The sequence below is a fragment of the Oncorhynchus kisutch genome, linkage group LG9 (assembly GCF_002021735.2).
Source record: "Oncorhynchus kisutch isolate 150728-3 linkage group LG9, Okis_V2, whole genome shotgun sequence".
Classification (NCBI taxonomy): Eukaryota; Metazoa; Chordata; class Actinopteri; order Salmoniformes; family Salmonidae; genus Oncorhynchus; species Oncorhynchus kisutch.
The window spans coordinates 18,395,011-18,446,986 of NC_034182.2; the positions used below are offsets into that span (position 1 = coordinate 18,395,011).

The 51,976-nt window shown below is 41.6% G+C and overlaps 1 protein-coding gene across 1 annotated transcript; it reads left to right on the forward strand.

Annotated features, from left to right (window-relative positions):
* Positions 1-9,347: 9,347 nt before the first annotated feature.
* lgi2a (leucine-rich repeat LGI family, member 2a) lies at positions 9,348-39,021 on the forward strand. Its single transcript, XM_020491226.2, has 8 exons — positions 9,348-9,668; positions 15,245-15,316; positions 24,934-25,005; positions 25,201-25,272; positions 27,572-27,643; positions 33,849-34,018; positions 35,135-35,299; positions 36,727-39,021. Exons 1-8 carry the CDS (start codon positions 9,469-9,471, stop codon positions 37,542-37,544), a joined length of 1,641 nt encoding a protein of 546 aa, XP_020346815.1. The 5' UTR covers positions 9,348-9,468; the 3' UTR covers positions 37,545-39,021.
* Positions 39,022-51,976: the final 12,955 nt, after the last annotated feature.

The following is a 51,976-nucleotide window of genomic DNA, read 5'->3' on the forward strand; positions in this document are numbered from 1 at the left end:
TGGGGTATGTCTCTATCAGTTTTGCACATCGAGAGACTGAAATGTTTTCCCATTCCTCCTTGCAAAACAGCTCGAGCTCAGTGAGGTTGGATGGAGAGCATTTGTGAACAGCAGTTTTCAGTTCTTTCCACAGATTCTCGATTGGATTCAGGTCTGGACTTTGACTTGGCCATTCTAACACCTGGATATGTTTATTTTTTAACCATTCCATTGTAGATTTTGCTTTATGTTTTGGATCATTGTCTTGTTGGAAGACAAATCTCCGTCCCAGTCTCAGGTCTTTTGCAGACTCCATCAGGTTTTCTTCCAGAATGGTCCTGTATTTGGCTCCATCCATCTTCCCATCAATTTTAACCATCTTCCCTGTCCCTGCTGATGAAAAGCAGGCCCAAACCATGATGCTGCCACCACCATGTTTGACAGTGGGGTTGGTGTGTTCAGGGTGATGAGCTGTGTTGCTTTTACGCCAAACATAACGTTTTGCATTGTTGCCAAAAAGTTCAATTTTGGTTTCATCTGACCAGAGCACCTTCTTCCACATGTTTGGTGTGTCTCCCAGGTGGCTTGTGGCAAACTTTAAACGACACTTTTTATGGATATCTTTAAGAAATGGCTTTCTTCTTGCCACTCTTCCATAAAGGCCAGATTTGTGCAATATACGACTGATTGTTGTCCTATGGACAGAGTCTCCCACCTCAGCTGTAGATCTCTGCAGTTCATCCAGAGTGATCATGGGCCTCTTGGCTGCATCTCTGATCAGTCTTCTCCTTGTATGAGCTGAAAGTTTAGAGGGACGGCCAGGTCTTGGTAGATTTGCAGTGGTCTGATACTCCTTCCATTTCAATATTATCGCTTGCACAGTGCTCCTTGGGATGTTTAAAGCTTGAGAAATCTTTTTGTATCCAAATCCGGCTTTAAACTTCTTCACAACAGTATCTCGGACCTGCCTGGTGTGTTCCTTGTTCTTCATGATGCTCTCTGCGCTTTTAACGGACCTCTGAGACTATCACAGTGCAGGTGCATTTATATGGAGACTTGATTACACACAGGTGGATTGTATTTATCATCATTAGTCATTTAGGTCAACATTGGATCATTCAGAGATCCTCACTGAACTTCTGGAGAGAGTTTGCTGCACTGAAAGTAAAGGGGCTGAATAATTTTGCACGCCCAATTTTTCAGTTTTTGTATGTTAAAAAAGTTTGAAATATCCAATAAATGTCGTTCCACTTCATGATTGTGTCCCACTTGTTGTTGATTCTTCAGTTTTATATCTTTATGTTTGAAGCCTGAAATGTGGCAAAAGGTCGCAAAGTTCAAGGGGGCCGAATACTTTCGCAAGGCACTGTAGACTCCCTACACTGGCTTCCTGTCAAGGTAAGGGCTGATTTCAAGGTTTTACTGCTAACCTACAAAGCATTACATGGGCTTGCTCCTATCTCTCTGATTTGGTCCTGCCGTACATGCCTACACGTACGCTACGGTCACAAGACGCAGGCCTCCTAATTGTCCCTAGAATTTCTAAGCAAACAGCTGGAGGCAGGGCTTTCTCCTATAGTGCTCGGCAAACTCTGTCTCGACCTTTAAGTCTTTACTGAAGACTCATCTCTTCAGGGTCATATGAATGAGTGTAGTCTGGCCCAGGAGTGTGAAGGTGAACGGAAAGGCTCTGGAGCAACGAACCGTCCTTGCTGTCTCTGCCTGGCCGGTTACCCTCTTTCCACTGGGATTCTCTGCCTCTAGCCCTATTACAGGGGCTGAGTCACTGGCTTACTAGGGCTCTTTCATACCGTCCCTAGGAGGGGTGCGTCACTTGAGTGGGTTGAGTCACCCCCCCCCCCCCCCCTTGGGTTGTGCCGTGGCGGAGATCTTTGTGGGCTATACTCGGCCTTGTCTCAGGATGGTAAGTTGGTGGTTGAAGATATCCCTCTAGTCGTGTGGGGGCGGTGCTTTGGCAAAGTGGGTGGGGTTATATCCTTCCTGTTTGGCCCTGTTTCGGGGTGTCCTCTGATGGGGCCACAGTGTCTCCTGACCCCTCCTGTCTCAGCCTCCAGTATTTATGCTACAGTAGTTTATGTGTCGGGGGGCTAGGGTCAGTTTGTTATATCTAGAGTACTTCTCCTGTCCTATCCGGTGTCCTGTGTGAATTTAAGTATGCTCTCTCTAATACTCTCTTTCTTTCTCTCTCTCGGAGGACCTGAGCCCTAGGACCATGCCTCAGGACTACCTGACATGATGACTCCTTGCTGTCCCCGGTCCACCTGGCCGTGCTGCTGCTCCAGTTTCAACTGTTCTGCCTGTGATTATTATTATTTGAGCATGCTGTGTCACACCCTGACCATAGTTTGCTTTGTATGTTTCTATGTTTTGTTTGGTCAGGGTGTGATCTGAGTGGGCATTCTATGTTGTGTGTCTAGTTTGTCTGTTTCTGTGTTTGGCCTGATATGGTTCTCAATCAGAGGCAGGTGTTAGTCATTGTCTCTGATTGGGAACCATGTTTAGGTAGCCTGTTTGGTGTTGGGGTTTGTGGGTGATTGTTCCTGTCTTTGTGTTTGTTACACCAGATAGGGCTGTTTTCGTTTTTTTCACGGTTTCTTGTTTTTTTGTATATTATTCTATTTTCATCTTTATTAAAGATGTATCACAATAACCACGCTTCGTTTTGGTCCGCCTCTCCTCCAACAGAAGAATCCCGTTACATGCTGGTCATTTATGAACATTTGAATATCTTGGCCATGTTTTGTTATAATCTCCACCCGGCACAGCCAGAAGAGGACTGGCCACCCCTCATATTACGTTTTTGAATGTCCCGTTGATAATTTAATCCAGCAGCACACAGCAATGCTGACCATATTTAGCTTTTATGGGAGATTTGCATTCAGAAATGCAAGCTGCCTCACTTTCGAGGGTTGATGCGGTTTCTTCTCTCAGTAATTATTTGTCCCGTTTCTGAGAAGACCGTCTCAGAGGGAATGGATGTTGCCACTATGCAGTCTCCCTGTCATGACTTTATTAAGCCGTGTTCTTCCACCAGTTCAAAAGATCTGCAGATCTTTGGAGGGGCTCCTCCAAATAGGATCGGACCTCCATTATAGCATCTGTTGAGGGATTCCTTTGTGCTGCATCCCCAGTTGCTCTCTCGTCAAACAGCATCCAAACAGCAGACGTTTGTGGCACTACTGCTGCTGCTTCTGCTCCATCTGATCCCTATTCTTCCTGTTGCCCTGGTGCCTAAGCCAGCTGACTACTGGGGCTGTCCCTCCCTGCTGCTGAGGTTATTCTTAGAAGAGCCTCATCAATCGCTCTGACATCACTGAAGGCTAACTTCTTAAACATGGGGTCAAGTGCAACGGTTTCTGACAGCACGTGATTATATTCCATTCTGAGGAACTTTCTGTCCATTGATGCACATAGGGTGTCCATCAACACTGTCACATGTCCTGTGGTTACATTTGCTTCTCTCTGGCGGCTGGCTGTGATTTGCTGCAGACCCTTAAACAGGTGTATCATTTTTGAGGCTGTCACATAGCTGAAAAGAGAGAACAGTAACTTATTTGTTCAGGTTCATGTTTTATCTACTGATGCTACATTCTCATCTACTGCTCATATACATATATAATACTGGATTAAATAATTATGTAGTAATAACTGCTTACTGTACCTCTCTCCACTGATCTCCAAAGTGACCTGCTCAAAGGGTTCCAGGACTCTGCACACCTCCTCCACCACCTCCCATTCCTCTTGGGTCAGAGCATCAACAGGTGCATTGACAGTGGCCAGGGTAGAGATGATGGCATCCTTTGACTCAAGAAACCACTTCAAGATATAAAAGGTTGAATTCCACCTTGCAGTGCAGTCTTTTTTAGGCATCAGCTCAGGCATCCCCATCTGGCATTGTGTAGACTTTCGTTTTTCAGCACCTACTGTGCTCCTGTGGAAGTATTCCACAGCTGCTTTCACTTTGTCCACAGTGGGCTTCATCACCTTCAGAGCATCTCTTAAAATCAGGTTGATTGTGTGGGCAAGACATGGATGATGGGTCCATTTGAACATTTTCATGGCTTTGGTTATGTTAGCTGCATTGTCGCTAACACAACAGACCACTTTTCCATCTACTTGCCATTCTCTGGCCACTCTCAACAGTTCCTCTGCCAAGTTCTCTGAGCTGTGTCTGTCGCTGAACTCAAAGCAGTCCAGAGGACAGCTAGACATCGACAAATCTTCAATGAAGTGACATGTAACCGACATGTAAGAATTGGTTACCCTTGATGTCCAGCAGTCAGTGGTAAGGTAAACTGCTGCAGCTTTTTGGACTCTTTCTCAGACTGAAGTATGTGTGCTATTGTACAGTTGTGGAATATGTGATTTTGAAAGGGTTTTCCTGCTTGGAATTGTGTACATTGGATTTAGACTATTGCTATAATTTCTAAAACCTCTATCCTACACGATCGAAAAAGGCTGGAAATAGGTGGCAATCATTTTAGCCAATGCAATATCAATTTGGCCTTGTTTTTGGCCTTGTTTTGCATAGACTTTGGCATAAACTGGTCCATAAGAAGACAGCTTTGCTGTGAGTCGTGGAGTAGGCCTACTTGACTGAGTGGATACATCTCCACGTGTCTCCACGGGTACTGGCTCCACCACTAGCCACAGAAGGCCCGCTAGTTTCTCAATGCTCCGTTTACAGTAGGTTGTGCGTAGGACCGGTTTTGTTTTGGCAAATTCGATCGACACTGTGCTCCAACATTGTCTACATTGTTAAAATGCATCCAAATGCTACTGTGCTTCCGACTCATTTTCCAGCTGTTGATTTCACAGCTGTCCTTCCTCTCTCTCCTCGGCTGTTAAGTGTGTGACTGTGAGTGAGTTGGTTCGGCCCTCCCTCACGCATCTTTGGTTCATTGGTTGACACTGCGTGTCTGATTGACAGGAACAACAGGTGAGGCTGTTCATCTGAGCAAACAGTCAGAACGAGGCCTATATTTTATTAATTTTTTCGCTCTTAGAATTAGTAAATTCTATTAATTTCAATCTTTTGATTATTCATATCTTAATTTTTAAATATTTTTTAAAATAGATTCGGCTCTTCTGGTATGCGTGCCGGCTCCCAACGTTCACCTACGACTCGTTTGCGAACGACCCATCACTACTCATTTTACCCTAACACACTGGTCTGAAATTCCTGGTTTGCAGGCATCGTCAAGTCACATTATGCTGGCATACATAGTGTTATATAATTCCTATTGGAATCTAGCCAGAGTTAGGATATTGTCACGTTCTGACCATAGCTCTTTTGTGTTTTCCTTGTTTTAGTGTTGGTCAGGACGTGAGCTGGGTGGGCATTCTATGTTGGATGTCTAGTTTGTCTGTTTCTGTGTTTGGCCTGATATGGTTCTCAATCAGAGGCAGGTGTTAGTCATTGTCCCTGATTGGGAACCATATTTAGGTAGCGTGTTTTGTCATTGTGGGTTGTGGGTGATTGTCTATGTTAGTTGCTTGTGTCAGCACAGTTGTTATGATAGCTTCACGGTCGTTATTTGTTTATTGTTTTTGTACAGTTTATTTTGTGCTTTTCGTAATCTATTAAATGATGCATTCACACCACGCTGCGCTTTGGCCCACTTCTTACGACGATTGTGACAGAATCACCCACCGCAACAGGACCAAGCAGCGTGGTGACAGGCAGCGGCAGCAGGAGCAGTGCAAGGAGGAATGGACATGGGAGGACGAGTTGGACGGTAAAGGACCCTGGGCACAGCCAGGAGAATATCGCCGCCCCAAAGAAGAGCTGGAGGCAGCGAAGGCGGAGAGGCGATGGTATGAGGAGGCAGCACGGCGGTGCGGATGGAACCCCGAGAGTCAGCCCCAAAAAATTATTGGGGGTGGGCACACAGGACGTGTGGCGAAGCCGGGTAGGAGACCTGCGCCAACTTCCTGTGCTTACCGGAGGACGAGAGAGACCAGGCAGGCACCGTGTTATGCTGTGGAGCGCACGGTGTCCCCAGTGCGGGTGCATAGCCCGGTGCGGTACATACCAGCTCCTCGTATCGGCCGGGCTAGAGTGGGCATCGAGCCAGGTGCCATGAAGCCGGCTCAACGCATCTGGTCTCCAGTGCATCTCCTTGGGCAGGCGTACATGGCACCAGCCTTACGCATGGTGTCCCCGGTTCGCCTGCACAGCCCAGTGCGGGCTATTCCACCTCGCAGCACTGGCAGGGCGACCGGGAGCATTCAACCAGGTAAGGTTGGGAAGGCTCGGTGCTCAAGAGCTCCAGTGCGCCTGCACGGTCCGGTCTATCCAGTACCATCTCCACGCACCAGCCCTCCGGTGGCAGCCCCCCGCACCAGGCTGTCTCTCCGTCTCATCCCTACAGGTGCTCCCGCCTGTCCAACGCTGCCTGAGCCTTCCTCCTCTCCAGCGCTGCCGGAGTCTCCTGCCTGTCCGGCGCTGCCAGAGATTCCGCCCCTCAGTCCAGAGGCGCCAGAGCCCCTCAGTTCAGAGACGACAGAGCTCCTCCATCCAGCGCTGCCAGAGCCTTCCTCCTCTCCAGCTCCGTCTGAGCTGGCCATCTTCCCAGCACCGTCTGAACTGGCCGTCTGCCCAGCGCCGTCTGAGCTGGCCGTCTGTCCAGAGCTGCTAGAGTCTCCCGTCTGTCCAGAGCTGCTAGAGTCTCCCGTCTGTCCAGAGCTGCTAGAGTCTCCCGTCTGTCCAGAGCTGCTAGAGTCTCCCGTCTGTCCAGAGCCGCCAGTCTGTCCAGAGCCGCCAGAGCCGCAAGTCTTTCCAGAGCCGCCAGTCTGTCCAGAGCCGCCAGAGCCGCCAGTCAGCATGGAGCAGCCAGAGCCGCCAGTCAGCATGGAGCCGCCAAAGCCACCAGGAGCTGCCAGAGCCGTCCGTCAGCCAGAAGCTGCCAGAGCCGTCAACCAGCCTGAGCCACCCTTCAGTCCTGAGTTCTTATGATAGCTTCACGGTCGTTATTTGTTTATTGTTTTTGTACAGTTTATTTCGTGTTTTTTGTCATCTATTAAATTATGCATTCACACCACGCTGCGCTTTGGTCCGCTTCTTACGATGATCGTGACAGATATCCAACAACTGTAACTTTTAATCACCTGCAATCTGCAGTTAGAATGACTGTCAATTTATCTTTCTGTAGTAAAAGATACATTAATCAATCAATGTGCATGCAGAAACATAGATATTAAAACAAACTATTCTAAAAAAAACTTGCAACAAAGCCTGCTGGGAAATATGGTAATGAGGCCTCTCCCATGTCTTTTTCAATCAGAGTTAACAGAAATAAATTCAATGCAGTTGAGTAACAACAACACCATGTGGTGTTGATTCCACTGTGATTCAAATAACCCTTCATTTATTCACTGTAGGTGGCATCAATTTCAATCCCACTGGTGTTAACCCCTCTAGAATCAACATTCAGATATAAAACTTACAACACTTTTTACCTCAACACCGAGATTTTTAACACCTGCATATTTCCTGTCGATGGACAGAGCCATGCTCTGATTGTTTCTATTGCAGAGGCTGTGGTACAGCTACGCCTAATCAGACTTGCCTGTGCTAATGGGCCTCCAGGCAAAGTAAAATGATACAAATTACTTTTTTGATGCACGCCCCTCAAATGATACAAATGTAACAACAGCCTGAGCACACAGAACTTGAAACAACAATACAGATGAAACCATGTGTGCAGTATTATCTGAGTGGCACTGGTGCTCCCAAATCAAAATTCCATGTGCATTCCACAGGTCACTTTTATAAGTGTGTTCCAAAAAATTATCAAGATTAGGTAATATTTCGCGGCACACCTGAGAGTTCCAGTAGAGTGAAGCATAATGTACTGTACTCTGCTATCCTATACTGTACTTAACTGTAGTCTACTGTACTCCACTCTATTGAACTAAACACTGCTGTGCTGCACTGCACTCTAATCACTACTGTGCTGTACTGTCAAATCAAATCAAATGTATTCATATAGCCCTTCGTACATCAAATCAAATCAAATCAAATCAAATGTATTTATATAGCCCTTCGTACATCAGCTGATATCTCAAAGTGCTGTACAGAAACCCAGCCTAAAACCCCAAACAGCAAGCAATGCAGGTGTAGAAACACGGTGGCTAGGAAAAACTCCCTAGAAAGGCCAAAACCTAGGAAGAAACCTAGAGAGGAACCAGGCTATGTGGGGTGGCCAGTCCTCTTCTGGCTGTCCCGGGTGGAGATTATAACAGAACATGGCCAAGATGTTCAAATGTTCATAAATGACCAGCATGGTCGAGTAATAATAGGGCAGAACAGTTGAAACTGGAGCAGCAGCACGGTCAGGTGGACTGGGGACAGCAAGGAGTCATCATGTCAGGTAGTCCTGGGGCATGGCCCTAGGGCTCAGGTCAGTTGAAACTGGAGCAGCAGCACGGCCAGGTGGACTGGGGACAGCAAGGAGTCATCATGTCAGGTAGTCCTGGGGCATGGTCCTAGGGCTCAGGTCCTCCGAGAGAGAGAAAGAACGAGAGAACGAGAGAATTAGAGAACGCACACATATATTCACACAGGGCACCGAATAGGACAGGAGAAGTACTCCAGATAACAAACTGACCCCAGCCCCCCGATACATAAACTACTGCAGCATAAATACTGGAGGCTGAGACAGGAGGGGTCAGGAGACACTGTGGCCCCATCTGAGGACACCCCCAGACAGGGACAAACAGGAAGGATATAACCCCACCCATTTTGCCAAAGCACAGCCCCCACACCTAGAGGGATATCTTCAACCACCAATTTACCATCCTGAGACAACTTGTGAAATGTAGATGATCGGTTCAGATTTGGTCCGGTCCAGAACAACCAAACGTGGTCATGTTTGGAGCGGGGCTCATTAGAACCAGGCAATTTTTACATTTACATTTTGATCATTTAGAGATCTACAGTCAGTGCATTCAATTAAGGTATATAAACAAATACATATCACAGTCATAGCAAGACAAAAACGTTTCTGTAACCTTTACTGAGAATGTTGAAGTGTTCCATTGTTTTTTTTCTCTTGGTCAGCTTTTGAAAAAGCAAACATAAGTGCATGTGACAGATGGGAACAATAATACACATTCCACACAGCAATCTTCAGTTGGCTCCATTTTCTCTTTTAAATTGTAATTCAATGTCCAGAAAATAAGTATTTTCACATAATTGCAATTATCCTACAAAAATCATACCGGTATTCATTGAAGTTTATAAACAAGCGCACCCTAAACCTATGCGGCTACACTCGAAAGTCCGCTGTGGAGATAACCGCTCTTTAACCAAACTATCAACAGAGTACTGGGTATAATAAATAATTAAATTGCGCGAAGGGAGCTGCAGCTGAATTGCTGATGTAAGGGGTTCAGTGCAGCATTTCATGTCGCAGGGTGGAAGGAAGCTTTGCAATCTGCCCGGCGTTTATTGCTATCTCACACATGCAAGTCCGACAAAAAAACATGCTGTCAATAGTTAAAAACTGCGTATTATTTTCAGTTGTGTGCTTGTACATAGCTACGCCGATTTCTTTAAAAAGGGTTTCCAGATGTCCTTCAGCATGCAGCTGTTCCAAGGAGTCCATCATTTGTTTTGGATCTTCCTATGTCCCAAGGATCATCCCGAACGACATTAATTCACTGTAAGTAACTTCAGTCATACCTGATTTAGTCTAGGCTACTAATAATTGTCTTTATCGCTAATGCAAGTTATGACATATGAACGAACGAGTTATAGTAGGCCTACATATCTCATATTGTATAGGCTAAGAGATGTTTGTGGTGACACTCGCACAAGCTCGTTATAAAAAATATTTAAAAAATAATATATATATACATGCAATGACATAGGGGAGACCGGGGCTAACACTTTGGCTTATTTCTGAAAAAACTGAGTGAGATTAATAATATTTTTATACAAACATAGGCTACATGTCTCAGCTACCATTGCCCACTGTCACTACGTTTCTAGGACATACCAGTCATATACAATTTAAACCGAAGGTGGTGGAGGTGAAATATTACATTTAACCCCACAGACTGGGTTAAATGTAACACTGTCTTCAATTGTAGAAATTAGGGGTTATAGAAAAATGTTATTATTTGAAACTGATATTAAGATAAAAAATACACTTAAATGAACAAATGTTTTTTACAGTTTAAGAATGCCATATTGACCAGTAACGGTGTAGCCAGAATTTATTAGCATTCAAATGTATGAATTAGACTTAATATATATATTTTTATCCTATTTCTAGTTGATGTAAAGACGTGACATTTTATACAATTATGTAAATATGTCTAAATCCCATAATATATTATATAATTTTTGGTAACCTGCGTTTACAACTAACCCTGTTACAACTAGCCCCCATTTACTAATCTGAGTCTAATCTGAGGTTTGTTGGGAAATACAACAATAATGAATTAACTATACTAATCAAAATACCTCTTCATACGGATCAAAATTAGGCCATGGCTACGGATATGTGTTTTTGCGTCCGGAAAGCTATTTTTTAAATCTGAGGATCCGAATCACGTTCTGCGCATGTGTTATTTTACGTTTTTTTCTGATTTAGCTCCTGCTCATACTCCCCCTCCCTTCACGTTTCGCTCTTCTGAGCCATGATGTTGCCTTTGTTTTTGCCTCATATTTTTCTGAATATCTGAAATAAAAACCCTGCAGCGATTTGAACGAACATTCCAAAACATATATATTATCAACCTTCTGTGTCTGTTGTAACGGATATTGCAGATGCACAAGCAGGACGCAGTCCTTACACTTTGGACACATTTTGTATGATTATGTAGACTAATCTTTATAGTTGCTGCCATATCATGGTTCCTGAAAAAAGTGTATAAGGACCGGTAAAAAAATTATCGGACATTGGGCGAGTTCGTTTTGCATCGCCCGGTGCCATAGGTATGCCATATATACTGATATCGTGTCGATAATAAATAGCTGAATGCATGTCAGCAGCTAAGAAGACCATGGAACCGCTAGACGGCCTGTTTGTGTCGTATGTACAGTATCCTTGCAATACTAACAACACATTTTGGACCAACATGTCGATATTGTATTTTGTGGAACACATTTAAATAGCTGCATGTAGCCTAATCCCCTCCTGAAAAAAAACATGAAATCGCGTTTATGCCTACTGAGGAATGGAATACAATAGTTTGAACAGTGTTGTGTACAACATGAAATGTGTAAACTACCCCAGTGACCAGACAAAGACGATCAATGAGGGGTGAGTGGCGCCAGGACACTCAGCACAGCAGCTAAGTAATCACCGGAGTGAGCACAAAAAATATCCTGCACATGTACAGCAATATCCGTATTTTGCGGCAAAACTCTGTATCAGTAACCACTCCCGAGGGTTCCCGAGTGGCGCAGCGGTGCTAGAGGGGTCACTACAGACCCTGGTTCGATTCTAGGCTGTATCACAATCGGCTGTGATTGGAAATCACATAGGGAAGCGCACAATTGGGTCACTGTCGTCAGGAGTAGGCCTTCATTGTAAATAATAATTTGCTCTTAATTAACTGACTTGCCTATTTAAGTAATGGGGAATGTTCTACAGGTCAATAATCAAAAAAGAGAGGCAGGCAAGAATATAAATTTTAGGGCTCCATTTTTTTTTTGTCAATACAAAAAGGAAACGGATTTAAATGGATTTAAATAAACAGTGCCTTCAGAAAGTAGTAACACCCCTTGACTTGTTCCACATTTTGTGGACAACGTGAAAACATGTTTTTAGAAATGTTAGCACATTTATTGAAAGTGAAATATCGAAATATCTAAATTACATATGTATTCACACCCCAGACTCAATACATCTTAGAATTACCTTTGGCAATGATTACAGCTCAAATCAAATTTGATTTATTTGTCACATACACGTGTAGCAGATGTTATTGCAGGTGTAGCGAAATGCTTGTGTTTCTAGATACAACAGTGCAGTAATATCTTAAAATTCACAACAATACAGACAAGGCACACAACCTAATAGTAAAAAAATGGAATTAAGGAATATATAAATATTAGGATGAGCATTGTCAGAGTGGCATACACTAAAATACAGTAGAATAGAATACAGTATATAAGATGAGTAAAGCAAAAATATGTAACCATTATTAAAGTGACTAGTGTTCCATTATTAAAGTGGCCAGTGATTTCAAGTCTATGTATATGGGGCAGTGGCCTCTAAGGTTCAGGGTTACGAAACTGGGTGGAAGCCGCCTAGTGATGGCTATTTAAAAGTCTGATGTCCACCATTGTTCCTGTACCTGCCACCCTACACCCACTTCAATTTGCATACTGCCCCAATATGTCCACAGATGATGCGATCACCATCACACTGCACACTGCCCTATCCCATCTGGACCAGAGGAATACCTATGTAAGAATGCTGTTCATTGACTACAGTGCGGCATTCAAGATCATAGTACCCTCCAAGCTCATCATTAAGCTTGAGGCCCTGGGTCTCAACCCCACCCTGTGCAATTGGGTCCTGGACTTCCTGACGGGCTACCTCCAGGTGGTGAAGGTAGGATACATCTCCCCTTTGCGATCCTCAACACTGGGGCCCCACAAGGGTACATGCTCAGCCCCCTCCTGTACTCCCTGTTCACCCATGACTGCATAGCCAATTACACCTCCAACTCAATCATCAAGTTTGCAGACGATACAACAGTAGTAGGCCTGATTACCAACAATGACGAGACAGCCTACAGAGAGGAGGTGATTGCACTCAGAGTGTGGTGTCAGGAAAATAACCTCATACTCAACGTCAACAAAACAAAAGGAGATTATCATGGATTTCAGGAAACAGCAGAGGGAACACGCTCCTATCCACATCAACGGGATGGAGCAGGTGGAAAACTTCAAGTTCCTCGGCGTACACATCACTGACGATCTGAAATGATCCACCCACACAGACAGAGCGGTGAAGGCGCAACAGCGCCTCTTCAGCCTCAGGAGGCAGAAGAAATTTGGCACCTAAAACCCTCACAAACTTTTACAGATGCACAATTGAGAGCATTTTGTCGGGCTGTATCACCAGAGGGTGGTGTGGTCTTCCCAACACATCACCGGGGGCAAACTACCCACCCGCCAGGACACCTACAGCACCCGATGTCACAGGAAGGCAAAAAAGATAATCAAGGTCAACAACCACCCAAGCCACTGCCTGTTCACCCTGCTATCATCCAGAAGGTGAGGTCAGTACAGGTGCATAAAGCTGGGACAGAGAGACTGAAAAACAGCTTCTATCTCAAGGCCACTGTTAAATAGCCACCACCTAGGCGGCTTCCACCCAGTTACGTAACCCTGAACCTTAGAGGCTGCTGCCCTATATACATAGACTTGAAATCACTGGCCACTTTAATAATGGTTACATATTTCTGCTTTACTCATCTCATATGTACAGTGGGGCAAAAAAGTATTTAGTCAGCCACTAATTGTGCAAGTTCTCCCACTTAAAAAGATGAGAGAGGCCTGTAATTTTCATCATAGGTACACTTCAACTATGACAGACAAAATGAGGGAAAAAAATCCAGAAAATCACATTGTAGGATTTTTAATGAATTTATTTGCAAATTATGGTGGATAATAAGTATTTGGTCAATAACAAAAGTTTATCTCAATACTTTGTTATATACCCTTTGTTGGCAATGACAGACGTCAAACGTTTTCTGTAAGTCTTCACAAGGTTTTCACACACTGTTGCTGGTATTTTGGCCCATTCCTCCATGCAGATCTCCTCTAAAGCAGTGATGTTTTGGGGCTGTAGCTGGTCAAAACGGACTTTCAACTCCCTCCAAAAATAGGTACAAATAAAACGAGTCCTATATTGACATAACCTGAAAGACCGCTCAGCAAGGTAGAAGCCACTGCCCCAAAACCGCCATAAAAAAGCCAGACTACGGTTTGCAACTGCACATGGGGACAAAGATTGTACTTTTTGGAGAAATGTCCTCTGGTCTGATGAAACAAAAATAGAACTGTTTGGCCATAATGACCATCGTTATGTTTGGAGGAAAAAAGGGAGGCTTGCAAGCCGAAGAACACCATCCCAACCAACGGGGCTGGCAGCATCATGTTGTGGGGGTGCTTTGCTGCAGGAGGGACTGGTGCACTTCACAAAATAGATGGCATCATGAGGGAAAATTATGTGGATATATTTGAAGCAACATCTCAAGACATCAGTCAGGAAGTTAAAGATTGGTCGCAAATGGGTTTTCCAAATGGACAATGACCACCAAGCATACTTCCAAAGTTGTGAAAAAATGGCTTAAGGACAACAAAGTCAAGGTATTGGAGTGGCCATCACAAAGCATTGACCTCAATCCTATAGAAAATGTGTGGACAGAACATAAAATGCGTGTGTGAGCAAAGAGGCCTACAAAATTGACTCAGTTACACCAGCTCTGTCAGGAGGAATGGGATTCACCCAATTTATAGTGGGAAGCTTGTGGAAGTCTACCCAAAACGTTTGACCCAAGTTAAACAATTTAAGGGCAATGCTATCAAATACTAATTGAGTGTATGTAAACATCCGACCCACTGGGAATGTGGTGAAAGAAATAAAAGCTGAAATTAATCTCTCTCTACTATTGTTCTGACATTTCACATTCTTAAAATAAAGTGGTGATCCTAACTGACATAAAACAGGATATTTTTAGGATTAAATGTCAGGAATTGTGAAAAACTGAGTTTAAATGCATTTGGATAAGGTGTATGTAAACTTCCGACTTCAATTGCATGTACATAGTGTACAGTTTGCCACTACTTTCCTGCACTGTAAAAACAGAAAAACAAGACTGTCCACTGATCATTGGACTGCTACAACTGGTCTGCCTCCTCTGGCCTGCCTCCTCCTTTGAAACTGTACCTTTTTTCTATATATATATATATTTATATATATATATATTTTTTAAACTTTTATTTAAGTTAAGAAAAAATTCTTACTTTCAATGACGGCCTACCCCAGCCAAACCCTCCCTTAACCCGGACCACGCTGGGCCAATTGTGTGCCGCCCAATGGGACTCCTTGATTACGGCCGGTTGTGATACAGCCCGGGATCGAACCCGGTTTAGTAGTGATGCCTCTAGCACTGCAATGCCTTAGATCGCTGTGCCACTCGGTCCCCTAAATGTAATCTTTTCTACTTTTAATTTGCTCTGTGCTTACTCCATAATCTTACTATCTTTCAGGAGCATTGTCAACGGGTCCTTCTCCGAGATCAAGGAGACCATGTTTGCTCACATGCCATCTCTCCAACTTCTGTGAGTCAATGACACTTGTACTATACATGAATATGCAAACGAGACATGACTACCAGTATGTGTGTCCATGGGAATGGGTAGGGGTTTAACCAGTTGGGAAATTAAGTTGAACTCAACAACAGATGGTCATAAAAAGTGTCATTCTTTAAAAAAAATGATGTTTGAAAATTGATGACAGTAAGTCACTTTGGATAAAAGCATCTGCTAAATGGCATATATTATTATTATATTTAAGTTTGCGACTGTAGTTACGTGTATTCACATCATAGTTAAGCACCTGCTAGTGTTGCTGCAGGTATAAAATCCTAGGAAATGTTCTGAACCAGACACAAGCTTAATAAATGAATGTCTGGTTGTGTGTGTGTATGTGTTTTGCGGGAGCAGGAGAATCTTTGTTGCTTTGACATTTCTGAAGATAACTATTTATTTCATCCGATTTAGTGATTCATTTAAGTTTGTCCCTCATTTTAAGCTCAACCCTGTAACGTGAACTGAACTCTTTTTTTAATATGGTAAAACTATACCTTTTTTTAATCAAAATAAAACATGTAACATCTAGTCGTCAAATCATAGTGTAAAAGCAGGTGATACTCTTTTTAGCTATTTTATGGTGTTTTGTGGTAGAAAACATAATAGATGTTACTCAAAGATTGATGGGCTACACATGTTTTAACAAGTTCAAATGTTTTGTTAAGTTTGCATTTAATTGCACACAACATGCTTCCATTCCCCCTGTCACAAGGGGAGTTATAGCTGATTTTAAGATGAAATTGTCAACCCTGTTACTTTAATTGGCATTTTTCTTAACTTGATCTCTTGAGATGGTAAAACATGATTTTTCTAAAGTTGAACATTATGACAGAATATAAACATTTAGTAAAAAAAAGAAGTTATTTTAACCATAAAATAGTTATTTTTGACAGAATTACGCTACCCAAAAAGCACTCTATTTATGGAACGACGCATATCTATTTAGCCAAAGCCAAGACATGACTGTTGTTCTTACCCTATTCTATTCCTATTCTATTCCTATATGACTTGATATTCATATAGTTTTTGTGTGTTTTTTAATTACCTTAACATTTGACTTGTCTATTTGAGCATGTAGACTTAGTGGAGTGCTCAGTACTGAATTTGATGATGAGCATACCTAGCAAACAGGGGATGTCCTGAGCACATTCGGTGACATTCCCATTAGGTCCCTTAAGAGTTTCGAACATTGTGTGATGGTCCAAAGGCAATGTTCTCTGGGGGACCTTTGTCTAGTCCCCTATAAGTTCCTAGGATGTCACTGAGGACCATATCAGGACGTTTTTAGGACATTCTCAGGATGTTCATTTTACTAGTCCTTAGACATTGCGTGATGGTTCCAAGGGAACGTTCTCTAGGACTTTTCTTGAGACGTGTCTTTGTTCCCTGTAGGTTTTGTCTAGTTCCTGGTTTGTCCCGGGGATGTCCCCGAGAATTTTTTTTGATCTTTCTTGGGAAGTTGTGTCATTTTGTTTAATTCCCGGTTTGTCTCAGGGACACCCCTGAAGCCTTTTTTTAAGATGTTCTTGGTACATTGTGTCATGGTCCCCTGAAGCTCCCCTGATTGTCCTAGGTGTCCCAAACCATGATACACTATATATACTGAAGTATGTGCTTCTACACCTGCATTGCTTGCTGTTTGGGGTTTTAGGCTGGGTTTCTGTACAGCACTTTGAGATATCAGCTGATGTACGAAGGGCTATATAAATACATTTGATTTGATTTGATTTGATATGTGGACACACCTTGAAATTAGTGGATTCGGCTATTTCAGCCACACCCTTTGCAATACGCTCTACAGAGTTCCAAACTGTCCCTGGAAGAACTGGTCGTCGGGAGCTTCGGCCGAGCAGCCACACACACACAAGCCTTAGATCACCATGCACAATGTCAAGCATCAGCTGGAGTGGTGTAAAGCTTTCCGCCATTGGATTCTGGAGCAGTGAAATGTGTTCTTTGTAGTGATGAATCACACTTCACCATCTGGAAGTCTGACGGACAAATCTGGGTTTGGCGGATGCCAGAAGAACGCTACCTGCCCAAATGCATAGTGTCAAATGTAAAGTTTGGTGGAGGAGGAATAATGGTCTGGGGCTGTTTTTCATGGTTCAGGCTAGGCCCCTTAATTCCAGTGAAGGGAAATCTTAACGCTACAGCATACAATGACATTCTAGACGATTCTGTGCTTCCAACTTTGTGGCAAAAGTTTTGGGAAGGCCCTTTCCTGTTTCAGCATGACAATGCTGAACAAAATGAGGTCCATACAGAATTGGTTTTTCGAGATCAGTGTGGCCTTCACAGAGCCCTGAACTCAACTCTATCGAACACCTTTGGGATGAATTGGGATGCAGACTGCGAGCCAGTGTAACGGATGTGAAACGGCTAGCTAGTTAGCGGTGGTGCGCACTATAAATAGCGTTTCAATTGGTGACATCACTTGCTCTGAGACCCTGAAGTAGTGGTTCACCTTGCTCTTCAAGGTCCGTGGCTTTTGTGGAGCGATGGGTAACAATGCTTTGAGGGTGACTGTTGTTGATGTGTGCAGAGGGTCCCTGGTTCGTGCCCGGGTATGGGCGAGGGGACAGACCAACTCCATATTAACGCCCATGATTTTGGTATGAGGTGTTCGACAAGCAGTTGTCCACATACTTTGGTCATGTAGTGTAAATGAAGTAATGAAAAATGTATCAGGGTTTTAAGGTAAGTGGTATGCTATTCAGCTAAAATAGTGTAAATTATTTAAACAATGACAATGTTATTGCATTTGACATGATCATTTACGACTGACTTTCCAATATGACCCTACCTGTGCTTTGAATTCACAACCTCTGGATTTGGAGTATGCTTTTTCTTTCTGCTGTGCCACAGTTTGTAGAATTTCAGAAGTCCCCTACACATGTATTACTTATAGTGCCATCTACACTGCTATTTTAGTTATCAGTTAATCTGACTATTCTTTCATTAATTTCATTTATTTGAGGTTGGTTTTTTAGTATAGTTGTCTAATGTTGGTGGGGCATATTATTCTGTTTTAATGTTACTCATGAATCACTATGATAAATATAATGGATTTTGTTGAGTGTTATTTATTGTTTTTTTACCCCCTTGTTCTCCGCAATTGCCATGTTCTCTCATCACTGCAACTCCCCAATGGGCTCGTAAGAGGCGAAGGTCAAGTCATGAATCCTCCGAAACATGTGCTCGCTTAACCAAGAAGCCAGCTGCAACAATTTGTCGGCTGAAACACTGTTCAACTGACTACCGAAGTCAGCCTGCTAGGTGCCCGTCCTGCCACAAGGAGTCGCTAGAGCGAGATGAGCCAAGTAATGCCCCCCCGGCAAAACCCTGCCTTAACCCGGACAACGCTGGGCAAATCACCGCCTTGTTGAACTCCCGGTCTCGGCCTGTTTTGGGATCGAACCCCAGGTTGTAATGACATCGTGTGCCTTAGACTGCTGTGCCACTCGGGAGGCTGTTGAGTGTATTTGTAACTGAGCTGAGATTTAATTTGAAGTGAAAAGTGTAGGAATAGGCCTACAGGCAATGTGCATTTTTGGGGCACTGAGAAAATGCCAGTTCTGCTGAGCGCAATACTTGAACATTGTGGAAATTCTGTGCAACTTCCAGTTCACTGTGAGCACTGTACCCGCTTTAAGTTACAATTTCAACAGTGGCCAAGGAGGCTACTGTGGCCATTTGATCATAATGTAGGCCTGCCAGAGTGGCCTACCGTCAAAAACAATGGAGAAAAATGCATCCCATTACATTTTAACATGAAAATATAGCTGTTAGATCATTCAACCTACAGTAGCAGCAAATGTGTGGTGTTCAATGTAAGTCTACATTCCATGAAACTTTAGAAAAACCTGTTTATCCACTTATCTTTCAGACAAGAAGATGACTGAAAAGGTTGTGTTTGATGCAAGAAACCACTTTACAAAATACAGTTCATTATTATTCCCATACCATTATTACAGAGAATCAGACAAATTATGCTACCCTCTGCCTACTGGCTACTTAGATTATTCAAGGCTGTCTCAAAATACAACATTGCCCCTTTAAGACATAAAGAAAAGCTCTTTACCTTACTCGCTTCTCAAAGATATCTAGAAATGCACACATTTTGTGCTCTTGTAGGAAGCAACCACTACTAGAAATGAGCTATAACTGTGCTAATGAATCACTACCTAGCAAAGAATATTAACAAATGTGCACAAGTGACAATTGTTTTGATCTCAAAACAAGCGCATCTACAAGTGACCGTTCATGCTGTAAACACAGTCCTGTTCAAAGTGAATGGCACAGATCCATATATGGCAATGGCTATTTGCATATACAGTGCATTCGGAAAGTATTCAGACCGCTTCACCTTTTCCACATTTTGTTATTCTAAAATAGATTAAAACACTTTTTTTCTTCATCAATCAACACACACTATAATACTATAATATACACTATAATGACAAAGCAAAAACAGATTTTTTTGAAGTTTATAAATAAAAAAATAATGCATTTACATAAGTATTCAGACCCTTTACTCAGTACTTTGTCAAAGCACCTTTGGCAGCAATTACAGCTTTGACTTTTCTTGGGTTTGACGATACACTTGGCACACCTGTATTTGGGGAATTTCTCCCACTCTTCTCTGCAGATCCTCTCAAGCTCAGCAGAGGGAGCACCCCCTATCCACATCGACGGGACAGTAGTGGATAAAGTGGAAACTTTTAACTTCCTCCGCGTACACATCACGGACAAACTGGAATGGTCCACCCACACAGACAGCGTGGTGAAGTAGGCTGTATCACCGCCTGGTACGGCAACTGCTATGCCCACAACCATAAGGCTCTCCAGAGGGTAGTGAGGTCTGCACAACGCATCACCGGGGGCAAACTACCTGCTCTCCAGGACACCTACACCACCCGATATCACAGGAAGGGCAAAAAGATCATCAAGGACAACAACCACCCGAGCCACTGCTTGTTCACCCCGTTAGCATCCAGAAGGCAAGGTCAGTACAGGTGCATCAAAGCTGGGACCAAGAGACTGAAAAACAGCTTCTATATCAAGGCCATCACACTGTTAAACAGCCATCACCTACATTGAGTGGCTGCTGCCAACATACTGACTCTGTTTCCAGTCACTTTAATAATAAAAAATGGGATGCAATACATGTATCACTAGTCACTTTAAACTATGTCACTTTATATAATGCTTACATACCCTACACTGCTCATCTCATATGTATATACTGTACTCTATACCATCTACTGCATCTTGCCTATGCCATCGCTCATCCAAATATATTTTATGTACATATTCTTATTAATTCCTTTACACTGGTGTGTATAAGGTAGTTGATGTAAAATTGTATTTCGCTGCATTTTGCTGCACTCGCATTAACATCTGCTAACCGTGTGTATGTGACAAATAACATTTGATTTGTTTTGAAGTGGGATGGGGGGGGGCGGAGCTGCACAGCTATTTTCAGGTCTCTCCAGAGATGTTGATCAGGTTTAAGTCCGGGCTCTGGCTGGGCCACTCAAGGACGTTCAGAGACTTGTCCCGAAGCCAAAACCTGCGTTGTCTTGGCTGTGTGCTTAGGATCATTGTCTTGTTGCAAGGTGAACCTTCGCCCCCATTCTGAGGTTCTGAGAGCTCTGGAGCAGGTTTTCATAAAGGATTTCTCTGTACTTTGCTCAGTTCATCTTTCCCTTGATCCTGACTATTGTCCCAGTCCCTGCCGTTGAAAAACATCCCCACAGCATGATGCTGCCACCATCATGCTTCACCATAGGGATGGTATTGGCCAGGTGATGAATGATGCCTGGTTTCCTTCAGACGTGACGCTTAGCATTCAGGCCAAAGAGATCAATCTTGGTTTCATCAGACCAGAGAATCTTGTTTCTCATGGTCTGAGAGTCCTAAAGGTGCCTTTTGGCCAACTCTAAAAGGGCTTTAATGTGCCCTTTACTGAGGAGTGGCTTCCATCTAGCCACTCTACCGTAAGGGCCTATTTGGTGCTGCAGAGATGGTTGTCCTTCTGGAAGATTCCCCCCATCTCCACAGAGGAACTCTGTAAGAGTGACCATCAGGTTCTTAGTTTTCTCCCGGACCAAAGCCCTTCTCCACCGATTGCTCATTTTGGCTGGGTCGGCCAGTTCTAGGAAGAGTCTTGGTGGTTCCAAACTTCTTCCATTTAATAATGATGGAGGCCACTGTGTTCTTGGGGACCTTCAATGCTGCAGAAATGTTTTGTTACCCTTCCCCAGATATGTACCATGACACAATCCTGTCTCAGAGCTCTACGGACAATTCCTTCAACCTCATGGCTTGGTTTTTGCTCTGACATGCACTGTCAACTGTGGGACCTTATAATAGACAGGAGTGTGCCTTTCCAAATAATGTCCAATCAATTGAATTTACCACAGGTGGACTCCAATAAAGTTGTAGAAACATCAAGTATTGATGTGAGCTCAATTTCAAGTCTCATAGCAAATGGTCAAATGGAAGTCGGAAGTTTACATACACCTTAGCCGAATACGAACCATCAAACAGGCAAAGCGTCAATACAGGACTAAGATCGAGTCAAACTACACCAGCTCTGACACTTGACGGATGTGGCAGGGCTTGCAAACCATTACAGACTACAAAGGGAAGCACAGCCGAGACCTACCCAGTGACACGAGCCTACCAGACAAGCTACTTCTATGCTCGCTTCGAGGCACATAATACTGAAACATGCATGAGAGCACCAACTGTACCTGAGGACTGTGTGATCACGCTCTCCGCAGCCGATGTGAGTAAGACCTTTAGACAGGTTAACATTCACAAGGCCGTAGGGCCAAACGGATTACCAGGACGTGTACTGCGAGCATGCGCTAACCAAGTAGTAAGTGTCTTCACTGAAATGTTCAACCTTTCCCTGTCCGAGTCTGTAATACCAACATGTTTTAAGCAGACTACCATAGTGCCTGTGCCCAAGAACACTAAGGTAACCTACCTAAATGACTACTGACCTGTAGCACTCACATCTGTAGCCATGAAGTGCTTTGAAAGGCTGGTCATGGCTCACATCAACACCATCATCCCAAAAACCCTAGACCCACCCCAATTTGCATACCGCCCCAACAGATCCACAGATGATGCAATCTCTATTGCACTCCACACTGCCCTTTCCCACCTGGACAAAAGGAACACTTATGTGAGAATGCTATTCATTGACTACAGCTCAGGGTTCAACACCATAGTGCCCTCAAAGCTCATCAATAAGTTATGGACACTGGGACTAAACACATCCCTCTGCAACTGGATCCTGGACTTCCTGACGGGCCACCCCCAGGTGGTAAGGGCAGGTAACAACACATCCGCCACGCTGATCCTCAACACAGGAGCCCCTCAGGTGTGTATGCTCAGCTCCCTCCTGTACTCTCTGTTCACTCATGACTGCACGGCCAGGCACAACTCAAACACCATCATTAAGTTTGCCCCAACGAGACAGCCTATATAGGGAGGAGGTCAGAGACCTGGCCGTGTGGTGCCAGGACAACAACCTCTCCCTCAATGTGATCAAGACAAAGAACATGATTGTGGACTGTTGTGGACTACAGGACTACAGGAAAAAGAGGACAGAGCATGCCCCCATTCTCATCGACAGGGCTGCAGTGGAGAAGGTTGAGAGCTTCACGATCCTTGGTGTCCACATCACCAACAAACTAACATGGTCCAAGCACACCAAAGCAGACATGAAGCGGGCACGACAAAACCTATTCCCCCTCAGGAGCCTGAAAAGATTAGGCATGGGTCCTCAGATCCTCAAAAGGTTCTCCAGCTGCACCATCTAGAGCTGACTGGTTGCATCACTGCCTGGTATCACTGCCTGGTATGGCAAATGCTTGGCCTCTGACCGCAAGGCACAACAGAGGGTAGTGTGAATGGCCCAGTACATCACTGGGGCCAAGCTTCCTGCCATCCAGGACCTCTATACCAGGTGGTGTCAGAGGAAGGCCCTAAAAATTCAGCCACCCTAGTCATAGACTCCAGCCACCCTAGTCATAGACTTCTCTCTGCTACCACATGGCAAGCGGTACCGGACCACCAAGTCTAGGTCCAAGAGGCTTCTAAACAGCCTCTACCCCCAAGCCATACGGCTCCTGAACATCTAGTCAAATGGCTACCCAGACTATTTGCATTGACCCTCCCCCTTTCCACACCACTGCCACTCTCTGTTGTCATCTATGCATAACTCTACCTATATACCGTTGTATGTACATGTCAACTAACCGGTGCCCCCACACATTGACTCAGTCTTGGCACCCCCTTGTATATATTGTTATTTTTTACTGCTGCTCTTTAATTACTTATTACTTTTATCTCTTATTCCTATCTCTATTTTTTTTTAACAGCACTGTTGGTTTGGGACTAGTAAGTAAGCATTTCACTGTAAGGTTGTTGTATGCGGAGCATGTGACTAATACAATTTAATTAAATTTTATATTGCGTTGATTCGAGCCACAATTCACACAGTAGAGCTATTGACATTGATAGTGTTAACTGATAGTGTTAACTAAAGGGGAAAACTAAAGAGTTGAGTGAAGTTCAATCTCATGCTTCTCTGCGCGGGCTGATATTTATTCTGTGCGGCACTCAGAGGGAACATTACCTACAGGTGTAATCAGTCATTGATACAGACATTGTGGCGTAGCAGAAAAATTGAAATGTTGTGAACCTAGAGGTTGTGAGTTCAAATCCCAGGTGAGGATGTGTTCAATAATAATTGCTGTATGAATGAACATATACAATGTATGTCGAATTGTGTTAAATACAAAACCTCCAGGGGACCATAACATCCCAAGAATGTCCTTGGGGATGTCCCAGGGAACTAGATAAAACCTCTAGGGTACAATGACAGAATGTCCTGCTGACTTCGGGTGACCATTTTATGACGTCCCGGGGACATACTAACGGCTCATTATTGTTAGCAGGGTATATCCTTATTATGAAAGTGAGGAATACATAATATGGACACACTACTAGTCTGTAATCAGTAGGCAATTTAAGGACAGATGCCTTGTTCCAGTGTAAGGTACAGTTGTCCATCAGCAATTTACATTTTAGTGCGAGCATGACATTGATTGTGACCCTCATGTTTATAAAAAGGCTTATCATAGCAAAACTGTACTTTTGAGCTCATCTCAGATTACAAGGTCACAAAAAGGGAACATGGAGATAATGTATTGTCAGTGATATACTGGAGGACAGAGGTAGATTTATCCTCAAACCTAAACATCCCCACGCTGAGTAACACTATGATATCACTATAGTGAGATGACCATAATTTGAGGATACAATTTTGACTTATTTTTTGATTGCTATTCTTAGAAATGAACTTAACCTTTTAGTTATATAGTATATATCATGTTTAAAATATCAGTGATTCTACATGTGAATGTTTGTCAATGACGTGTGACAAATGTTATGATATAATGAATTATAATAAATCATAATTATACATTTACTTTTTAAACAATGTATTTCTATATTTGCACTTGTGTTCAAAGTAACTAACTGTTTATATATTTTTATCATAGACTTCTTAATTCAAATTCAGTGATGACAATAAGGGACGATGCATTTTCTGGCCTTCCACACCTGGAGTACCTGTAAGTGCCTTTCCCTTCATTCACTCATCTTTAAAATAATGATATACTGAAGCTAATTTTGTTGTTCAAGAAATGAGATACTGAGTAACTGTATCCCTTTTATTATAGTCAGGATTATTTATACGATACATTAGCCCCATGTGATCACACAATCCATTTTCTCTTTTGAAGTGCTGTATAACCTTTGTTCTTTAGGTTCATTGAGAGTAATAAGATAGAGACGGTCTCCAAATATTCCTTCAGAGGACTCAGGGACCTGACTCACCTGTAAGTTCAAATAATCATCATTGTCATTAGAGGAAGTTAGATTTAACAACTTGATGTTAGATGGTTCCTCACTTTCAAAGTAATCTATGGGCCAAGACTACGAATTTCAGCTAACTTTACCCACCACTAGCTAACAAGCAATGGAAGTGATAGGAGCAATCAACAACCACAAAAAATCATGGTCAAATCAACTGAAATCAACTACATTACGTGACCTGACAGAATTCAGATAGAAATTTGAGTTATAGATCTGTCATTCTAATTGAAGGTAAGTATGATACGTGTGTGTGTTATTGTGTGCTGTTATACAGTATGTGTTCAATTTCCTCCTTAAGATTTGTTTTTGTTTCTTTTTGTTCACCAGATTCTACAATATTGTTGGTTATTGAAAATATTTTTCACAACGGTATAGTTGGTACAATGATTCTCTACAAAATACATTGCTTGTTTTGTCACAAAAACTGAAATTAGGTGAACATTTTTGAATTTTAGCAACCAGTTAATGGCAGAGCAATTTCTACATAATGCAGCTTTAAAAGTGATTAGGCCATTACAATCACTTCCATTGATTGTTAGTGGCTAAAATTAGCTGACGTTTATAGTGGTTGTTTAAAGAAAACTGAACTATGGATTATAGTATCTCCTGGCCCATAGACTACTTTAATAAGGGCGAGGAACCATCTACTTTCAAGTTGTTGAATCCTGAACTTCTCCTTTAATTCCAGTGAAGAAAATGTATGTTTGGGGATAATGCAGTAGTATTTTAGCCCACATTGTCTTACCAGGGAATTACCAGGTCTACAAGGGCTTACCAGAGCTACAATGATATTCTACCAGAAATGCAACCTAATGGTTTCCCACTTATTTTCCACTTGCATTTGGTAGTAGTGATGTATTAATGTCAATTGAAGGCTAAGGGCTCTACTTTTAGCTTGTCACAAGGCAGTGCTATTGTCAAATGCAAGTAGGTTGGCCATTTTGGCTTGTTAATACTGGTGCTGTTATTTTCTAACCATATCGCCAGGGTTGGCAATTTACCGGTCTAACATCAGCTCGCCTGCACTGAGGTGAAAACTCAAATGGTAACATTTAATGATCTAGTGCTGTCAAAAACATGATTTCCCTGTGTTTCATATATACTTCCACACTATGAGGTTGGAATAATACTGTGAAATTTAGAAAATTATGACAATGCCCTTTTAGTGTAAGAGCTGTGTGAAAAGACCGCCTGAAATTTCAGCCTGTTTTGGTGGGATGGAGTTTTAGTCTGCCTGGTAAATTAGTTAATAGACCAATAAGAAAGAGAGTTCCAAACCTCTCTGCCAATAACATCTAGTTTCCCCTCCCCACTCAGAAATTGCTTGAGGAATTGCTTTTAGCTAAGAAGCTATTTTTGTTTCGTTTTGACGATTTAAATTGATAACAATCACAATAAGGTACTTAATTGTTAACCAGAAATTATTTTATATTGAATTTAAAAAATGTCTGCATTGGGCCTTTAAGACCAACCAGCATGTCTTAGTGGTAATACAGTTTTTTTATGTCAATGATTTTGTCAGTGGGTGGGGCAGAGTAGTATATTATAGCCTAATCTGGAGTTTATCACCAATGCTCTATTAAAAGATTACCTTTGGGAGCAGCAAAACAGTCAGCGGACATCCCTCTTTTCTTTTTATATTGGATATTATTTTTGGTCAGCTCCTGTGAAAAGTTTGGATGAGCATCATGTGCATTATACCCTCTACTTTTTATAGCCTACAATGATATTATGCTAATACAGTCTGAGTGTCTGACCTGAATGTAAAATTGTTTTGTATATAAATATTGCCAATATTTGCCTGTTTGTTTGTTTACTCTTTCTTCGGGTGACAAAGTTTGGCATAACAACAACAAATGTAGGCTAATCTTATTAAAATGTTTGGCTCGCACATGCAATGTAATTTACTATGGTCTAGTGCAAATGCAATGTGTAGACTGATAGACTTCTATGTCGAAGTTTCACAAAAATGTGAACTGCAAACATTTCTAACAAATGTAGAAAAATGGATGGATACTTATATTTGTTATTACTGCTGCACTGGTCATTGCGTTTGAAAACAGAGCTGTTGAAGTGTGTGAAAACACAATACTACTGAAATTTAAAAAAATAAGTAATGTATGAACATACAATATTGTATGTGAAAAAAATATTTTACCATTTTTGGGTATATTTTTTTTCTGGAAAATCTTGCCCTTTGGCCCTCTGTATTTCCATGATGATTAACTGCAGAATGAATATGACAATGCTGTTTTCCCTCAGGTCTTTGGCAAACAATAAGTTAAAAGCGTTACCCAGGGATTCCTTCATCGACCTGGACTCATTGATAGAGCTGTGAGTTGTTAAGCATGTGCATTCGATGTGTAGTGATTCTTTCTTTAACTGTAATAAAACATGTATGATTGCTTTCAGGATAACTTCAACAAAGGCCGTTTTCAAAGAAAGACTTGAAGGACAAGTTCTTATTTTTTTTCAACCAAATCTCTATTTTTTTATGTAAATGGTATGTTATAGAAGAGTTCAGACACTTTTTTGGTGATTTTAGTTTGTTATGAGAAACTGTTTTGAGAAACTTTTTCTGCAATTCCAGGGTAGGAATAAAATTAGTATTTTTACACTCTCTGTATAGTGATGCAGGTCTTTAGATGTTGTACATGTAAAATTGTGTCATTCCAAACTTTTTTGGCAACGTTATATTCCATTGTGTTAGACTCGAGCAATACTTTTCTGGCTAGCCAGCGCATGCGCACTCTTCTATAACGTGTCATTTACATAAGAAATAACCATTTGGTTAACTTGTCTTTTACATGTTTTCTTTAATGCTGAGCACAGCTCCCAGACTGTCTGCAAATGAACAGCTATGGCAAACCTTGCATGTGTTGCAGCTGTATTATACATACTGAATTGCTCATTTCTCTGGTTAATTTAACCTATTCTAATATTCATGCAGGGGAAGTAATCTAAAATTCATTATTTTGAGTAATCCAATGGATTACATTACTGATGACAATTTTAAACAGGTAATCTGATCTATAATGTAATTACAAACCATCAAAATCACAATTGGAAAAATTTTCATCAGCATAACACTGAAAGTAATTTTGTGTTTCTCCTAAAGGTAACACATACAATGAGTTTATTTTGATGAGTTCTTGAAAGAAACATGTTCTTGTAAGGATGAGTTGGAGGTGGAAATGAAGAAGGATTCTTACACCCCTAACCACTATTTGAATGCCATTCTTACTCTAGAGAAGGTCAGAAAGGTTGAGCGGTCTAAACTGAAGAAAGCCACAGGAATGGATGACTTATCTAATTCAGTTATGAAATCACCTAAATTGTTGCGAACACAATTGCGGACTCTTCCAGGCTTGTTTTGAGAACGGCATTATTCCATCTGTATCGTACAAATCTACAATCAAGCCTATTCCAAAATCCTCAAAAAATGACCCTAAAATCCCATTGAACTACAGAGGGATTACTCTAATTAGCACTGTATATAAATTGTATTCCTTCGTTCTAAATAAAGGGCTCTCTCACTAACCAGAACTGCCTGGTCAGCTTGCTGATGAATAGAATGGCTTTAGGAAAGTCAGAGCCTGTATAGACCACGTACATGTACACTGAGTATACAAACATTAACTCAATAACGCAACTCAATATTAGGAAGCTATTCCTAATGTTTGGTATACTCTGTGTATACAGTATACTGTCTCCAAAGTAATCCGAATGATAGAGAGAGAACCAATTTTTGCCTGTTTTATTGATTTTCAGAAGGCTTCGATTTGGTTAATAGAAACCTTGCTTTTAGACAAAAATGGGAATTGATGGAAGATTCTATGATGCAATTAAAGCCCTGTCTAGCCCAGTTGCCTCTGTACAGGTAAATGAACAGAGGACTGGATGGTTTCCCACTCTGTTTGAGCTCAAACAAGGTGAGGTGCTCTCCCCAACGTTATTTGCCCTTTTTGTTAACAACTTGGCCCATCAAATCAAACATGATAATTTAGGAGTTAAACTAAATGACACGACTCGGGACACTACTGTATGCAGATTATATTGTCCTTGCAGAGACTGAGCATGATTTACAATGTATGTCAATCTCTGGTGTACGAAGTGGAGATAGTGATCAACCAAGATAAAACCCATATAATGCACTTCAGGAAAAAGTGTACAATAAGAAGTAATCATTACTTTTCTTAAGGAGCAATATGCGTAAAGTACACTTGCTCATATAAATACATTGGTTTCCTTTTTGATGAATACATGACCTTTGAGAGGTGTATAAAGTCCATATCTGATTCTGCAGGTAGAGCGTTGGGGTCCATTGGTAGTAAATTGGAAATTTGTAAAGACCTTGGCTATTCACAAGTCTATAATTCGTGTGTGTGTACTATATTGAACTATGCTGCTGAAATCTGTGTTTGTAAAGAAACCAAAAGAACTAACTCAATTCAAAACAGAGCCATAGATGCTTCCTTGGAGTGCATAAGCCTTCTATTCAAGGAGACATGGGATGGGAGCCCAATGAAATAAGACAGAGGGGTGAAATTATTAGGTTATGGAACCGTTTTATCGATATGCATGAGGACAGAGTAACAAAAAAGGAGTTTCAACTGGGATAAAACACACAATTACCATTGGACAAAAGGAACTCAATTACATATGTTAGGAAGCTGATCTACAACACATATTTAGAAACAAGTTCCGATGCAATGTCATCCTGATCAAACACAAGTTAACCCTTAGCTACAAAGAAAAATGATCAACTGATACAGTTGAAGTCGGAAGTTTACATACACTTAGGTTGGAGTCATTAAAACTCATTTTTCAACCACTCCACAAATTTCTTGTTCACAAACTATAGTTTGTGCATGACACAAGTAATTTTTCCAACAATTGTTTACAGACAGATTATTTCACTTATAATTCATTGTATCACAATTCTAGTGGGTCAGAAGTTTACATACACTAAGTTGACTGTGCCTTTAAACAGCTTGGAAAATTCCAGAAAATGATGTCATGGCTTTAGAAGCTTCTGATAGGCTAATTGACATAATTTGAGTCAATTGGAGGTGTACCTGTGGATGTATTTCAAGGCTTACCTTCAAACTCAGTGTCTCCTTTGCTTGACATCATGGGAAAATCAAAAGAAATCAGCCAAGACCTCAGATCAATTTTGTAGATCTCCACAAGTCTGGTACATCCTTGAGAGCAATTTCCAAAAGCCTGAAGGTACCACATTCATCTATACAAACAATAGTACGCAAGTATAAACACCATGGGGCCACGCAGCCGTCATCCTGCTCAGGAAGGAGAGTTGTTCTGTCTCCTAGAAAAGAATGTACTTTGGTGGAAAAAGTGCAAATCAATCCCAAAACAACAGCAAAGGACCTTGTGAAGATGCTGGAGGAAACAGGCACAGAAGTATCTATATCCACAATAAAACGAGTCCTATATTGACATAAACTGAAAGGCCGCTCAGCAAGGTAGAAGCTACTACTCCAAACCGCCATAAAAAAAGCCAGACTACAATTTGCAACTGCATAGTACTTTTTGGAGAAATCATACTTTTTGGAGAAATGTCCTCTGGTCTGATGAAACAACAACTGTTTGGACATAATGACCATCGTTATGTTTGGAGGAAAAATGGGTAGGCTTGCAAGCTGAAGAACACCATCCCAACCGTGAAGCACGGGGGTGGCATCATCATGTTGTGGGGATGCTTTGCTGCAGGAGGGACTGGTGCACTTCACAAAATAGATGGCATCATGAGAAAAAATTATGTGGATATATTGAAGCAACATCTCAAGACATCAGTCAGGAAGTTAAAGATTGGTCTCAAATGGGTTTTCCAAATGGACCCCAAGCATACTTCCAATGTTGTGGCATAATGGATTAAGGACAACAAAGTCAAGGTATTGGAGTGGCCGTCACTAAGCACTGACCTCAATCCTATCGAACATTTGTGGGCAGAACTGAAAAGGTGTGTGCGAGCAAGGAGGACTTACAAACCTGACTCAGTTACACCAGCTCTGTCAGGAGGAATGGGCCAAAATTCACACAACTTAATGTGGGAAGCTTGTGGAGGCTACCCAAACCAATTGACCCAAGTTAAACAATTTTAAGGCAATGCTACCAAATACTAATTGAGTGTATGTCAACTTCTGACCCACTGGGAATGTGATGAAAGAAATAAAAGCTTAAATAAATATTATTCTGACATTTCACATTCTTAAAATAATGTGGTGACCTAAGACAGGGAAGTTTTACTAGGATTAAATGTCAGGAATCATGAAAAACTGAGTTTACATGTACTTGGCTAAGGTGTTTGTACATTTCTGACTTCAACTCTATGTTTTTATGTACATTACCAGTCAGAAGTTTGGACTCACCTACTCATTCAAGGGTTTTTCTTTATTTGTACTATTTTCTCAATTGCAGAATAATAGTGAAGACATCAAAGCTATGAAATTATGGAGTACCAAAAAAAAGGGTTAAACAAATCAAAATAGATTTTAGATTCTTCAAAGTAGCCACCCTTTGCCTCTATGACAGCTTTGCACACTCTTGGCATCATCTCAACTAGCTTCACCTGGAATGTTTTTCTTGAAGCGTTCCCACATATGATGAGCACTTATTGGCTGCTTTTCCTTCACTCTGCGGTCCAACTCATCCCAAACCATCTTAACTGGATTGAGGTCAGGTGATTGTGGAGGCCAGTTCATCTGATGCAGGACTCCATCACTTTCCTTCCTTGTCAAATAGCACTTACACCGCCTGGAAGTGTGCTGGGTCATTATGCTGTTAAAAAACAAATGATAGTCCCACTAAGCCAAACCAAATGGGATGGCATATCGCTGCAGAATGCTATGTAGCCATGCTCATTAAGTGTGCCTTGATCTAAATAAATCAATCATCAACAGTGTAACCAGCAAAGCACCCCCCTATCGTCACACCTCCTCCTCCATGCTTCATGGTGGGAACCACACACGCAGCGATCATCTGTTCACCTACTCTGCGTCTCACAAAGACACGGCAGTTGGAACCAAAAATCTCAAATTTAGCGCCATGATGTACACCTCTTTGTACACTCATCAGACAGATTTCCAGTGGTCTCATGTCCATTGCTTGTGTTTCTTGGCCCAAGCAAGTCTCTACTTATTATTGGTGTCCTTTAGTAGTGGTTTCTTTGCAGCAATTGAAGGCCCGATTCACCCAGTCTCCTCTGAACAGTTGATGTTGAGATTTGTCTGTTACTTGAACTCTGAAGCATTTATTTGGGCTGCAATTTCTGATGCTGGTAACTCTAATGAACTTTTCCTCTGTAACTCTGGGTCTTCCTTTCCTCATGAGAGCCAGTTTCATCATAGCGCGATGATAGTTTTTGCGACTACACTTGAAGAAACATTAAAAGTTCTTGACATTTTCCAGATTGACTGACCTTCATGTCTTAAAGTAATGATGGACTGTCATTTCTCTTTGCTCATTTGAGCTGTTCTTGCCGTAATATGGATTTGGTCTTTTACCAAATAGGGCTATCTTCTGTATACCTCCCCTACCTTGTCATAACACAACTGATTATCTCAAACACATTGAGGAAAGAAATTCCACAAATTAACAAAACACTTTAATTGAATTGAAATTAATTCCAGGTGACTACCTCATGAAGCTGGTTGAGAGAATGCCAGGAGTGTGCAAAGCTGTCATCGAGTCAAAGGTTGGCTACTTTGAGGAATCTCAAATATATTTGTATTTGTTTAACACTTTCTTTGGTAACTACCTGATTCCATATGTGTTATTTCATAGTTTTGATGTCTTCACTATATTATTCTACAATGTAGAAAATAGTCAAAATAAAGAAAAACCCTGGAATGAGTAGGTATGTCCAAACTTTTGATTGGTACTGTATGTGCATGTACTATCATCATTTTATTTGGATACAGCCAATAAAGTGTCTTATAAGCCCATGTGGGCTGGGAATCAGGAATATGCATGACATTAATGTAAAATCAATCAAATAATCAATTTGATTATAAGACATTCCAAACAGCTCATATTTTCAAAAAGAACATATCGCAGTGGGAGGGTTGGCAGATACAAAACGTTCTAAAGAGCTCTGCAGACCACTAAACCAAATGAAAAGTTCTAAATATTTTTCATACAATGAAAACAATAACAGACCCTTTAGTGCCGCCAAATTTTACACTAGTTAAGGGGGTGGAGTCATCATCTAATAGAACGAATTGGAGTCTTTTGAACAAGTAAGAGCGAAAGCAAGAGAGCGCCCGACCTCGAAGACCTACATTTGTCTCTAGGCGTCTGAGAAGAATATGATGGTCAATAGTATCACATGCTGCACTTAGAGGGAGACGCATGAGTATAGAGAGAGATGCTCATTTGTATGTTTTATAAGTGCGGGTTCAGTGCTGTGGCGACTGAGAGGTTTCATTGACAGAATTGGAGTTTAGAAAATCTGTAAACTACTGGGCTAGGGTATGGTTATGCTGTGACTGATATCTGGTTGTCTGTCCTTGCAAAGTGACCTGCGAGGAAATGCCTTTGAGTGTGACTGCCGTGCGAAGTGGCTGATGATGTGGCTGAAGAGCACCAATGCCACGGTTTCCGATGTAATTTGTGCCGGACCCAAGGACATGAAGGACAAGCGACTGAACGACATGGCCAGCCTGCACAATGAATGCATCTCAACTGGTGAGGGAGCTGACTAGTTGCAGTGGTAGAAAAAGTATCCAATTGTCATACTTGAGAAAAAGTAAGAGAAAATTGCTTATATTAAGCAAACCGAACGGCACCATTTTAATTACATTTTTTATTTACAGATAGGCAGGGGCATATTCCAACACGTGTGTTTAATGAATCCGCCATATGAGAGGCAGTAGGGATGACCAGAGATGTTATTTTGATAAGTGTGTGAATTGAACCATTTTCCTGTCCCACTAAGCATTGAAAAGAACCGTTTTCCTGTCGCGCTAAGCATTGAAAATGTAACATGTACTTTTGGGTGTCAGGGAAAATGTATGGATTAAAAAGTACATCATTTTCTTTAGGAATGTAGTGAAGTAAAAGTTGTTAAAAATATAAATGGTAAAGTACAGATACCACAAAAAACTACCTAAGTAAAAATACTTTAAAGTATTACTTAAGTACTTTACACCACTGCTAATTGCCATGGTCTTACTTGAGCCCTCCATCATAAGGCCTACTTAACATAAACTAATTACAATGATAATATAATTTATAAGAGTTGCCATAAACTATGAGAAGCATATTATGCATAACGATAGTAGCACTTTATGAGGAAATTCTCAAAACAACTGATGACAACAGTTTACCTGACAAGACTGAATTCAAACATTACAGTTTTGAATTTATGTGCAATTTACTTTTATTGTTGCCTGACGACTGGACATTGTCTGAATCTGTCACCCTAGAAGTCGTTTGTGTGACTTCAAAATGAGGGGCGTTCTACAAAACAAATTCATCAGTGATAGGATAACGAGCAACAGTTGATCCAGTGTTTGGGTTTTTCATCACTGGTTATTTGGATAAATCACAATTTTGCAGGTGTTAGCATCTTTCAAATTTCAGAAGGGGAGGGGACATTCAGCCAGTAAAGAGAGAGGGTGTAGCTCCTCGTTCCAGTTCCGCTTCTCATACTAGCATCTCTTCATCTCTTAACACGTGTGGACCCAGAACTTAATTCAGCAGCTAACCAATTACGTAAAACTTTAGTTCAAGATTAGTTTACACTGCACAACATGTTTTATTACAAATCATACTAATGCTAAGATTTCCCACTCTCCACAGATTTTATCCACCATCAGTCGGTGCCATCAGAGTCTCTGTCTGTGGACACATTCTCTTATAAAAATGACGTCTATGTGGCCATCGCTGCACCCAACACAGAGAGTTGTATGGTTTTACAGTGGGACCATATTGAGATGAACTTCAGGACTTATGACAATATCACAGGTATTTGGTAACATGACATCTTATGTCACTGAGGCTGACATATTCCTCTCTCAAACAAACTTGTGGGCAAGCGCACAGTAACATTTCAAATAGACAGGATGAGTGAAATTATTATTTGCAGCACGATTTATGTTTTAATTATTTTTTTAATGGGAAGGATGTTTAATTTAACCACAGTGTTAGTATACATGCAGATACCTGCTAACACTGTATACACAAAGCTTTATTGAGCTCCAGTATCATATTTCCCATTTTTTTAAACATTACATTGTGAATGTCAGGTGACAAGATCACTGCTTAAATATTGATGAGTATTTATATGGGGATGAGGTAGTTGGGTGGGCTATTTACAGATGGGCTGTGTACAGGTGCAGTGATCGGTAAGCTGCTCTGACAGCTGATGCTTAAAGTTAGTGAGGGAGATGTAAGTCTCCAGCTTCAGTGATTTTTGCAGTTCGTTCCAGTCATTGGCAACAGAGAACTGGAAGGAAAGGCGACCAAAGGTGGAGTTGGCTTTGGGGATGACCAGTAAAATAGACCTGCTGGAGTACGTGCTACGGGTGGGTGTTGCTATGGTGACCAGTGAGTTGAGATAAGGCAGGGCTTTACCTAGCAAAGTCATATAGATGACCTGGAGCCAGTGGGTTTGGCGAAGAATATGAAGCGAGGGCCAACCAACGAGAGCATACAGGCCGCATTGGTGGGTAGTATATGGGGCTTTGGTGACAAAACGGATGGCACTGTGATAGACTACAACCAATTTTTTGAGTAGAGTGTTGGAGGCTATTTTGTAGATGACATCGCCAAAGTCAAAGATCGGTAGGATAGTCAGTTTTACGAGGGTACAGTATGTTTAACAGCATGAGTGAAGGATGCTTTGTTGCGATTTAATTTTGGATTGGAGATGCTTAATGTGAGTCTGGAAGGAGAGTTTACAGTCTAACCAGACACCTAGGTATTTGTAGTTGTCCACATATGCTACGTCAGAACCGTCCAGAGTAGTGATGCTAATCAGCCAGGCAGGTGCGGGCAGCGATCGGTTGAAAAGCATGCATTTAGTATTACTAGTATTTAAGAGCAGTTGGAGGCCACGGAAGAAGTGTTGTAAGCTCATCTGGAGGTTTGTTAACACAGTGTCCAAAGGGCCAGAAGTATACAGAATGGTATTGTCTGTGTAGAAGTGGATCAGAGAAGCACCAGCAGCGAGAGGGACGTCATTGATATATACAGTGATATACATAGAACATAAATCATATCCATATACAGAGAACATAAATTGTGCTGCATATTTATCAGCAATAATTTTGTGGTTTATATCTAGTGCCGTTTCTCTTCCTTATCCTTAATTAATATATTTCCAGTATTTTAAAGCCAATAAACTATCATTTGAATTTCTAAATGTGTCTATTCTGTGTCTCAAATCTTAGGCCAGTCAATTGTTGGGTGCAAATCGGTCATCATCCAGAACCAGGTCTTTGTCATAGTGGCCCAGCTCTTTGGTGGTTCTCACATATACAAGTTTGATGAAGACCAGAGCAGGTTCAGCAAGTTTCAGGATATTGAGGTATCTAAGATCTCCAAGCCCAACGACATTGAAGCCTTCCAGATTGCTGGCGAGTGGTTCTTTGTGATTGCCGATAGCTCAAAGGCGGGGCTCTCCACTCTCTACAAGTGGAACGACAAGGGCTTCTACTCCTATCAGTCCCTGCATGAGTGGTTCCGTGACACTGATGCTGAGTTTGTGGATCTGGATGGCAAGTCCCACCTCATCTTGGCCAGCCGCTCCCAGGTGCCTGTAATCTACCAGTGGAGCAGGAATGCCCAGACGTTTGCCCTGCAGGGAGAGATCCCCAACATGGAGGATGTGGTGGCCGTCAAGACCTTCCGAGTCAAGGAGGACCTCTACCTGGCCATGACGCGCTATATAGGTGACTCTAAGGTACTCCGCTGGAGTGGCAAACAGTTTATAGAGATCCAATCCCTGCCCTCACGAGGTGCTATGATTCTCCAGCCATTCTCCTTCAAAGAGCGCCACTATCTGGCCCTGGGCAGCGACTTTACCTTCTCACAGATCTACCTGTGGGACGCTGATAAGAAACTCTTTGAGCGCTTCAAAGAGGTGTACATCATGGCACCACGTTCCTTTACCGTGGTATCCACCGACCGCCGGGACTTCATTTTCTCCTCCAGCTTCAAGGGCAATACACAGATCTTCGAGCATATCATCATCGACTTGAGCTTATGAGATTTCCAGGGCTTCAGCCCCTGCATCTTATGTCTTCCATTATAAACGTTGACATTTTTGTGGGGGAAAGGAAGGAGAAGGGTCCAAGAGAGGGAGAGGTAACTCAAGCAGCATTATCAAATATTTTTTCCTATTAAGCACCTCTTGTGTTTGTATACCATTTTTAAGTCGGTCATGTCCCTACTGTTCTATGGACTTTTACGCACAAGTAATCTCGGTTAACCCAGAACTAAAATCTCAAGTCATCTGGTCACCTCTGTGATTAAGTTGTGGATCTATATGTGGTAGTTACGGTTTGCAAAGTCTTGCAAAAGGAAACTCTCAGCCAAGTCTTTTCCTTTTCCACAATGTACATTGCCTTATCAGCACAGGCGTTTTAGTGTTTTGTTTGTCCTGCTGCCTCGCCGCCTAGCTATGAATAGTGATCACTCCCAACTGCTTTGTAGATACAGGGAAAAGTCGCAGCAGCACAAACCTTTAATAACAATATTATGTGACACAGAACCATTGTGATCCCGAACCCAGAACTCTTAAACAATCATTAGCAGTGCACATTTATGTTTGTATTTTGTTTATATCGTCTATATAAGCAGTTTCACAAATATTTGGGGATTTACAAAAGTTTTCATTGCTCATATTTGTTCTCTATTCCACAAATGTACAATTACTCAAGACCCTAAACAAGTCCTTGCTGCAGAGTACAACTAGATATGTGTGTATTGATTGACTAAGGGCTATATTCAATCAGATCTGCTTTAGCCAACAACCATATAGCTTATTTTTGGGGCTGTGTCAGAGGTGGAACTGCGTTAGATCTGTCAAATCCACAAGCAGCACATGGCATTATACCTAAAGCAGACATCGCCATTGGCTGCATGGAGTCACATTACGAGAAATCCCATGCAGCCTTGTTGACAAGTTCAAACACTGGAATGTGAGATGTAATCTAGAGCTCAATTAGGCTGATAGACATTTTTTTTCGTTTGAATGATTTTAAATTTGAGCATCATTATTTCTACAGTGTATATATATATAGCCTACACTTTCTCATTCTGAACTTCTAACGCAAGTAGGATGGTTGTGGCTTCGTAACAATGATCTGCTCATCTGCTCACCGATTTGACAGCTACAACGCAGTTACACCTCCGACACCTACAAAACATCAGTAATGCGGGTTTTGGCTGTTGCCAGTTAACTCTTGATCTGATTGAGTCTATGCCTGAGGCCTCATCATAGATATTGACTATGCTAGTTTGATTATTAAAAACATTGACCAAATAAGTCAACATTAATGCTCTACAGATGTATTCTTTTGAAGAATAATGATACATATTAACATATTAACACATACTTTCTGACAGAAAGTATGATCGCATTCTCCCTCCATATTGCACAGCTTGTGCTTTGCTGGCCAGTCTCATGTACTAACTCATTGTTATCAACTCTGTGAAATTGTCTTAAGTGGATCAAGCTCTGCCTCAAAACAGCAAAGTTACAGTTGGTGATCAGAGTTCAAATGAAAATGTATAATTTGTTTTGAAGAGAACACAGAGACACTATAATTGTATTGTAGTTTTTTTTTTACATACATTTCCCGGCCTCAAATGTAACATTTGCATAGTATATAATTTTACTGGTAGCGTATTTAACCATCATATGCCAATATTTGAGCCATACCTCCAACAATTCCTCTTCTAAAGAAACACGTGTATGCTGCGGGGAACTGTCCACTGTAAACTCCTGTCTTGAGGACTAGTAAAAATGGCTTTTCATAGAAACATATATATGAATGTTCTCTGCATGTTGATAAATGAGGCCGACTAAGAGTATGAGTCTACTTTAGACTATAGGCTGCTAGAGGAAATTCCTGCACAGTCTGCAGGTTCTCAATTATCATTTCTTTCACTAGCAGGTTGAAATATCCAGTATACAACTGTGCATAACCAGCTAGCATTAGTATGGTGGCTAAGTGTGACATGTTTGCCTATGGGAAATCCTAACAGCTGCTTAAATTGTTAGCTGAGAGTTTAACCAGACTTGTTCCTCTACATTAGCCTCTAATATGCTACATTGTAAGCATGGCCCCTATGAGTTCAGACAAGTTCATGTACTGCATGCAGGCATTATTGATAGGGTTGAGTAATTATTTTAGAAAAACACTGACCCTTCCAGTGTCACAGCTCTGTAAATAACTAGATGTCTGTCTATCAGACAATGGCATGTTTTATGCGTTTTATAGATTTAGTCAACCTATAACCTGAATATAGTCAAAAGACCAGGCCAAATTAATTAGAAGTTCAACAGTCACCGACAGAGATTTAGCATTGTAAAGTATTTTTTGAGTGATTTCCCACAGCAATTGTTTATGCCTAAAGTTTTGATCTGTGATGTTCTTGCATGAACAGATGACTTGTGTAGGTAAATAATAATGATTAAATAGTCAATTAGAAAGTTGTACAGAATAATGCTGCAAATATTTTAACCAAAACTAGAAGGCATGAACACATCACTCCAATGTTATACTAATTTCACTGGCTGCTTGTAAAGTATCAGTCTAATTTTCAGATTTTACTCTTAACTTTTAAATCATTGCACGGCCTTGCCCAGTCTTCTGACATGCTCATTCCATATAACCCAGGGAGAAAGCTCCGCTCCCAAGCTGGCCTGTTGACAATACCAGTAGAACTAAGGCCGAGAGCGGAGCATTCTCTCTATCAGAGACCCATAGCTATGGAGTGACTTACCCTGTTAGGTAAGAGGGACAGACACAATTGAGGTTTTTAAATCACACTTGAAAACCCACCTTTTTACTTTGCCTTTAAAATATGATTTTGTTGTTGTTTTAGCATCCTTTTTTCCTTCATTTTTTTTTCTTAGTCTTTTTTTGCCTTCCGTTTAAAAAAAAATCTAACCTTTTTTTTTTTACTGTAATATGTGTTGTGATTTTAAATGCACTTCAAATAAAGTTTGATTTGATAAACGATGTTACCATACAATGTATTCAACTTTCTTGACTGACACATGATCACAGAAAATTCAAAGCTGAGCAATGAGGGGTGACATGGGACTGACAGGTATTGGTAAAAAACATACCAAACATCGGTTTATTATTTGCCATAATATTCATGCGCTGACGACCTGGAAATTTCTAGCACATGCTTAATGCCATGGTAAAGCCCACACAATTGACAGCTCATTATTCTCAGAAGACTAGCTGGTCCGGACAGCCTCTTCCTGTTTCATAATTTGTTAGTTTCGAAAGTAGTTTATGCTGGGTATGAAAAATAAACTAATGAAATAAAGAATTCTAAAAGCTACGGGGATACAAATGAAAGTGATATTTGAGAGACCTCAAATATCACTTTTAGTTTGTGAGTGTGTGATATAGGGGTATAGAAAAGTTAATTTCGACATTTATAAAGAAAAACGTATAACCAATAGCAGCTATGGTGACACTGCCATGTTGATCTGAGCTTTGGTGTTGGAAAACCACTACAGTGTCCGACTTAAAAAAAAAAAAAAATGTTACCTTTATTTTACTAGGCAAGTCAGTTAAGAACAAATTCTTATTTTCAATGACAGCCTAGGGGTTAACTGCCTGTTTAAGGGCAGAATGACAGATTTTGTACCTTGTCAGCTCGGGGATTTGAACTTGCAACCTTTCGGTTACTAGTCCAATGCTCTAACCACTAGGCTACACTGCCACCCCACTTCTGGCTGTCGCAGATGTACCCCCCCAATCTCACTCGTCAACTTTCGTCTACAGTTAGCTTCGTTAACCTTACTACTCAAACACACCCATTGGCTCCCAATCGACAAGGATGCTGCCTTCAAAATGGGCGTATTCCACTCCTAAGGTACCTTAAAGAACCACAACAGTGAAAATACCCCTTTTCAGCTGAAAGACGATGCCCAGAGCTTACTCGTGATGTTGCACAACAATTTAAGTTAATAAGTCTTCGCGAGTTGAGACTGAGCTGAGCCAAACAGCCTTTTGAAGTCCACTTGGGTGCCCGAGCCATGGAGCAAATAAAAACAGGGGGTGCAAACATGCACATGTCCACTTTTTTACCAGATACAGTGCCTATCATAAGTATTCATCCCCCTTGGATTTCTTCACATTTTGTCAGGATCTTTATAGGACAATGTCAGGACTTTCATTTTACTAGTCCTTAGGATGTTGCATGATGGCTGCTTGGGAATGTTCTCTGGGGGACGTTTGGTAGTTCCTTGTAAGTTACCAGGATGTTACTGAGGACCATGTCAGGACCATGTCAGGATTTTTTAGGATGTTCTCTGGAGGACATTTGTCTAGTTCCCTGTAAGTTACCAGGACATCACTGAGGACCATCTTAGGATGTTTGTAAGATGTTCTCAATACATTTGTTTTACCAGTCGTCAGGACGTCACGTGATGGTCCCAGCTATCCCAAACGCTTATAAGAAAGGCTGAGTGGGTAATTTGTTAAATATATACTATATATACATTTTTATTGGCCAAGTTTGTATTTGTTTTGTAATTTTTGGGGGGCAGGTACATTATCCATTTCTATGTATAAAATATGTACCCGTAGGCTGCCACTCAAAAGAAAAACAACAGTAGAAATACTTAGAGTTTAACATTTTGTAACTAGGGGGCAGTAGTTTCATTTTTGGATAAAAAACGTTCCCGTTTTAAACAAGATATTTTGTCACGAAAAGATGCTCGACTATGCATATAATTGACGGCTTTGGATAGGAAACACTCTGACGTTGCCAAAACTGCAAAGATATTGTCTGTGAGTGCAACAGAACTGATGTTACAGGCGAAACCCAGATAAAAATCCAATCAGGAAGTACCAAATTTTTTTAAACCGCCTCATGCCAATGACTCCTTATATGTCTCTGAATGAGCTACGAATGAGCTTACATTTTCTACGTATTCCCCAAGGTGTCTACAGCATTGTGATGTCTTTTTACGCATTTATGTTGAAGAATAGCCGTAAGGGACCACATTTAGCAAGTGGTCACATGATGGCTCCCGCAGAAAATCTTGCGTAAAGTACACAAGTAGCCATTTTTCCAATCGCTCTTATGAGAAACCAATTGTCCCGACGGATATATTATCAAATTGTTATGTGAAAAACACCTTGAGGATTGATTCTAAACAACGTTTGCCATGTTGCTGTCGATATTATGGAGCTAATTTGGAAAAGAGTTTGGCGTTGTAGTGACCGCATTTTCCGGTCGATTTCTCAGCCAAACGTGACGAACGTTCGCCTACAAAAATAATATTTTTGGAAAAAAGGAACATTTGCTATCTAAATGGGAGTCTTGTGAGTGAAAACATCCGAAGCTCATCAAAGGTCAAATATTTAATTTGATTGCTTTTCTGATTTTCGTGACCAGGTTGCCTGCTGCTAGCTAGGCATAATGCTATGCTAGGCTATCGATAAACTTACACAAATGCTTGTCTTGCTTTGGCTGTAAAGCATCATTTCAAAATCTGAGATGACAGGGTGATTAACAAAAGGCTAAGCTGTGTTCAAATATATTTCACTTGTGATTTTCACGAATAGGAAGATTTTCTAGGAAGATTTATGTCCGTTGCGTTATGCTAATTAGTGTCAGGTGATGATAACGGTCCCATTCACGGGCTGGGCGTCACTACAGGTTAACAACTACTGATCCTTGACTTCGGCAATGTCGTTTACAAAATAGCCTGCAACACTCTACTCAGCAAATTGGATGCAGTGTATCACAGTGCCATCCTTTTTGTCACCAAAGCTTCATATACTACCCAACATTGCGACCTGTATGCTCTCGTCGGCTGGCCCTCGCTCATATTCGTCGCCAAACCCACTGGCTCCAGGTCATCTATAAGTCTTTGCTCGGTAAAGCCCCGCCTTAGCTCATTGGTCACCATAGCAGCACCCATCCGTAGCACGCGCTCTGGTATATTTCACTGGTCAACCCAAAGCCAGCTCCTCTTTTGGCCGCCTTTCCTTCCAGTTCTCTGATGCTAATGACTGGAATGAATGGCAAAAATCACTGAAGCTGGAGACTCATATCTCCCTCACTAACTTTAAGCATCAGCTGTCAGAGCAGCTTACAGATCATTGCACCTGTACATAGCCCATCTGTAAATAGCCCACCCAACTACCTCATCCCCATATTGTTTTTTTAATCTTCTTTGCACCCCAGTATCTCTACTTGCACATTCATCTTCTGCATCTTCTGCACATCTATCACTCCAGTGTTTAATTGCTAAATTATTAATTATTATTTCACGACTGTGGCCTATTTATTGCCTTACCTCCCTAATCTTACTTCATTTGCACACACTGTATATAGACCTTTCTATTGTGTTACTGACTGTACGTTTGTTTATTCCATGTGTAACTCTCTGTTGTTTGTGTCGCACTTCTTTGCTTTATCTTGGCAAGGTATTTCTAGTGCACAGCACCCTCTTAGAAGAAGTAGGAGGTGAAGATCTCCCGCACACGGATTGCCTTGAAACATTCTATACAGTAGCTTACATCTCCTCTGGCACATTGTGGCGAGCTGCAGATTGTGAGAGCAAAATTACAAGAGTATGTTATAATACTGTTATTGCATCAAATGATTGTTTTATGGAATAGTATAGGGTTCTTAGAACACTAATCTGTGCATGGTCTTCTGAGTTGGGCCTCTGGGGCATAATGCTGGTGGATTTACAATGCATTTGGTGATAAAACCTAAAGACCACATTCCATAGCATGAGTTAGTGTTTGTGTACTGGAAGGTACCAGGGTGGAAATGGCTCGGGTATGGACAATTATTGTTTTTGGGGCCAGACCCTGGTTTCCACACAATGAGAACAGTCTTTTACAGCAGATTCTGTCTGCTGTGAAATATAAATGTATTTAATACGTGTGTCCCATTCCACACATCTGTTGTTTGTCATGCAGACTAAGGGGGTATATCTTTGCTATAAAATATATTTTTATCCTTTGTGTCGGGGATATCAACGAATCATCGAAGGGTGGTTCGTCGACCAGCCATCGTTATTGCAGAGCACTCACATCTGTCACGACTTCTGCCGAAGTAGGTTCCTCTCCTTGTTCGGGCGGCGTTTGGCGGTCGACGTCACCGGTCTTCAAGCCATCGCCGATCCACCTTTCATTTTCCATTTATTTTGTCTTGTTTTCCCACACACCTGGTTTACATTTCCCTCATTACTTGTAGTGTATTTAACCCTCTGTTCCCCCCATGTCTGTGTGTGAAATTGTTCGTTACGTTTATTGTGTGACGCGTCAGGCTGGTTTATTCCGGGTATTGTGTTGAACCCGTGTTATTGTATTGTTGTACATTATTTTGTGTGACTAGGGCGCTATTCGCTTTTGCCTTTGGCTGGAGTGTTGTGACACTGTTGCGTCCGACTGTTTTGCTTCTGTCAATTAAAGTGTGACTGTTCACTCATCTCTGCTCTCCTGCACCTGACTCCAGTTGACCAGTTGCGCTCACAGTCTGACAACATCATTCACTTATGTGTGGGGTGTGACATGCTTTCCTTATTAATAAGTGAATAAAGATTTAGTTTAAGTTTAACTCAAACTTGTGTGATAAGTTTGTCTCTCCTCATTTGATAATAAAGAAATAACCACAACATTTGGTGACGGGGATGGAACTTGAATCATCACTTGGTGACCGCTCCTGATGACCTGGGTAAATTGTGCACCAGAGATCCCTCAAACCTCGGATCTCAGGGAGACCACACTCTGTGAACGGAGCAGCTGGACCCACCTAAAGATTTGAGAGGAAGCAAGCTGAGTGGATACCACATCCCAAACATAGTTTTTTTTTTTATTAAAAGAGGTGATCGAACCACACAAAGACGAGTTTTTAAGAAAAGTCTCTGTTATGTAGGCTCTGAGTGTGGTCGTGTGTGAGGGGACACCATAGAGACGTAAGCAGGGCCGAGTCAGTGGAGGATGATCTGAGAGTTGGTAGCCTCAAAGACGCCTATCATTGGTCGGTTGAGGGCGACTTAGAGCCGTCCTGACACTGAATTGATCACAGTGGGGATTGGTGTGGTCTGTTTTGGTGAGGAACCAGTGTGACTGTGGCTTCTGTGTGGAGCACGGTACCTGGTGAAGTCCCATTGGATGGACCTCTGTGTGAAGGGTGTGAGCCCCAGAAGTGGTGAAATCCAATTATGTTAAATGTGCTAGCCAGTGACGGGTTCAGATTTCTGAACTTTAAATGAGCATTAGTTATGCTAAAGACATGAGGGGTGCCATAGTTGAGGGTATACACCAGAAGTGAATGGTTATCTGTAGGAGGAATGTATGTGGTAGGTGCAATTAAGCTTGGGATGTACTGAGTGCAGGGAAAACGATCACGTGGCAGGCACTGATAAGAAACAGAGAAGAAACAGTTTATTGCCCGTATGACTTAACTTCCTGCCTAATAATAAAGATGTAATGTTTAAAGAGAAGGAGGAGACTTGTGGTATATACAGTGAGGGAAAAAAAGTATTTGATCCCCTGCTGATTTTGTATGTTTGTCCACTGACAAAGAAATTATCCGTCTATAATTTTAATGGTAGGTTTATTTGAACAGTGAGAGACAGAATAACAACAAATAAATCCTGAAAAAAGCATGTAAAAAATGTTATAAATTGATTTGCATTTTAATGAGGGAAATAAGTATTTGACCCCTCTGCAAAACATGACTTAGTACTTGGTGGCAAAACCCTTGTTGGCAATCAGAGGTCAGACGTTTCTTGTAGTTGGCCACCAGGTTTGCACACATATCAGGAGGGATTTTATCCCACTTCTCTTTGCAGATCTTCTCCAAGTCATTAAAGGTTTTGAGGCTGACGTTTGGCAACTCGAACCTTCAGCTCCCTCCACAGATTTTCTATGGGATTAAGGTCTGGAGACTGACTAAGCCACTCCGGGACCTTAATGTGCTTCTTCTTGAGCCACTCCTTTGTTGCCTTGGCCGTGTGTTTTGGGTCATTGTCATGCTGGAATACCGATCCACGACCCATTTTCAATGCCCTGGCTGAGGGAAGGAGGTTCTCACCCAAGATTTGACGGTACATTGCCCCGTCCATCGTCCCTTTGATGCGGTGAAGTTGTCCTGTCCCCTTAGAAAAACACCCCCAAAGCATAATGTTTCCACCTCCATGTTTGAAGGATGGGGATGGTGTTCTTGGGGTCATAGGCAGCATTCCTCCTCCAAACACAGCGAGTTGAGTTGATGCCAAAGAGCTCCATTTTGGTCTCATCTGACCACAACACATTCACCCAGTTGGCCTCTGAATCATTCAGATGTTCATTGGCAAACTTGAGATGGGCATGTATATGTGCTTTCTTGAGCAGGGGGACCTTGCGGGCGCTGCAGGATTTTAGTCCTTCACGGCATAGTGTGTTACCAATTGTTTTCTTGGTGACTATGGTCCCAGCTGCCTTGAGATCATTGGAAAAGATCCTCCTGTGTAGTTCTGGGCTGATTCCTCACCGTTCTCATGATCATTGCAACTCCACGAGGTGAGATCTTGCATGGAGCCCCAGGCCGAGGGAGATTGACAGTTATTTTGTGTTTATTCCATTTGCGAATAATCGCACCAACTGTTGTCACCTCACCAAGCTGCTTGGCGATGTAGCCCATTCCAGCCTTGTGTAGGTCTACAATCTTGTCCCTGATATCCTCGTAGAGCTCTTGGCCTTGGCCATGGTGGAGAGTTTGGAATCTGATTGATTGATTGCTTCTTTTATACAGGTAACAAACTGAGATTAGGAGCACTCCCTTTAAGAGTGTGCTCCTAATCTCAGCTCGTTACCTGCATAAAAGACACCTGGGAGCCAGAAATCTTTCTGATTGAGAGGGGGTCAAATACTTATTTCCCTCATTAAAATGCAAATTGATTTATAACATTTTTGACATGCGTTTTTGTTTTTTGTTGTTGTTGTTATTCTGTCTCTCACTGTTTAAATAAACCTACCATTAAAATTATAGACATAATTTCTTTGTCAGTGGGTAAATGTACAAAATCAGCAGGGGATCAAATACTTTTTTACCCTCACTGTATATTACCACTGGTGGAAATATATTTTTGTCTGTTCAGCTGTTCCTTTGGGGTGAATAAACTTGTTTGGAATTGTGTGAATTTCTTACTCTGATATTTAGAACCTAACAGCTGTCGCTGTGAGCAGGGTTCACCGCAATTTACAGTCGAGAGATTCTGACATCTTGGGGAGATGAGTCGTAGGCTGAACCAATTACAGGATACGCACCTAGAAAGCCTGAGCTTATTCAGTAGTCCCATTCTATTACGACTGGTCGTAGCCTTAAAGCGGATATTTCATGAGCAGGATAGATCCTGTGGAGGGTAAATCTCTTAGAACCAGGGTAAGTCCCGAGCAGGATAGTTCCTGTGGAGGGTAAACCTCGTAGAGAGAGGCTAAGTCCTGAACAGGGTGGTCCTGTGGAGGGTAAATCCCTAGTGTAGTGATTTATGAGCCAGAGGGTGAAAGTCTCAGCCGCAGTGCATGAGGCAGTATAGTGTGTGTGTGTGTGTGTGTGTGTGTGTGTGTGTGTGTGTGTGTGTGTGTGTGTGTGTGTGTGTGTGTGTGTGTGTGTGTGTGTGTGTGTGTGTGTGTGTGTGTGTGTGTGTGTGTGTGTGTGTGTGTGTGTGTGTGTGTGTGTGTGGATGGATAAAGTGTCATGCTTGTGCACTAGGATATAAGGTTGCCTATGAATTCTGAAGGAGAGCCACATTCAGGGTTAAAAGAAAAGCAATAAGATATTTGAGCTGTTTGATTTGGGTGTATTAGCCGTAGAAATAAAGAGAGGTTGGTTTTATGCCCTGATGGGGTGGGGAACCATGACAGATTATGTGGACATAGGAAGACAATTGTGAATCATTTTGGGTAATGTGTGTTATCAAAAACTGTGATTTTAGAGGTGTCACACTGGAATACGACATTAGGTCATCCATATTCTCCAGTAATACATGTGCAGACGCAATAATATTGGTTCTAATACAAGGAACTAAATGCCGTGACCAGTCAATAGGCACAAATACCATAACTATTCTCCGTGGAAGTGGGTAGCGCGCTGTTGGAAAATAGTTAATAAAAGGCGTGTATTAGAGCCGGGAGTGAAGAAACCTAAACACACTGGACACCGTCGGGAGAGGTTTCGGTATAATAACTATTGAAATAGTGACAGTGACCTGTAAAGTGGGGCTAGAGGATTTTAATAAAGCCCTGAAAGCACTGAAAGAAGCGCACGAGCGTTCTACCAATTCGGCTCGAATATGGAAAAAATTTAGCAAACAATAATATTGGGCACCATTTACCTGCTGACGTAAAAAATCTAATAAAAATCTAATAAAGAACTCAGAGATGATGTTGTGGTATGGCACAATGACATCAATCAGAAATTGCAAGCTCAAAATTGCAAGTGTTTTGATGTCTGCGTTTTATCAACAGAAGAGTATAACCGATAAAAACAAAATTAGTAGATGTACTCAGCTGCATGAAAGACTGGGTACGTGAGTACATTGATAGAATTTGTGTGAGTACATTGATAGAATTTGTACGTCGGCTTTGATGACAGGTTTGAAACCTGTCATCAAAACGGCAATTGTGGGGGTAGTGGATGAAATAGAGCAGGATGCTGTGAGAGTGGAATATAACTCCGCTCACGTCGCAGACGTGTGAGGGGTTAATATGGCCACAGTGAAAGTCACTAACAGTGGTTTCAATGGCCAAGGTAAGACAAAGAAACGAAGTGAAAAAACATCAAAGCATAGGGAGATAGATCCCTGTTTTATATGTGGGGCCGTTGGTCATTGGAAGAATGAGTGTAGAGTGGGAATGGGGCTTGCTGCAGTCGGAGGAAATGCTGCAATGCAAGCATTTGCCTCTTTTTCAAAAGAGCAGCAACAAATCCTCTTGAATAGAGCGGGACAGGAAAATGTTACATAGCAGTGTATAGCCTCGGTTAGATTAATAGTGGTTCATAGTGATTACGTTTTTTATGTGAGGGGAGATGTAGAAGACCACGTCTTACACAACTTTTTAATAGATGCGAGGGATCAAATATCGTGGATTCCTTATAATGAGAAATTGGCTAAATTCGCCACAGGAAAAAGTGTTTTGGGTTGAAGAATCTAGACGAAATGCCAGGGGGATGGATTCTGAAGAGGTAAAAAATTAAAATGATCTGGCCAAACACTCCTTGCAAACTCAGATAACCTTGGGGGTTTTTAATCTCATGAGACATTCTATGTTGTTTTATTCTGAAATGCATTTTTAGAATGGACAACAGGGAGGAGGAGTCATGAGGAATTAGAGTGGAGTTAAGTGTGAGTAGTTGTTAATAGAGTTAAAGAAGCAATTATGTCAAGCGACAGTAGTACATGCTAAATAAATTATACATAAATGATGAGGTCGATTAAAACAAACGTTTAATGATTGGAGTAAGGACAGTGGATTCACCATTATAATGTTTGGTTTATAATTAATACTTTTGGATGGCTGATTAAGATGTAGCATAGTGAATGCTAACATTATGTACACTTTCTTTTCCAGAAGAAAGGGGGCTTCCTTATCTCTCATTGGAATGTTCCCTGAGACTGTGGGGAGAGCAGTTAGTGATATTCGGCAGTTTTATTTATAAAAGTATCTGGAGCAGGCCATAAATGGAGTTCCCAGATAAGTATGGATCATTTGATGAAGATGAGGTTTAAGCATTATTAAACTGTCTACAAAGTCTGGGCAATTGTCTCAGTAACTGATTGGAGTGTGTCCACTTTTAGTTAACTTACCCTTTGGGGCGGCAGGTAGCCTAGTGGTTTGAGTGTTGGGCCAGTAACCAAAAGGTTGCTGAATCAAATCCCCGAGCTGACCCCCCACGTAAATTACATCTGGGTTGGTTTACAAACCCCATTGACAATGCATGGGAAACTGTTTAGGGCCGTTAGCAAAAGAATCCCTGGCTGCTGCTCAAATGAATGTGAGACAGAGAGAATAGCCAATGAGTCCATTAGCCTAAGGGTTGTGCCACTGGGAACCTCATGAAGAGCTGAAAGGAATGGACAGGTATAGGCCTAAGCAATATGGTAGCAACTTCAACATGATAGGAAGAATACTAATACTCACTTCCATTTTACTTATACCTATCCAATCCTTACAGATCTACAGTGCCATGCAGGGGCCAGATCATTGTTGTTTCTGGACAGGCCGTTAGTAATTCCTGTGTAACCAAAACAGTAGTAGCCTGAAAGCCATAACAGAAATTGTCATTCATGTAATTAATTTCATGCACTGACCTGCCTCTCTCCACAAATGCCATCTCTAGTTGCGAGACAGATAACCCCAAGACAAAGGGTTGTGGGCGGGGCTTACTAATGGGACTGTGTGTGTGTGTAAAGAATACACTAGAGGCCTGTAGAAAAATCTCAACATATGGATGTCCACCTCCATATAAAGGGATCTTGTAGGTGCACATAGCAGTGCACATAGCCAATCATATCAAATGGCTCCTGAGTGGCGCAGTGGTCTAAGGCACTGTATCTCAGTGCTAGTAGAGGTGTCACTACAGACCCTGGTTCGATTCTGAGCTGTATCACAACTGCCTGTGATCATGGCGTCCCATAGGGTGGCGCACAATTGGCCTAGTGTTGTCCGGGTCAGGGAAGGGTTTGGCCGGGGTAGGCCGTCAAATAAGAATTTGTTCTTAACTGTCTTGCCTAGTTAAATAAAGGTAAAAAAAATAATCTATAATGATTAGCTATTTAAATTATCAATGTATTCAACAGTAGCAGTTTCATGTTCTGTAATTAAGGTTTAAGTGTAGAAATTAATCATTTTTACTCGAAAATGCATGATGAATAATTATGGCAAGGCAGTAATTAATTTACACGTTCTAATGGCCCATCCATGCTAATGTTCACTTGTCGAACTTCTCCAAATCGCGTCTTGTCGAGCACCGCCACCTTGTGGCCAAATGAGGCATTTTACAACCCATGAACGACCCGAAGATCAAAGATGAAAAGTTATAATAAATGACATTTTAAAATGTTTATTTCGCCTATAATAAACAGCCTTAATGCAAGATCTTAAATAAGAAAATCGTATTATGTTTGTTGGAGAGAACATATACCCACTTAGTTACATATTGATGTAGGCCTAATTACATCATGAAAGTTTGGATGTTGCCACACACATACCTACTTGTTAACAAGATTAAGGAAGTTTCTTTTAAAACTATTCATAAATATTATCATGCCAAACACTATATGAAGAAGTTTAAAGAAAACATCAACGAACACATCAACTCAAATAGTTCCTTTTGTAATGGCCACCCAGAAACATTGTTGCATCTTTTTTGGCATTGTATTCATGTTAGAAAACTGTGGCAGGACATCAGTTGATTTATAATTGAACACATTTA

Coding starts and splice junctions, on each gene's coding strand:
- lgi2a (XM_020491226.2), top strand. CDS start 9,469: ATGCAAGTCCGACAAAAAAACATGCTGTCAATAGTTAAAAACTGCGTA. Junction 27,644..33,848: donor CTGGACTCATTGATAGAGCT/GTGAGTTGTTAA, acceptor GTCCTTGCAAAG/TGACCTGCGAGGAAATGCCT. Junction 35,300..36,726: donor GACTTATGACAATATCACAG/GTATTTGGTAAC, acceptor CTCAAATCTTAG/GCCAGTCAATTGTTGGGTGC.